The 72,089-nt window shown below is 37.1% G+C and overlaps 1 pseudogene; it reads right to left on the minus strand.

Annotated features, from left to right (window-relative positions):
* Positions 1-10,758: 10,758 nt before the first annotated feature.
* On the minus strand, positions 10,759-29,705 carry LOC118829905 (annotated as a pseudogene).
* Positions 29,706-72,089: the final 42,384 nt, after the last annotated feature.

The following is a 72,089-nucleotide window of genomic DNA, read 5'->3' on the forward strand; positions in this document are numbered from 1 at the left end:
TTAATAAGTATCTTTCAATTCTGGAAAAAGAAAAACCCCAAAACCTACTCACCCCCCCAACTAAATTGAAACTCACTGTTGTCCCCCTCCCAAATTGGAAAGCCTCTGATATTTCCTCCAATGAAAAATCAGATTATCTAATTTTTCATCCTAAATTAGTTGGTCTTATTTATTTAATTGTTTTCAGTACACAAAAATCTGACTCACTGTGTGTTCAGGGGCTTCAGATTAACTGGGGACTTCATTGACTATTATTTCTGGTTTTTTCTAATAAATAATATAGGTTGGATTGTTTCTTCAGTCATTAATAAATACCTGCCACACTACTTCTCAATATTAAGATTATCTGCAATCACACAGTACCACAATAATAAATAAACATGAAGAAATTTGATTTCATCAAATATTCTTTTCTTGATATTTCTACTTATTTTGCTTTTCTGTGTTTCTCTTATTTGGAAAGTCTGAAAATCTAATATATTGCAATATCTAATATTTTGCTTCTTTCATTGTTTTCCCCAAAGAAACCCCTTGAATGATTTATTTTTCTTTAAGGTTCATTTTTTTATTACTGTTATTAGACTTGAGCTCCTTACCTTCCCAGAATAGTTTATATTCCATTCTTTTTTGTGATCTTACATTGTTGTTAAAAAATTTTGATCTTTTTAATTGATATTTCTTCATTCTCCTGTAAATAAGTAAAGATGGAGACAATAAGCATTTACCAAGATTCTATCAATAAACTGCCAGGAACCCTGAGGGTCTTCCCCTCCCAGTTTGAGTTACTTTTTGGGGGGGGTGTTTTGATTAAAGGGGCCATCCCTTGATTAACTTCTTAAAGAGGCATATTCACTGAATGGGCATTATCTCACTCACAGTGAGAACCTGAAGAAACCTTAGCCTGAAAGGGCTAGGGTCTCCCAATGCATCCTGGGCCATCTCCAGTCATATTGGTAAATATCAGGCCACTGGACTCAGAAGGCTCTGGAGGAGAAAGTGAAGATGGTGACCTTGCACAGCCCTCCCTCACTCAAATCAAAGTCAACTGCAAGTCATATCATCATTTCCCTGATGTCGTGATCCTCTTTGAAAATGAAGGATAAACACAACAACACACAACAAAAATTATGTGCCAGGCAGTTGGCTAATCACTTTACAAATAATTCATTTGGTTCTCACAACAATCCTGTGAGCTAGGTGATATTTTTAATCCCATTTTACAGATGAGAGAAAGTCAGGCTGAAGTTAAAATTACTTGCCAAAGGTCACATAGTTACTAAGTGGTTGAGGCTGGGTATGAATTAGATTCTCCCTGATTCAGGACCAGATCTTTATATACTATGTTATTTAGCTGCCTCAGCTGGAAGTTTGTGGAATTTGTCATATGGTACTGAAATTATAAAATTTAATCATTACATGCCCTTGATTTCAGTAATAGAGGATGGTAACTAAAAAGTGAATGATAGGGAATACAAGGAGAAAAGATTATTATTTTAAAAAATTAAACTAAACTAAAATTATCCATGGGAAAAGATAAAAACAAATAAAAGAAACTATAGAAAGGACAAAAAATCCTGAAAAATTTGAAGATTTAAAAAGAAATTAAATTATCTGGAGAAATGAATGTGGGAGATTTGGTTAAGATCATGATTAAAAGGAGTCATCCAATCCTAACTCTCCTAATAAACCCCCATGTTAAAATGATAAGGGAATTAGATATTGAAACCAAAGAAAAGTAAAATAAGTTCTTTATTCCATTTCACAACCACACAAGAAGATGGTGAGAAGCCTGTAGGCTCTTTGGTTGGGAATATACAACAATGAGCTAAAGCCAGTAAGCAAACCCTGGTCTCTTTGAATTTCATCTGAGAACAAAGCCAGAAGTTCTAGGTCACAGGGTAAAGGGGCAACATGAAAGAATGCCCTTCAGGAGACCTCAAACCAGCAAGATCTTTGATATCCTGTCAGAGATGAGGCAAGCGATGGACAAAGCCAGGTATGAGCAGGTCACTGTCAACAGAAATAGAAATGGTGAAAAGCCTGGGGAACACAAAAAGCAGGTCTTCCAGGAAACCTTAATTAAACAAAGCTTTTAAATTCATTGGTTGTATCAGGAAGTCTAGGTGGAATTAATTGGGCAAAGGTGCTTGATGCCTTCCAGGAGGTCTGAAACCAAAACATTTTGGTTAGAACCTTTCAGGGCTATAACAGAGAGATAAAGTCAACTCCTCTTTGGGGATGGCATAACAAGTAGGACACAGAGACAGGAACAAGGCTATTGCCCATGTTAGGTCACCAGGAGAGCCAAGCAGAAGCTAGAAAGTGAGGCCTCAGAAAGGGAGATAAGCAACTAATTACTGCAATCTGAATTGTGGGAGGACAGCAGCAAGAATATCCAGATTGAAGAAAGGATAAGATTAGGGCCAAAAATGTGTGAAAGAGACGAACCTGGCACAAAGTTCCTATGGAAGAAATGAGGTTGAAGCCATGAATAAACAGAAGAAAAAATTCTGAATACTATGAAAAAAGCATAGTTTAGAAGAGGCCCAAAAGATGAAACTAGAAAAAACAACCTTATCAATGAATATGGTGAGCAGGCAAAATTCAGAAAAACCTGGAAAAACTTATGTGAACTGATTCTGACCGAAGTGAGCAGAACCAGGAGAACATTGCACACAGTAGCAGCCACATAGTGTGAAGCCTTTCATAAATTTGTCTCTTTTCAGGAATGCAGGGATCTAAGACAACTCCAAAAGCCTCATGATGGAAAATGTCCACATCCAGAGAAAGAACTATGAAGTCTGAATGCAGATGGAAGCAGACTATTTGGTTTTTTGCTCTTGTTGTCCTGTTTTTGTTTCTTCTTTCTCCTGGTTCCTCCCATTGTTTGTAATTCTTCTTTACAACATGACTAGTGTGAAAATATATTTAATAAGAATGTATACGTAGAACATATATCAAATTGCATGCCATCTGGGAGGGGAGGGAAGGGAGGAAAATTTAAAACTCAAAAGCTTACAGAAGTGCATGTTGAAAATTATATATGCATATATATATATATATATATATATATATATATATATATATATATACATATACATAGAAAGATTCAAAAGAAGTCAGGAGAAATGGTCAAGGGCAATCTTACTCCCTCAAACCAAGATGAAGCAAATAAAACAAAATAACGAATACCACATTTCAAGAAACCATAAAAGAAAATTATCTAGCTCTATTAGACCAACAGGCAAAAATGGAAATAGAATTAAAATTTGTTTCCTGAAAGAACTCCAACAATATCATAACCAAAATCTAGAGCTTCTTAGTAAATACGCACACACACACACACACACACACACACACACACACACACACACACACACACATATATATTTCTTCAAGAAGCCAAAAAGAGTTCACATGTGAAGGAAACACAGTCAGTATTGCACCAAAGTCTGATTAAAATAATACAAAGTACAGAAAGACTTGAAATATTATATATAATTGTTTTTGAGTTGTTTAATTGTGCCTGACTCTTTCAGACCCCATTTTTATGGGTTTTTTTGGCAAAGATACTGAAGCAGTTTGCCATTTTCTTCTCCATAGTCCTCATTATACAGTTGAGGAAACTGAGGCAAACAGAGCAAATTGCCTAGGGTCACACAGAACCTGAGACTAGATTTGAACTCAGGTCCTCCTGACTCCAGGTCTAGTACTCTATCCACTGTGCCACCTAGCCTCCCAATTATATATTATACCCTTAGCTAAATATTATATCTGTTTTATATGTCGTATGACATTACATGGTAATTATTATTGTAAGGTAAAATAATACCATTATAAGGTAAAATAAAATTTTAAATAAATAAACAGGGACAGCTAGATGGTGCAGTGGATAGAGGGCAGTGCCTAGTGTCAGGAGGACCTAAGCTCAAATCTGGTCTCAGATACTGTGTGACCTGGATCAAGTCACTTAACTTCTTTTAGTTTTAACCCACTGGAGAAGAAAATGGCAAAATACTCCAGTATCTTTGTCAAGGAAACCTCACAGACAGTATTGGCATGATATGGTGCATAGGGTCATAAAGAACTGGACACAACTGCAAGATTGAACAACAAAATAAAATTTACAAGCAAGGATAACTTACTCTGCAAAAATGAACATAATTCTATGAAAAAAAACCAGGCCTTTTGAGAATGTAGATAATATTAAAGGATTTCTGATTTAAAAAAAAGACCACAGATGGATAGAATTGATGAGATGAGAACAAAGGAGATGTGAGAAATTGAGAAAGAGAAATACATTTGAACAATTGGAAAGGACTAAATGTCAAATAAGTGATTATATTCAAAATGAGGTAAAAGAGAAAAATTTCTGTTTAGAATTCCATTGTCTTCAAGGGTCACATAAAGGCTGAAGATAAAAATAGAGCAGGTGTGTGGTTTTATTCTGTGTTGTTTAAGAACGTAAATTAAAGGGCATGAGTATGGGGGGATGGAGGGAGGAAGAAGAGAGAAGCAATGCACTAGTAAAGAAATGAAGAAGAAAGACAGTGAACTACTGAAAGGTACCATGATGCAATGGAAAGATCATTGCAGTTGCTCCTTAATCCCTGTGTGACTTTTAGCAAATTAATTAATCTTCCTTCTACTTTAATTCTTCATCTGTAAAATTAAGGGTTTCAATTGGCAGGTCTTGACTGTGCCTTCCAAGACTAAATCTATGACTTGATGACCTTGGCTACTCTTATACTAATAATGATAATAATTATAGTAATAAACATGGAGGCAAGAGGGGTGGGCATTCCTGAATCTCAGACTAGGTGAACAAAGCAAATGATTTTAGAGTTTTATACATACTCACACACATGTATAAGTACACACATCATATCACTCATAAAGATCAGTATATTAATATTTAATAGGGAAATAGTTACATAGAGGGATAATGGAGGGGAACATTTAATATTGACAGAGGAAACAGTCACAAGCAAAACACACATCTACCATGGAGAGTGAATAATACAAGTGTTAAAAGAAGAAAAATAATGCAAGAACTAGTGAATAGCAGCAGGGTTGGGTAGAGAAGCAGGTCAGAAGAGAAGGATCAGACTTTTGCAGTTATCAATTACTAGTGTCATCTATTCCATTTCTTTCTCTACTTTCTTTTTCAAATATTCTAAACATCAAACATGTCAGAAAGATAAGCAGAATCATCAAAGAAAGGTTGAATAATGATGTCAAGCATCTCTTATTTATAAGTGTTTTTCTCAGAAGATAAGAAAAAGAAAATGATTGATGTATGGGGTTGATAAAGGAGGATCATCAAAGCACCAAAAAAGACCTAAGGGGCCAAAGATTTAAAGGAAAATGAAGGAATTGGGATAAGTAAAGGTAAGAGCTGAATTTAGATCCAGGACCTCCTACAAGGGAATCAGTATGTAAAAGGTGAGAATGGTCTTTAAGCTTGCATAGAAGGTACAAGTGAGATACTGAAAGGGGTATGTGGTGGTGCATCTGTACCAAATTCATAAGTGAATGATGAAGGCGTTGTGATTCCTAGTCTCTAAACAATATGAAGATATCCAGGAGAATAGAAATGGAGATTGCAGACAGAAGCGATTGGGATCAAGGGACTGAAGAGGTTGGGTTCAGGTGGAGGACGTTGGAATCTAGGTCTATGATGAGAATACACATGAATAGCATTTGCATGGGTGAATAGGCAGCTATGTGACATAATAAAATACTGGACCTGGAGTGAAGAAAGCCTGAGTTCAAATCTGAAGTCAGACACTTATTAGCAGTGACCTTGGACAAGTCTGCTGACTTTTGTCTGCCTCAGCATAATTAAAAGCACTTACTGCCCAGGATTTGTTGTGAGGACAAAATGACTGTCACATGTAGTTAATCCCAAACAATAGCAGTTCCCTCCCTAACCCCTCCCAGAATGAAGGAAATTTCTTCTGTAGTGATAAAGAAAAAAGAAGCTAGAGTACTACATTATACTAATTCCCCTAACTAAAACCCTTGGAGAGCTGTGAAGAAGGTGGTTGACACCTCTCAACTTACAATCATCTACAGGGAGCTGAACAAAGCTCTCATGCCCACCACTACAACTTTTCCGCACCTGTTATGGGGTTGTTGACCTCACCAAGGCCTTTTCTTTATTCCTATGGATGAGACTACTTGGAAGCAATTTTGTTTCACCTGGGAAGGAATGAAATACACTTTTACCATCATCCCTTAGGGCTATCTGAACTCTCCTTCCTACTGCAACATTCTTGTGGATAGGGACCTAAAAGAAGCTTTCCTTCTTGAGAATGTTGATGTACAACCGTACACTCATGACGCTTTTTACCCTGCCAGATGAGACCACTGTGGCAGAAGCCCTACATCAAATGGTGCCTCATATGAGGGAAAATAGGTAAGAAACACTAAGAAAATCGATGGTCCAGTCCACTTATCCAAATTTGGGGAAATTTAGTTTTGGGAAGAGGCAAGAACATTCTCAGAATAATCAAGAATATGCTATGGACACTTGCTTCCCTGTGATTTTAGAAGTTATCCCAAAGACTTATTGGACTGTTCAGGTTTTAAAGGACCCTCATTCACTCCCTTGCGTAGGGTGTCTTGCCTCTAAGTTCTTGATACCTCAGAGTACTAGCTCAACTCCCCCTTTTGGCAGGCTTCTATTCCCTTGGGATGGTTTGGATAATTTCTTCCGAAAAAGGTCTTAGGCATCCAAGTAGTGGTATTACTGAGAAGTGCTCCTGGAACTTACTGAAAAGGGATGTGGGATTGTCAGTTTTATAGTTTTGAAAAGTCATCTCGTGTAGTTGTTAAGTAGTTCCATTGTGAAGTCCAAAGAAATAAGCAAAATAAAAGAGTGAGTAAATCATATAATGCCACCCCCCAACATTTACTTGTTCAAACAAGAAGAAATAGTCAAATTCCTCTGAATACTCTTCCCCATTCTATGTGACACAGCTTGATTATAAAGATTATAAGCTGCCTATAGACAGAGTTCTGGTCTGATAATATTTGTGTAATTTTCCATACATTCTATACATGATTTTCTAGGTTCCATTGAAGGGGTCTCAAGGCAGCTCCTTTATGGATATAAGACATATGGGAAGATTTATGATCTACGTGTTCTTCAATTATCTTCCACTAACTCCGATGTAACTAATACTTGTATTTGTGTGAAAAAGGTAAAGGCACTTAGGCTGGTAAATTCATTCATTGAGAAAAACTTCTATTATTATTTTTACTTCTTTTCTCTTTGATGTCTTTCTGTAAATGAAGTTTTTTAGACTAATGAGAGTTTGGAAGTAGTTCAAGTGACAATAAGAATACTTCAGATTTATGAAGCCGCTTAAGGGTTGCAATTGCTTTGCATATTTTATTCCAACAACAACCCCTCTGCTATTATTATCCCCATTTTACAGATGAAGAAACTGTGGTTTAGAGATGTTAAGAGACTTGCCCTGGATCACACAGATCTATTAATTACTCCAAGCAAGATCTGAAGCCTCTTCTTCACCATTTAAGTTGAACATCTTATCCACAATACTATAGTACGTCTCTAATTCAAACCAAGATTTTATACATTCTCTGATTTCACCCACCTTCCTTCTCTTCCTCCCCAAAATCCATTTTCAATGTCTGAAAAAAATCTCTTCTTGTCCTCCAGTTTGCGTACCTCTGAATAATTCTCCCTGTAGTTGGTATCCATATTCAAAATATGCCTAACTCCTTCAATGCAATGGAATGTTTATATTTTCTTTCATATCTAACACAAGCTGTACACAAATATCACATATATTCACATTGAGACAGACACATATGTAAAACACCCAGGATATTACGGATCATACATATTCCACTAATTTTTTTGTCATCTTGGATAGAGTGCTAATTCAAATTTAACAAAAGACCATTTCCCCCCTAGCACCTCAGTGACGAGCTAATCTGTGAGAAATGCAACATCTGCTAGAGCTATAAAACAAATGAAAAATTAATTAGGTATTTGAAGGTCTCCTTTTGAGACAGTGGAGTTTAGTCGTCTCTTAAATCCTCTTATGGCTTAAACTGTGTGTTCAGTCTGGAAAAAAGATCTTTGCTTGTTTCCTGATCATTGTGTTTTCAGATCATTTTCTCCTTGTTGGCCAGCTTCAGGTTTTGGTTGGAAGAACCGCAATGCCCTTCATTACATTTTGAATGCCTTCTCAGCATTTATGAGGCCATCCAAGAATATTTCCAAGTCTTTAAGAATTTCCTGACTCCAACTGCCTGTGGCTCAGAGATAACTTTCAAAACTATTCCTCCCACCCTGTTGCCACATAAACACATAGTATTTTTTTTTCTTTTTACTATGGTCACATTTTGAAGGCTATCCATGATTTAATATTGGATTGCCAATTTTTGAGATTGACTATCATCTGTGTTTAAATTCTCTAGTGTCTTTTTCACTTTGAAACAACTGTTATTCCATTGATTGGAGTATTTTTTTCCCTAACAAAGTAGTACTCCTTTTAGTGCTTTTGATTTGGTTTTACTCCTGTCTATGTCTTCCCATACCATAGACATTTCACCCACTATGTGGAAGGACTTCCTCTAGTTCTCATGCTATCATATGGATACCAATGGAACGTGTATCCATTGCTTATTTTTTATAGTTAATAAACTGACAGTCAATCTCTCTTTTACAGTCACAGTATTCTTTGATGACATCATTTGCCAGTTTTTTTTCCTACATAATTCTTTAGTGCAGGGGTGGGGAACCCACCACCTGGAGGCCACATGTGGCCCTCTAGGTCCTCAAGTGCAGTCACTTGATTGAATTCAAACTTCACAGAACAAATTCCCTTAATAAAAGTATTTGTTCTGTAAAACTTGAATTTTGTCAAAAGGCCATATCCAAGGACCCAGAAAGCCACATGTGGCCTCCAGGCCTCAGGTTTCCCTGCTTTATTGCATTACAGACTGACTTTCAACACTACAGTTTGGTTGATTCTTAACTTTGATTCTTTGGAGACTATATGGCATTCTATTATTTAAAGTGATAAAATATCACCATAATCATTCACAGAAAGAAATTCCCCCCAGGGTGAGCCTGTATGCCCAACAAATACAAAATAAATGTCTAGGAATATGTATGCCCCATATGACATACTGAGTGATATGAGATATGGGAGATAAATGAATGTTATGCTATGCTTTATTGAACAATGCTTCGGTTTATTGCTGAATAAATAGAAAATTCATTTTACTGTGCAATTGGACCCCCTGAAATTGATCACAGCAGCGGTCTTCAGATGTGCTGCTGGGATGTGCTGCTGTGATTGGCGTTACAGTGTCCAGTTAAACAAACCTCCAAATAATTAATATGTTCTGTAGTTATTTTAAATCACATTAAATAATCTCTTCTTATTGAACTTTACTAATAATATTCAGAGAATGTAGTATTTTTTCATCATCAATGACATTTTTTGAGAACTAAAATCTGCACTGCACAAAAACATCTGAACTCTTTAAAAAAAAGACCTACTCAATGTTTCATTGGTTTTATCTTAGCTATTAATATTCTATCATAAGGAAAGAGTTTTACAAATATGTGTGTGTGTGTGTGTGTGTGTGTGTGTGCAGTTAAGTCAGTTAAAATGTCCTTGTTATATTGAGGTATTAAACTTCAAACATTGGTACTGCCAGAAAAAACTGAAAATCCATTCACAAAACAAACACAAAAATTAAAACTTATCTTTCTTGATTTATATACAGTAACTGAAAAAAAATTCATTTGGAAAAGTGCTTCAAAAAAAAACTTTTTCACATATAATATTCCATTTCTAAATGGGAATGCATTTAAAATAACAAAATAAATTAATCTTACCAAAATGTACCCTAGCAAAGAAGAGTTTCAATGTTTGCCATGCCATGTTAATGATGTTTGGCTACAGTTTTCCGTTTTCAAAAGAGAAATATAATCTGGTTGGCAATTTCAACATTGCAATTCTAAAAAGAACGCAGTGTTTTAGAGGTGGACGAAAGTCAGTTAAGAATGGCTCTAGTATGTTTCACGATGGCATTCTGGATCAGAGATTGCATCTGGCTGAACAACTAGTTCCCTGGATAAAAGAAGTGTCCAACTGAGGCAGTGTTCTGTGCTGCCCCAAGCATTTAGCTAAATGCAGGCTGAGAGTTTTTTTATGCTTATTTTAAACATAAAAGTAAAATGGTAGAAAGTAGCCTTGAAAAAAAGCTTAACCCATTTTAAGGAAGATTTTCCCCTCTTTAAGCAACTTCTCAATAAACCATCTAAACAACAGGTCTGAAAACACTAGGAACCATATTAGAGAATTTGAACATCAAAAACAGCATCAAATATTTCCAAAGAGCTGGGCCTTCTTCCATCTTTGAGGCCAAATCTACAGACTTTACAAAGATTCTTCTAGCAACCAAGCCACATTCTACATGAGAGAGGGAAGTTTTGAGAACTCAGGGTCAGGGTCATTAGCAGCCTTTACCAAAGTGGGAAAATTTATGCTGCAGGTTTTAGAAGAAACTGAATGTAGCATCCAACCTTTTTTTAAAGACACAACACATGTAAAATAAATCCCTCAAAGTTTTTAGACATCTAAAAAAATGGTGAGGAAGACAAATATTTTCTGAGAAAATATGAAGCCATGTGTTTAAATAAAGTCTACTGTAAACCCGCTGCCAAGTTTTACCATCAAAGTAAGAAAAAAGTGCTTAATAGAATCACAGTCTGTTGCTGTAGCCCGGGAAGAGCTGACTGAAGACAGTTTGCAGTGGCTGATTCACTTGCATTGTGTAAGATTTAGCCACAAAATACTGATAGGCTGGGCAGTTGTACATCTCTGCTTGGAAGGATTTGTAGGAACAATCCATGCAAACATTATGATAACACAAACCTCTTGACAGCAAATACGCAGGGATGATTCCCATACTTTATTCAGGAATTTCTATCCATCCTTCAGTGCATGTAATACTTCCTTTCACTTTTTTCTTTGGATTCATCATTTTTGATGACAGTCTTCTGCTGAGAAGTGAGTTTGTACCATTCCACTTTAGTTTCTTTGACTGAGAGAGGACAAAAAGGCCTCCCTTCCCCCTGCTGTCTTCCTTTTCCTCTTCCCCTTTCCTTGTAGATGTCAATTCCTCATCATCACTCTTAGTATTTTCTTTTCCATTCTCTGTTAGCAACTGCTTCCAAATATCCTTCAGGACACTGCATCGTGAAGCCAAGTTTCTTCATCCTGTTTGTCCTTTGTTCATGTGTCAGGTTCATCAGCATCTCTCCTGAGGAGATAATGACTCCCAAGGAAACCAGATTTCCTTTTTCCAGGCCAATACTTCACTGCTTCATATATTCCATTATATCGATTCCCTTCAGCTGGGACCTATTTGCTCTGTTTCCCTCCCTTAACATTTCTCATCATCCTGACTGGCCTCCTAGCTCCCCAGTCCTTGGCTTCAGCTCCACCTTGGGTAATTGATAGAAGCGCTGCAGTTCAAAGCCAGAGCTCTGTTCATGTTGGTGAGTTTTTGACCACAGGACTGCTCTGCTCTCTGTTTTGTTGCCAGAAAAATCTCTGCCCCCCCGTCCACATAAGTAAAAGTGTTGTCATGGTCTACATCATCTTCATGGCCCCCTGCCAGAACCAGAGAGTAGATGCTAGTGTTGCTTCTGCTGTGTATATCTACCACATGGAGCCTATGGACACCAGACTCACTCACCTGCACTCTGAGCTTCCACATGGTACCAACAGGCATCTCAGGGATTGGTCCATAATGATTACAAGGCACAATAATGTACTCCCTTGTGTGACCCACAAATGCCATACTCTTGCCCCAGTCTCTTTGAAACAATGATGTAACAGATGCTATCTTTGCCTTCTTTTTGCTCTTTTTTGACTTCTCTTTTGGCAAGACCACTTCATTGGCATCATTCCAATATTCAGGGCAATACCAGTCCTCATCGTCTGGAACCCTGCTCAGAGGGGGCCTGCAACAGTAGATGTGGAAGGCCTTGTAGCACTCAACGCACGTCACCTGCTTGCTGGGGTCTAGCTTTCCTCCATTCATATGGGATGCACACATTCCACAGGTCTTCTTGAGGTTATCTTTCCAGTGTTTGAAAATGGGGCAGCTCTGCCTTTTCAAAGGGTTTTCAAAACTAACTGGGATCACAATGCCAGACTCCTCAGTTTTATAAATTTCATCCATGAAAGTTATTCTGCAGTCATTCAGAGATTCCCCAGTATCCCCAAGTGGTAAGTGTGCATAGATCTCCTTAACAACCCCAGTTTCCCACTTTCATTTTAAGATTAATTTATTTATTTTTAGTTTTCAACATTAATTTCCTGAAGATTTTCAGTTACAAATTTTTTTCCACATCTCTTCCCACCCCCACCCCAAGATGACATGTATTTTGATTGCCCTGTTCCCCAGTCTGCCCTCCCTTTTATCACCCTACTCCCTCTAACCCCTTAGCCCCTTCCCCCTAATTTTCTTGTGGGGCAAGATAGATTTCTATATCCCATTGCCTGTATACCTTATTTCCCAGCTGCACATAAAAACAATTTTTTTGAGAACTTTGAGTTCCAAATTCTCTCCCTTCTTCCCTCCCCACCCACCTTCCTTGAGAAGGCAAATAATTCAATATAGGTTATACATGTATCATTATGTGAAACGCTTAAACACTTCCATAATAGTCATGTTGTGAAAAACTAACTATATTTTCCTCCATCCTACCCCATCGCCCATTTATTCAATTTTCTCCTTTGACCCTGTCCCTTTTTAAAAGTGTTTGCTTCTGAAATCTCCTCCCCAAATCTATACTCCCTTCTATTATTCCCCATCCACCTTCCCCCCTACTTTCCTGTAGGGTAAGATACCCAATTGAGTGTGTATGTTATTCCCTCCTTAAACCAGGTCTGATGAGAATAAGGTTCACTCATTCCCTTTCACCTGTCTCCTCTTCCCTTCCATTATAACAGCTTTTTCTTGCCTGTTTTATGTGAGATAATTTACCACATTTTGTCTCTTGCTTTCTCCTTAATTTTATTTTTTAGATATCATCACTTCATATTCAACTCACCCTGTGCTCTCTGTCTATGTATATGTATATGCCCTTCAACTACTCTAATACTGAAAAAGGTCTCCTGAGTTACAAATATGTAGGAATGTAAGTTCAACTTTAATAAGTCCCTTATGATTTCTCTTTCTCATTTACCTTTTCATGCTTCCCTTTATTCTTGCATTTGGAAGTCAAATTTTCTATTCAATTCTGATCTTTTCATCAAGAATGCTTGAAAGTGCTTTATTTCATTGAAAATCCAATTTTTCTCCTGAAGTATTACACTCAGTTATTCTGGGGAGGTGATTCTTGGTTTTAATCCAAGCTCTTTTGACCTTTAGAATATCATATCCCAAGCCCTTCAATCCCTTAATGTAGAAGCTGCTAGATCTTGTATTATCCTGATTGTGTTTCTACAATATTGTTTCTTTCTAGCTGCTTGCAATATTTTCTCCTTGACCTGGGAATTCTGGAATTTAGCTACAATATTCCTAGGAGTTTTCCTTTTGTGATCTCTTTCAAGAGGCAATTGGTGAATTCTTTCAATTTCTATTTTGCCCTCTGGTTCTAGAATATCAGGGTAGTTTTTCTTGGTGATTTCTTGAAAAATGATGTCTAGGCTTTTTTTTTTTTAATCATGGCTTTCAGGTAGTCCAATAATTTAAAAATTATCTCTCTTGGATCTATTTTTCAGGTCAGTGTTTTTTTTTTCAATGAGATATGTCACATTGTCTCCTATTTTTTTTTTCATTCTTGTGGTTCTGTTTGATAATTCCTTAATTTCTTGTAAAATCATCAACTTCCATTAGCTCCATTCTAATTTCAGAGGAATTATTTTCTTCAGTGAGCTATTAGACCTCCTTTTCCATTTGGCCAATTCTGTTTTTTTAAAGGATTCTTCTCCTCATTCTCTTTTTGAACCTCCTTTGCCATTTGGGTTAGTCTATTTTTTAAGGTATTATTTTCTTCAGAAATTTTTTGGGTCTCCTTTATCAAGCCATTGAATCATTTTTTTCTTTTATTTTCTTACATTGCTCTCATTTCTTTTTCTTATTTTTCCTCTACTTCTCTTACTTGATTTTCCAAATCCTTTTTGAGCTCTTCCGTTGTCTGTGACCAATTCATATTTTTCTTGGAGGCCTTTGATATGGGAGCTTTTACTTGTCTTCTTCTGGCAGTATATTTTGATCTTCTTTGTCACCAAGGTAAAATTTTATAATCTGAGATTTTTTATGCTTTCTGCTTGTATTCCAAGCCAATTACTTGACTTTTGAGCTGTTTGTCAAGGTATGACTCTGCTTCCAGAGTGGAGAGTGCTCTGTCCCAAGCTTCAGGGGTTTTGCACAGCTGTTTTCTGAGCTAGTCATAGGCACCTATACATTTTCACTTCTTCTGCAGTGGCATGATCTAAGTAGAGGTGTTTACTCATCTACTGGCCTGTGGTCTGTTCCATGAGTGACCTCAAGCACTATTTTCTGCCTTGGAACTGTGAAGAGGTTTCCCTCTCCACAGCCACCACAAGTTCTGCCACACCAGCATTTCTCCTCACCCCAGGATAGCCACCCAGGACTTCAACCCAGATCCAAGCAGTCCAGCTGCTTGATTCACCTCACCATCTGTACGCCTGTAGCTCCAGAAGAAGCTGCTGCTGCTGCTACCTCTGCTGCAGCCACCTCTGCTGCCCTAGGGCTGGGACCAGACAGTGCCCTTCTCTCACTCAGGTTCAACAGAGTTTTCCCACTGACCTGCTTAGCTGTCTTTGGCATTTGTGGGTTGAAAAGTCTGGAAACTGCCACAGCTCAGTGATTCAGTGCCCTGAGGCCTGCCCCTCCTGGCCTGATCCTGCCTGGTCTGTGTAGGTGCAGTCCCACTGGGCTGCACTCCACTCTCAGCACAGTGCAATAGACCCTTCCCAGTGACCATCTGGGCTGTCTTGAGTGAGACACTTGTTTAAATCTTTCATTTTGTAGCTCTAGAATTTGTTTAGAGTCATTTTTACAGGTGTTTGGAGGGATTCGAGGGAAAGCTCAAGCAAGTCCCTGCCTTTACTCTACCATCTTGGCTCCCCCCACCATTTCCCATTTTCAAAGGATCTCAACATCATACCAGAAGCCCCTCTTCTTTGGCTCATCAGGATTAAAGTTCACCACCACCATAATTTGTCCAACTTCCAGAGGATGTCATTTGAGCTCTCACATCTTTCGAACTCAACATCACGACACCATTTTCTGGATAGTCTTCATATTTCACATGATAGATAACAACATTCTCTTCAGCCATTTGTCCATCTCACTGTCACTGGATTTACTGACTGCTGTTCTTTCTTTCCTTGTAACATTTATCAATATGGCTTCAAACCACGCTTTCGTATTCATATCCCAGGCATCTACATATTCATTCATCTTAGAGAAGCCAAATCCTGGATCAATCCATTCCTCTTGAGCAGCTGGGCCAGGTTGCCCATCAATTTCCAGGGCTTCTTCTCCATGGTTAGAACTCTTATCAGATTCACTCTGGCCTGAGCAACAGCCCAAATCTCTATCACATAGTTAAGAATCCTTTTCTTTACTAGGAACATAAAGTACTTGCACAATGTCATTCAGACCAATGATGTAGTCAGAAAGAGTGCCCATCTTCCATCTATTTGTTCTGATAAAAAATGCATATGTCTCCCTGCTTCCACCCTGAAGAATTCCTAGATCTTCAACCTCAGGGGTGAAATGTCATACCTTTAATTCTTACCTTATTTCAAAAGTGTGTCTTTCTCCACTACAGATAATGTCAGGTCCTGTTGTTAAATAGCTATAATTTACAAATTAAATAATAGTCAATTAATTCCTATGTATTGTAATATATTTAATATAAATGGCGGTTGTATTTTGACAAAAGCTTTAAAAGTCTATTGATAAAACTATGTGATTTTTATTGTTTGTGTCACTAATGTGCTCTATAAATTTATACTGTTCCTGATATCTAATTATCACTATTCTACATATAAATCCAACCTGGCTATAATTTGTACTCTCTTATTACTGTGCCATTTAATAGTATCTTTTCTAATATTTCATTCAATATTTTGACATTAATCTTTATTTGGTATGTAGGTCTAAGGCTTTCTCTGTCTTTTGATACTTTGGGCATCAAAATTATATTTGTTTCATGGAAGGAATTTGGTTGGATGTATTTGTCACCCATGTTTGTAAGCAATATGGGTAATACTTAATTTTAACTGTAATTTGAATATTTGATGAAATTCATTTGTAAATTCAGTCTTGGGTTTTTCCTCCCACTTTAGAAGTTTATACTTTGTTCAATTTAATATTTTCCAGATGTATAAAACTTTTCTATGCTTATTCTTTTTATCTTGACTTTCTAATTTTTGTAATTATCCTTCTATTTGGTTTAAATTATCAGATTTGCTGGCATGCAATTGAGCAACATAATTTTTCTTACTAAAAAATTCCCCTTGACCTGTTTTGAATTGTATTTTATTTTAAAATTTTGACTATTTGATTTTCTTCTACATTTAAAAAAAATCTTACTTTTTAAAAATCAAATTTCCAGTTCTCTTTACTAGAGTATTTATTTTCATTTTTGTTTTTATCCTTGGTTTTAGGGGAGTTCCATTTTTACTTCTGATTAGGTTTTTTTTTTACTGTGTCATTAATCTATTTTTTTAAGTCACAAGTCCCATTCATTCATCTGTTCTTTGTTTTTCTTTTGTTGATGAAATGAAACTTTTAGAGACACAATTCTCATCCAACAGTTTTTAGTGGTTGTCTCATCATCTTTTTTTTTTTAAATCCAATTTTCTATTTTCTCTGTTTTGTTCTCTTACTCACACATTTTATTTGGCTATATTATTTAGTTTGATTTTAAGTTTGAATGCTTATTTTGATTGCTTTAAAATGATTATGATTTTATTTTGTTGTTGTCAGCAAATGGCATATTTACCATTTCTGTTTTTCTTCATTTGCTTACAAAGTTTGTATGACCTAACATATGATGACTGTTTGTAAAAAAACACATTGTTTAGTGGAGAAATATATATATGTATATATATATATATATATATATATATATATATATATATATATATATATTAATTCTATTTGCATTAATTGTTGGAGAAATATCATATAAATGTTTTAAAAATCAATTTACTTCTCTAACTTCTTTTACAAAAAATATCTCTTTGTTAACTTTGTCTCAATAAGGAGAAGATGACTAAAGATCAGGGAGTAGTTCAGCATGGCTAGGGTTTGAATGCCATAATGATAAAGTAAGACAACTGATACCTATAAAATCTTTGCTTCTAGGGGAGATGATTATTTCATTTCCTCCTCACTAAAAATACTCTAAATATAAGCTATTAGTGTGATTACATCACTAAGTAAATACCTCCTATGTTCCTCTTGGTAACTATGTACTTTTTTAATTTAGTAAAAGCTCTCAGGAATCAAGTCTTCTTGAAAGCCTTATCTGGAGATTTTACCAAAAGTCTATACTTATTTTTTTTCCATTTTGTATGTGACTTGGTGAAGCACCTACCTAAACATTTAAAAATGAAGGAAAAAGAGCAGAAAACACACATTAAGGATTTCTTCTCCTGTATTCTTCACACCCACATTTCTTCTCTAGGATACTTCACTTTTCTAGAATATTTTTTATTTTCTGAGGATTGCATTTTTATAATAATGTTCTTCTTTGGGCTTGGTATTAGTATATTAGAATACTATTTATGACAACTGCAAGAAATAAATGTCTTTCTGTGTTGTTCATTTTTCAGTTGTTTCCAACTCTCCATGACCAGAGTTGGGATTTTCTTGGCAAAGATGATGGAGTGGTTTGCCCTTTTCTGCTACAGATCATTTTACAGAGGAGAAAACTGAAGCAACCAGGGTTAAGTGACTTATCCAGAATCACACAGCTAGTAAGTATATGAAGCTGTATTTGAATTTATGAAGGTGAAGGTTTCTGACTCCAAGCTGCACTCTATCCACTGCACCACATAGCTGCCACAACGTTTTTCAACAGATTCATATATGTATGCTTTAGCTCATTATTTAAATCTACTAAATCACAGGGGATAAGAAAGATGGGATAAGTGTTTATTAAGCACCTACCATATGCCAGTCTCTGTGCTAAGCCCTTTACAACATTATCTCATTTGATCTTCAGGACAAACTTGGGAGGTAAGTGTTGTCATTATCCTTTTTTTATAGTTGAGAAAACTCAGGTGGACAAAGGTTAAGTAATTAGTCCAGAGGTGTCATAACCAGTAAGTATCTGAGGTTGATTTTAACCTCAGGTCTTCCTAACTGCTGGCCAAGCATTATGTATGAACCACTAGATTCTTCAGGTGTTTTAGTAAAAGTAAAATCCAATAAAGAAATTCATTGTTATGAAATTAGGACTGCTTGAAGTTTCAGAAAAAATATACAATATTTGTTTGCTATTGTTCTCATGCTAGCAAGTGACTAGTTTTAGAATACAGATTTGTTTCTGCCATTAACATTTCAACAGAGATTTTATTAATTACATACTTTCAATAAACAAGCAGATAAACAAGAATATTTCTTGGTTAAAGTAGCATAACTTTTCAGCCTCCTGACTCTCTCTAAACTACATTTCTGCCTCTTCTTTACTGGCCTTCTCATACTGAGGATGCTTCTATTCCTATGGCCACTTCCTCCAATTGGTGAATTCTTCTTCCGAACCTCCATCTCAAGAAGTACCCACAGTACTTCTACTACAATTCTGCTCCTGACTTTCAGAACTTTTTAATCTTGCCCCCAGGCGCATCTCCAATATCCAGCTCCTTTGATTACTTCCACCACTAGAATGCAAGCTTCTTAAGGGCATGTAATATCTTTCTTTTTGCTTGTGTTTGTATTCCCAGAGTTTAGGAAAGTGCCTGACACATAAACACTTCATAAATTCATTTTCTAATTTAACACAATCTATTCTGAAAGGAATATGGTGAGATAATCAATTGTTAGGGTTTTGTTATTTATATATCCCTATACTTCAATAAACTTCTTTCCTATTAGTAGTTAGACATTGTAATTTGATTAATATATAAGCGTTTTTACTATATCATTTTCTTTTCTTTCAATTACCCTGTATTTTCTCAGTTTATCTTTTAATTATATCTTTTTTGTGTTTTTTTTCACTCTTGCCTTTTCTGAAAGCATAATTGCCACCCCTGCTTTTTGAGTTTCCCCAAGATATCTGAGGTTCTACTGCTGTCAACAGTTTAAAGTCTTCATCTTGATGTTTCAAGTCTTATTTTTTTTAAACGACATAGTGTTACATATCATCTTACAGATGATAAAATGGGGATGTGTAGATATTAAGTCATATATCCAAAATCACCCAGTTAATAAAAACAAAAGCTCAGAATGGAACATAGGTCTTCTGATTCCATACTCCTATAACCCACCACCTCATTCAGTCAGGATTACTTGCAGAAATCGATTAGTCATTGCATGAGTTGAAAATAGTGTTTCCTCCCTTCCCCACTCCATACCAGCTAAAAGTTTTTTAACAACAGCAATGCAAACAGTAACAGTAACATAAGAAGTAAACCCTTCTTAAGTAATGAGACAAAATGAGAGTTAATATTTAAAGGTTGCTTTGCATCAGTCTGAGACATTACACTGTTGATCTTCCAGCCCTGAGTAAGGAACAAGGATAGGACAAGAAATATCGAGTAAAGAAAGTGTATGACTTTGCAGTTCTTTATGAATTTGATCTTTAACTTGTGTTTATATTATCTGAGTAAAAAAATACTGAGAATACCAAGAGTAATATATATTCTCATTAAAGTATTTTAAACTGGTTTTGGTTGTTCTTGTTGTCCCTGTTATTATTGTTGAACTTAAGGCTTTAATGGGGTTAGGAAAATTCCTGGTATGGACATTCCAGACATTGATGAGTATTGGTGTTGTAACGAAGTCTCAGAAATATGCCCTGGACAATGAAAGACTAAGCAACTTGTCAATGGTCAGATAGCCAGCACTTAGCTGACCTTGGATTTAAACCCCCAAAATCCTGATTCTAAATCAAGTCTCCTATTCACTATATCATGTTGCCTTTCAAATATAGAAAACTAAAAAGTTTTAGACCAGAAAAAAGTGTTTGTGTGCTATTATATAGGTGCTCTTATCTTTTGAGAAGTTTGAGAAAAGCCTTTGAGTGTAGGCAAAAAATTATCAGTGTTAGTCTAGGTTGGAGCATCAGTAAACACTGGCATATTACAATCTCGTCATTTTTATGAGTTTCAAGTACTGGTTATATTGGATTACTGTTATTATATACAATTCAGAATGATGAATAACCCTTAAACAATACTTTTCTTTGTAAATTCTTTAAGTTTTTATTATTTGAGATGCAACATTACATAATAAGATATTAATAATTATATTAATTATGTTTAATAATAACAATAACATATATAAACCCTACTATACCCAGGCACTCTGCTAATAACTGTAATTAATTCATTTTATCCTCACAAGAATTCTTGGAGTTAGGTTATATATTATTATCCTCCTTTCCATTTAGGGAAACTGAGGTAAACCAAGGTTAAATGACTTGCCTAAAGTCACACAGATAGTAACTGTCAGAGGCTGGAGTTGAACATGGGTCTTTTGACTCTAGACCCAGTGTTCTATTAATTATACCACCAAGCTGCTTCATAGATTCTGATTTCTGCTTTCTGAGATAATGTACACAAAATTCAATATAACTATGTTTATTTTATAATGTGTATATGTGTATGTATATGCATGTATTTTATATGTGTATATGTGTGTGTATCAGTCCTCTTTATTAGTAAAGCTCCAAGAAATTCTTAATACTTTCTCCTCTGACCCAATTTCCTTGGATATTGAAGATAAAATTGAATGGTTGTTTCTGTATCTTAAAAATCTCTCCCTGGCACTCAATTTTCTTTCATTGTTTTAACAAACTTTGAGTGAGAAAGGTAGCGAGGTCAATGTGGGGATAAAGATAAAAAACCAAAATACAAAAAAAAACTCCACAAAACTATAGATTCCTTAAAAGACTTTGTACCAGGAATATGAGACAGATGTGACTTACTGTCTGCTAGGTGAGAGCCACAGAGATTGCTGGTCAGAAATCATCAGCTAGGAAATTAGGGTCAGAAAGAGAGAAACACAGGAGAAACTTTGAGCCACTTGCAGTATGCTGAACTCCCCCAAATGGGGAATTGGTGTCACTCACTTATTAAAGGCTTTGTGTTGAGAATGAAAACAAATGGCCCTTACCCCCTGAGAGCCTTCTCTCTTGAGCTTGATATTCCCAGATCATATTTCTAACCTTATATTAGAATTACTTTTTATCCCTGCTTGATGAACCCATACCCTTTCATCAATGTCCAGCTCACATGCCACTAACTTTGGAAACTTTCTCTGATTCTTCTAAATGGAAGTGTTCTTTCTCTTTCCACATTTTCCTAGATGACTTCATTTGGTCTTCTCTTTTGTAGTATTCTTGGTGTTTACTAATACTGGCCTAAAGATACACACACACACACACACACACGTGTGTATATGAATGTGTGTATATATGTGTATGTGTATGTGTATATACACACACATATACCTGTATATATATATACATTTACACAAGTATATGTATACATGTATGAATGTATATATGTGTGTGTATATACAAGCATGTGTGTATATGTATGTGTATACATGCACACACACATATATACACATTTATACATATATATATATACATACCTCCATGTGCATGTGTGTGTGTATATATACACATATATATAAAACCCTGTTTGCCTCAGTTTCCTCATTTGTAAAATAAGCTGAAGAAGGAAATGGCAAACCACTCCAGTTTCTTTCTCAAGAAAACCCAAAATGGGGTCATGAAGAGTTGGACTTAACTGAGATGACTGAATAATAACAAAATATTTGAATTTAATGTTTGCTCTAAGATGGTATTTAAAGAGACAACAAGGCATAATGGAAAGACACACTGATTGTCAAGAAACCTTGGTTTAATTCTGCTATCTGCCAACTCCCAGTGGGGTCAGAAAGGGTTGGACATGATTAAAAGTGACTGAACAGTAACCATAACAACAACAAAGAAGCAGCTAAGTGGTTGAGGGGATAGAGTGCTGGCCTGGAGTCAGGAAAACCCAAGTTCAAATCCAGCCTCAGATACTAGCTGTGTGACCTTGGGCAAGTCACATAATCTGTTTGGCTTAATCCGCTGGAGAAAGAAGTGACAAACCAGTTCAGTATCTTTGCCAGGGAAAGCCCATGGACATGGTATGAATGGAGTCAGACAGGACCAAACAACTGAACAACAAGCAGTCATTATGTGCCAGGCATTGGTCTAAGTTCCAGCAATATAAAAGTGACTTATTCACTACCCTAGAGTCTCTTACATGCCGCTGGGAGAAGGGGGATGGGGATGGGGCACACCCTATGCGTAATGCTAAGTAAAAACAGGAACCTCACAAAATAATTTAAAAATGAGAGAGACTACTTCTATAGTTTCAGATACATAAAAGATGTTTAACAAGGGCAAAAATCTGTCTGCTCCCTCCCCCGCCCCAGCATCTGTGGACACTGGTATTTCTTTTTTTTACAATGTATTATTTTTCATTATGTTATTCTGACCACGTGATATTTTGATCACATGATATTTGTGATCTTGTAATATTTAATCACTAAGAATGAGGAGGGGTGGCAGGGGAAGAGGAGAAGGGATCAGAAAAAGCCTAGAGCATAACAAGTGAAACTTGAACTGTGCCCTAAGGAAAGCTAATGGTTTTTTGTCCTTGTTTGTTTTTTAATGAAAGAAAGGTGGAGTTGGAGTGCATTCCCCACATTGGTGGTAGAGAAAGTGAACAAACTGATGTGCCTGGAGTCAGGAAGACCTGAGTTCAGGTTTGGCCTCAGATACTTAGGAACTGTGTGACCCTGGACAAGTCACTTAACCGCTGATTGCTCGACTGTAAAATAGGGATAACAATGGCACCTACCTCCTAGGTTTGCTGTGAGGGTAAAGCGAGATAATAATTGTAAACAGTTTAGCATGGTCTCTGGCACATAGCAAGTACTACATGAATGTCAGCCATCATCATCGTCATCGTCAATATTAATGGAAAACAGTGAGCTGCGTATTTTGATTTAAATAGAGAGTTAATGGAAGGGAGTTAAATGAAATAAGATTGAAAATGGTGGAGGGCTTTAAATGTCCAACTGAGGATCTTGTATTTCATCCTAGAAAAAAGAGGAAGTCTGAAAATCTCTGTATGAGGAAGGAACAGAGTCTCAACTGTATTTTAGGGACGTCACTTCGGCAATTGAGTAGATGATGGATTCAGGGGATGAGAGAATGGGAGGAGGGAATCAATTACAAGACAGTTACTATATGTGAGACAAGAGGTGATGAGTGCCTACAAAAGTGTGGAAATTCTGAGTGTAGAGAAGGAGATAAAGTCAAGAAATGCTGTGGTTAATACAGAATTCCAGAAAGGCATTCTGAGAGAAGCAGAGATGATTACAGTCTGCGGGACTTACATTCTTCAAATCTGCCAATCAACTCCAGTTTATCAGCACTAAGATGCATTCATAATATCTATATCTTAGTTGAAATAAATATGGTAAGAGACCAGGCTGTAAACTAATATGTATTGTTACTGATACATACTGAGTGCATCTATTCCTTCCACGAACATTTTGTCAGCACCCTATTACGAACAACGTGCTGCATTAATAATTTCTGCAGCGAATACAGAGATAAATAAGGCCTGTTCTCTCTTTTCACAGAGCTCAGATTTGCATTTGGGTGACAAGGTATGTACACAGATAAGTATAATGTAAATGAGGTTGGGAAAAGTACGTATGAAGAGTACACGGTGCTGTGTGGTCAAATGAGGTAGCAAGTCCTTAGAGCCCGTAGGAGAGTGATCAGAGATGGTTACATCAAAGAGATGACATTCCAGCTAAGCCTTGTGGAGGATATGTGGGTGGAGGGCTGTTAAGGCAATCAGACTTTTCCCTGATCTTCCCTTTTGGGATACTAAGACTATCAGGTCTCCCCTTTGTTTGAATTGGTGGGAAACCTTTTGCTGTCTTTGTTTTGGAATATCTCTCAGCTATTTCTCAGCACTGAGGCAATCAGCAGTCATCCACTTATATATGATGTGATACTGGTGATGGGGAACTGTTACACACCCAGCCTAGGTGAGGTCAGAGCCCTCAGGGTTCTGAACAGAATACAATTGAGGGGAGCTTGGTGTTTGGCTTTTGGGGCTCACTCAGGGAAGGATTGTTGAGACTCTGGGCAAGCCATTTGGAAAACTGTCCCCCAGCTTTGCTAACCCAGGCAGATAAAATGTTGGTGCTTCTCTGGTAACTGAATTGTAATTTTGATGAGCTTAAAGAAAATGATAGGGCAGGGAACCATAGGTTTCTAGGGGTGCTTGAGACCCCAAAATACAGACGTGGCAGGTCCTGCTGAATGAATTCGACTCAAGGCTTCTCAGCCAAGGAAAAACAAAGTTTATTAAAGATTCACCATATTGGGTTGTCTTAAGAAATCTCACCCTTTGTGACACTTGTTTTCACAAGTGGGACAGATTCAATCATCTGAGCTAGATTGAATATGAGCACCTTCATGGAGGCAAGATGGAGATCATATATAGAAAGATTTTGGGAGGGACTGAGGGGTGGTCAAGTAGTCAGGGGTGACTAAAGGAGGGGTTTAGGGAGGGTTTTGAGGAGCAGTCTAAAGAGGATTTTGATGGGACTGGGGTGACTAGAGGTCTAGACTCCAGGAAACAAGAGAATGGGATTTTGATAGGATCAAGGGTGGGAAGCAGCTGGACAATAGAAGGCTAGGCTAGGTAGAGATTTGGGCCTAGATAATGAAAGGCTTATAGCCTCAGGGGAAGGCCAGATCTAGTAGGAAGATTCAAGGAGAGTTCAAGGGGGTTCCCAGAGACTATACCCCCATCAATTTGAATCAGACAAGGTCTGTCTGTTGATGTTTGTAATTTCTGTTCGTATTTGTCTTAAAGTTCAGGGGGCTGATCTTTTCCCCCAGAACTATGTGAATGATATATGTATGTTTGATTAAAGCGAGCTTGTTTCACCCCTTAAAGTTGCTTTTCTTAGAAAAGCAGATCAAAATGAAGAGGTTTGGGGTTGAGGGGTGCTTGACACCCCAAAGTACCGACACACCAGATCCTGCCTAAAGAATTCTACTCAAGTCTTCTCAGTCAAGGGAAAAGACAAAATTTATTAGGGATTCACCGCAAAAGGGTTGCCTTAAGAAATCCCACCCTTTGTGAGGCCTGTTTCCACAAGCAGGCCAGATTCAATCTACTGAGCCAGATTAAATCTGAGTGCCTTCATGGAGGCAAGATGGAGATTATATGCACAAAGATAGTGGGAGGGATTGAGGGGTGGCCTGGGGTGACTAGAGGAGGGGTTTAGGGAGGGACTTGAGGAGGAGTCTGAGAAGGAGCTTGATGGTACTGAGATGAGGTCAGACTCCATGATGGGAAATAGCTGAAGGCTACATGGAGACATACAAATAATAGAGGGCTGGGGTAACAGAGCTAGGGTATAGATATTTTGATCAGGATTAAGTATGGGAAACAGCTGGACAATTGATGGCTAGGCTAGGCAGAGACTTGGGCCCAATGATAATTCAAGGCCCATGGCCTTAGGGGAAGGCCAGATCCAGTCGGAAGACTCAAGGAGAGTTCAAGGGAGCTCCCAGAGACTGTATTCCAGGTTTAAGGGGATTCCCACAGTCTAAACCCCATCATTCCCCTCTCAAACAAAGGGGACCCAAATTCTTTTGGAGTCAGGGATGAAGGTCTCAGCTTCTGAAATTGCTTCCTGCTGACAAGGGGTGTAAAGCTGTCCCTGCCTCGATGGGTCCAGTTCAAGGGGTATGTAGTCTGAGCAGTCATCTGACAGTTGATGGCTTGGAGCCTGGAGGAGATAAACCTGGCAAGGAGGTTAAGCAAGCAACCAAACAGACACTATAGGAGTATAGATAAAGGACAATTTCCCTGAAAGTTATTAAAGATGACTCTTTTGTACCTAGCTCCCCAATCACTTGCTCTGTGTAGCACACTACTTCAGGGTTCAGGAGTGTGTAGCACATCCAAATTAGGTTGGGGGTATCTAAGAGTAAAGTTTTGTGTTTGGTGAGCCTGTGGTTAGATAGCCACTGGTGACCATCTGCTTCTAGGATGCTCTGGGGAGTCAGAGCTTCTAGGGGCTGGTCTGCTAGAGGTTTAGAAGCTTCCTCAATTGGAATGGCTGTAGCAGCTGGAGAATCTAATTGTTTTGGAAAACAGGCAAGTGGCTTGGGGTCAGGTCCTAAGGACTGGATTAGGATTCCCAAAGGCTGTCCTCTCCTTTCATCAACTTACTGAGTGAAAGGTTTTTTTTTCTAAATTAGGTAAAGTTAATGCTGGAGTGGTGGTCACTTTAGTTTTCAAAATCTCAAAAGCTTTAGCCTGGTCCAGGCCCCACTCTAGAGGGAGCGAGTCAGGGCCTTGAGTGGAGTCATAAAGAGGTTTAGCAATGGGACCAAAATTAGGGATCCAGAGTCTACAAAATCTAGCCATGCCTAGAAAAGTTTGGAGTTGTTTCTTAGCAGCTGGAATAGGAATGGGCAGTACTGTCTTCTTCTTCTCTGAGGTTAAGGATTGAGAGGTAGGCATTAGTTCATGGCCCAGATACTTTACAGATTGGCGTGCTATCTGGACTTTGTTCAAGGAGGCCCTATAGCCTTGAGTACCCAAGAAATTCAGGGTTTCTGGGGCCACAGCCAAAGAAGCATTCCAGGTGGGGCTACAAATAAGAATATCATCCACATACTGAATGTCAGCTAATTTCAGGTCCCTTAAATCTTTTCCCAAAGCCTGGCTAAATAAATGAGGGCTATCTTGAAACTCTTGGGGCAAAACTGTACATATTAGCTGACATGAACTTGATTCCCCTAAAAGTATCCATTCAAAGACAAAAATAAAGTCTGTGTGCAGAGGTATATGGAAAAATGCATCTTTGAGGTCCAGGGTGGAAAACCATTGGGTACCCCAATATGGGTTGTGGCAATGCATAGGAATAATAGCTTCATTAACAGCCCTGAAATCTACAACCATTTGGTACTCGCCTTTAGGTTTCCTTATGGGAAGGATTGGGATGTTGCAAGGAGATTGACAAGGGACAAGGATTTTATGCTTAAGGAATCTTTCAATTAATGGTTGCAGTCCTTCCCAAGCATGAGGCTTAATTGGATATTGACAGGGTTTGGGGAGCACATTAAACTCTCTGAGGCGACTGAGGGCTGGGGTGGCATGAGTAGTTTTCCCAGGAATTCCCTGATCCCAAACAATTGGCTTGACTGGCCCCACACTTCTGGGGGAACGTGGGGAGGTCTGATGAGCAGAGGGAAAAGGGAGCTGGGAGGTTTACCTAGAGAAACTTGGCTCCCCAATTTTGCCATCAGGTCCCTTCCCAACAAGGGGGGAGGGCCAGAGGAGAATTTAAGGAAGGACTGTTCAAACAACAGATCCTTAATGCCCATGACCCGATGGGTTGAGGGTCACACAGGGCCAGAGCAATTAGTTAAAACAAGAGAACATAGCCATGATAAAGTGGGTAACCTTACCTTCAGCCTCGATTTCGTCCAGGGGTCCGAGAGAGAGGTGGAGGAAGTGGGAGCACTGCCAAACCCCAGGTTTTCCCTTCCTTCCAAGTCTTGAGAAGACTGGAGGGCAGGGTACTGGGAAGAGGCTCTACCACTTTCCAACCTCGGGGATAATCCTTCCTCCAACATCCCTCCTGGTTACATGCTGGCCATGGTCCTGGAGGAGTAGATCCTGGAGGCTTCCTCCAGGGGGCCGCCCTAGAGGGGCACTCCTTGGACCAGTGGCCCTCCTTGTGGCATCGAAAGAAGGTTTCCCCACATCCCACAATGCCAGGCTTCCTCCAAGGAGACCCCCTGGAAGGGCACTCCTTAGGTCTTTTCCTGGCATGGCAACAGCCAAGAATAGAGCATGCTCTCTGTCTCTAGCCCTTTCCCTGCATTTTCTTTCCTCTCCTGCAACCAGGTCTCTATTGTTGAAAACTCCAAAGGCCGTCTCCAGCAATTGGATCTGAGGTGTTTGGGGTCCCATGGCCAATTTCTGCAGTTCCCTCCTAATATCTGGGGCAGACTGATTAATGAAATACATGCTGAAGATTGCTGCCCCTTCAACAGAATCAGGATCCAAATTTGTATACTTCTTAATAGCTTCTACTAGGTGGTTTTGGAAAAGGGCAGGGTTTTCCTTTTCTCCCTGAGTAATTTCCCCAATATTTTGAAAATTTATCTGCTTTTGAAATGCTGTTCTTAGGCCTTCTAACAGGCAAATTACCATATGGTCTCTCTTTTATCTATCCTCACTTTTCTGATAATTCCATCCTGGGTCACTAGTGGGAACAGCAGCTGTTCCTGGGGGGTATTTTATTGGGTTATTGCTAGCCAAATGATCCCCAAATTTCTGGGCTTGTTGCCAGATCTTCCTCTTCTCCTCAGTGGTACAACAGATAGAGAAGAGGATGTTCAATTCACCCCAAGAAAGCTCAAATTGTAGAGACAGATCCCTAAAACCCTCAGTAAACTTAGTGGGGTCTTCTGAGTATCTCCCCAGTTTCTCTTTAACCTGAATGAGATCTGAAATGGAGAATGGAACATGCACTCTGATTGTCCCTGTAGAGGAGGCAGGCATTTGCCTTAGGGGAAAAAGCCTTGAAGGAGCTGTGAAGACCGAGGCTTGGGGAGGGATATAGGGAGTCCCACTTCTTGTGAGGGAGAGGCTGGGCAGTGCTAGCTGAACTCGATTAGACTGCAAGGCCAGGGGATCAGGCTGACAAGGGAGAAAATCAGGTGATACCTGAGGAGGGGTAGAGGTCAGAAGGGAAGATACCCCAGAGACCCAAGTGGGTGCCACCTCAAAGAGAGGAGCTAGGGGAGGAGATATTGCCGGGGGGCAGGGCCTGAGGCTGGAACCTGAGTAGGGATTGCCTTGGGGGTAGGGCCCATGGTGATAGATATTGCAGGGCCTGCAGTAGAGGCAGGCCATGAGGCCAGAACCTGAGTAGGGGTCCCTTCGGGGAAAGGGGCCACAGAGGGAGGCATCTCAACAAGACCCTTGGCTGGGACCTGAGCAGGGGTCGCCAAGGCTGGAGGGGCCGAAGCCCTGGGGGCCATAAGAAGGGGGTCATCCAAAATGTCCTGTTCACCTGCATTGCCCCTTTGTGGGGCAGCTCTAGCTACAAACATCTTACAAGCTTTTAAAGGCAAACTTTCGGGAATTAAAAAGGATTGAGCCATTTCAGGCGTTTGGACTGGAAGTCTCTTCCTCCATAGTAAAGGAGAAGTTAGGAGTAAGTGTAGAGAGACAAACAAAATAAAACAAGACAAAAAACCCCGCAAGAACATACCTGCTGGAGTTTCCCAATTCCCTAATGCAAAGAGAATTGACATAATCTGGCATATGCTTCTGGATGGGCCATCTGTCCATGTCTTCCATGCTTCAGAAACCGTGCCTTAGGTCCATGGCCTCCAATGTAGCCACTGGACCAAGAACCACCGGAGAGCGTCAGGCTGAGTACAGCAAGACAGCCTCCTAGCTGTCTGACCTACTGGGACCTGCTGAGGTCAGGCCCGCAAAGCACCTCCAAAATGCTTGGAGAGTGAGAAGGGGATGGGGAGAGGGGGAGGCCCACATACCTTCAGTCAAGGCTAGAGAAGAACTTGAGATTAGCTGTATTCCTGGTCTCAGGGAACCAAAAATGAAGAGGTTTGGAGTTGAGGGGTGCTCGACACCCCATGGTACAGACACACCAAATCCTTCCAAAAGAATTCAAATCAAGCCTTCTCAGCCAAGGGAAAAGACAAAGTTTATTTGTGATTCACCATAATGGGTTGCCTTAAGAAATCCCACCCTTTGTGATGCCTGTTTACACAAGCCGGCCAGATTCAATCTACTGAGCCAGATTGAATCTGAGCGCCTTCATGGAGGCAAGGTGGAGATTATATGCACAAAGATAGTGGGAGGGATTGAGGGGTGGCCTGGGGTGACTAGAGGAGGGGTTTAGGGAGGGACTTGAGGAGGAGTCTGAGGAGGAGCTTGATAGGACTGAGATGAGGTCAGACTTTATGGTGGGAAATAGCTGAAGGCTACATGGAGACATACAGACAGTAGAGGGCTGGGGTAACAGAACTAGGGTATAGATATTTTGATCAGGATTAAGTATAGGAAACAGCTGGACAATAGAGGGCTAGGCTAGGCAGAGACTTGGGCCCAATGATAATGCAAGGCCCATGGCCTTAGGGGAAGGCCAGATCCAGTTGGAAGACTCAAGGAGAGTTCAAGGGGGCTCCCAGAGATTGTGCCCTCATCAAAAGAACCTGTCTTGGCAGCCCTCTGTGTGCTGGTTGTTGTTGGTTTTACACAGCCATAGTAGCTGCTAGCCACATTGTTGCTACAAGGGGAAGGAGTCAAAATTCCTTGAATAAAATTTTACATTTTTTTATTTGATTACATAAACTCAAGTTTATAAACCCCAATTTGAGGAGCAATATAGAAATACTAATGAATCTCTTACAACTACAGTGAGGAAAAGTTTTTGATAGTGTTAAAAGGGAGAGAAGGTCATACTGGCTGGCCTGGATTTCCCTTCAGGATATTTGGAAGGTGCTTGGAAACAATTTTCATTCACATCTTCTGTGGTAGCAATGACACGTTTTGTAATTTCACAGAGAATGTTCAAGGCAACCCTGATGCTCACTAATGCACACAAACACCATGGGAAGCAGGGAAGGGAGGAATCAAAGATTTAATTACAAGTGGGAGAAAATAACACATTTAGAAATCATATCTTTGTCAAAGATAAGCATTGGTTTTGAATTAGACTTAACCAAGGCTTTTCACTCCAGGTTCGAGGGTGAGAGGGACTTGTGTTTCTACTTTTAAAGAAGAAAACCCCTCTCTTGTGCATATTAGATCCTTAAAGAGGATTTTTTAACTTGATCTTCTGAGCGCTCATCTAACAGTGGTTTCCAGCAATGTGTCCTTCCATGATGTGATGAAGAGTATACTTGTGTTTTCAATGGTTTAAAAAAAAATATGGGATGAAGAATTTTATTCTACCAATGCAGCTAGATATCATCTCTGATAATTGTGATCTTTGAGAGTTATATAGAATATTGAGAGGTTAAATGACTTTCCTACAATCACGTATCTGGTGTGTATGTCAAAGATGGAACTAGAACTCTAGTCTCCATTGCTCTCTATCCACTAGGCAATCCTGTCTTGCCATATATCAATTAAAAAAATACTTCTCATTGACTACAGAGGTGTATTTTCAGTTCAGAAACATTATTTTATCCAGCTGGGCATTTAAAAAAAATACAACACAAAAGGAAATTAACTGATATTATACTAATAAAACAAGTAATAGAAAGACAAGCCTTTAAAAGACCACAATTGTCTAAAAACCATGATCATTAAAACAGATCCCATTAAGTATTATAGAAAATTACATGTAATTAGCCTAGAATTTTCAGTCAGCAGGTGAAAGGGTTGAAGGAGTTTTTAAGTGAAATTAACAATACCTTCTATGATTTCATTATTATATGATAAAAATAATGCAAATTTCATGCTCATTTATAATGCTATGTTTCAATAAAGGATCCTCCATGAGTCACGTGGCAGGAAGTAAGAAAGCTAATTTATTTGCTTCTTTATGTCTCTGTATCATTTGTATGCTAGAATCTAGTCTAAACTTTTCCTTTGCTATATGGGATAAGATTAGATTTATAATTCCTTTGGTATATAGAAATCCTAGATGAGGAAACTCTATCAATACAGATTGACACCTTCCTTGCTTTGCAACTTACAGTCTTAATTAACTCCCTGAGTATTAAAGTGATTTACCTAAGATCAACGATTGGGTCGTGTCCGTAGCTGATTTGAACCTAGGTCCTACAGAACAGAAAAAAAGAAACAAAATTTATCATAAACTTAAATAGAAAAAAGAGACAAAACATTATAAACTTAAATACAAGGTAAGAAAGAAAAAAAAAGCTTGTTATATGCATAGCAGAACATAGAGAGGATTCAAAATTTGTAACAATAAATTTTCATTTCACAAAAGCCTATATGATAAATAATACATATTGTATTGAGAACTGTCCATCTTTTCTTTGCTTCCTTGTAAGTTTTCTTTTGTTCTCTGCAGTGAAGTTTTTTACTTTGTTCCTTTTCCCCCTCCCCCACCCCCCCAGAAGTCTACAATTAAGTTTGGATATATTTCTTTATAGATAATGATATGTAAGTATATATGTATATAGATATGTGTATATATTTATGTGTATATATATATGTATATACATATGCATACACATATACATATATAGACATATACTTTCCCAAATTCTACTCTTCTTCTTTGTTTTTGTTTGTGTATATCTCGTTTCCTATCCCTTCTGCCTCCTCTACTTTACTTCTACCTGCTACCTTGCCATCTATTACTTGCCTACCCTCCTCCAAGGATGCCTCCCCTATCCTCCCATTCTCATAAATCTATAATCATTATTATTAACAATTCATATTTACATCACACTTTTAGATTTATTTTTTTTCCTTAAAACAACCTTGTAAGGTAGGTGAAGCTGATATTTTCACCCTCATTTTAGAGATGAAGAATATCTTTCAGAGATGGTTCAAGTGACTTCTCTGAGGTCACATAATTAGCAAGTGTTTGAGTTGAGATGCAAGTCTTTTAGGTCTTTTGACCCTAATATTAGTGAACTTTCCACTTCAAGGCACTTCCAGATCACTTCCTTACCATGTCATATAAACTATGGCCGTCATCATTTCCCCTCAATTTATAGCTTAGAGTCCACCTTAAATCATCATCTATTAGGTGAGCTTTTGGCTTATCTTTCTCCAAACCAGTCCTCCACAACACTTTCCAGTAACATCATCACTCTTCCTCTTGTACTCCAACTGCCAGTCTCATCTCCTAGAAAATATTTGCATTCTGCCCATGGGACAACACAAAACGCAAACAACAAACTTCAATAATTGATATAGATGGAAATATAGGAGCAATTAAAGGTTTGTCCATTTTATTTCTCTTACTCAAGGAACCTCAGTAGAAAATATGTACTGTCGTTGCCAACTATAAAAACATGGCTGCATGTATGGTTTAAGGTACAAGCCCAATCGCAATTCATTATTTTTTAAAAGCATAAACTTATCCACAATTCACAAACCTACAATTCTAGGTTGTTCAGCATTGCCCAGCTTGTATATCTTCAGGTTTATGTTTTCCCTTGGAGCATCTCTTGTCTGTAGCCCTACAGTCTAGATCCTAGAACCATTCTAAAGTTCCTTAAGTTCTGAAATTGTTTCTATAGTTACGGATCTAGTTATACATATGGAACATTGATCAGGAAAGACATTGAAGGGTCAAGGCTTTTCCAATAAAGTGTTCATACAGAAGGTCCTCAGAATAACTTCTTGATTCTGAATTGCCCGCAAGTCTTCATATCTATTGGTTGGGGTGAAGTATACCAAATCCGTACTTGTTAAATAAATTTAGTTTAGTAAACATATATTAGGTACATACAGTGGGTAAGTTACTGGAATAGTTCTGTGTATAATGCAAATGAGAAAACAAAATAAAGCCAAAGAAAACACTGACCCAGGCCACCCTCTCCCACTAATGGGCCCAAGATTAAGGCTCAAGTGGACCACATTTAGTCCCAGAGGATCCTGCCCTCTAAAAAGAGAGGTCATGATGTCTCTCACTCATTATGTTCCCACCCCAAAACAGAACTCTGAGGAAATGAGGAAACAAACAAGCAAACAAATGCCACAGGGCTTAGGTTTGGCTCATACTTAGGATTTTCTAAAATGGATTAATAAGAGCCCTTCTAGAGATCATTTCACACCTACATTATTGCAATAGCCAAGTGGTAGGATTCAAATGAATTAACAACCAGTTCTCCACTGAACCAAGGCGAGACACTGCCCCTGCTGCTGAAGTGGTGGGCACAGGCCCCGACCCTACTAACAAAGGGTTTGAAGAACTCAACCTAACATTAGGTACTGGTTCTACAAGGCTGCAAACTGGCTGAATCCCATCACTGCAATTGCCTACTGGTTGTTTTCCCAACAAGTCTTTCCCTATCCCAATCCATCTTCTACCTGGCTGCCAAACTAATCATATTCGTTAATGCCAACTTTCTACTTTTTAAACTCCAGCAGCTCCCTATTACCTGCCAAATTAAATAAAACATCTTTTATTTGACTTCAAACCTGAAATATTCACTCATTTCAATCATGTCCAACTCTTTGTGACCCCATTTGGGGTTTTCTTGGCAAAGATGCTGGAGTAATTTGTCATTTCCTTCTGTTGTTGATTTTATAGATGAGGAAACTGAGGCATTTAGAGTTAAGTGACTTGCTCAAAATCACACAACTAATAAGTGTCTGAGGCCAGTTTTGACCTCATGTCTTTCTGACTCCAGGCCTGGAACTCTATCCACTACATGATCTAGATGCCCCTTCAAAACCTGTACCCCTCCAGTATTCTTTAGTCTTATTTTACCTTCTACCCAACCACAAGCAATTATTCCTTCCTCATCACTTTTTCTTGGCTTCCCTGCATTCATTTAAGTCTATAGTAGCAGGCAAGATTCATGACCTCGAAGATGACCATGGACATGCCTGAGTGGTTTGGAATGACCAAGTATAAGAAATTCTCTAGATAGATATCAGAGGAAGTAAAACATTTATTTAGACATGAGACAGGACCAGTAGTTCCAATTCCATATAATAGCAATAATATTCCAAAACCAGTAAGCCCACCTCAATGGAGCAAAAAGGAAATTATAATAAAATATTATAGCAAGTAGACAAGCCATACTGTAATCTTCCCCCACCCTGCTAGGGACTTCCTGTAAACAAATCACTCAGTAGTCCTAACTCTCTGCTCAGCGCTCCCTCCTGCAGCTCTGCCGACTCTGAGTTCCTTGATCTCTTCAACTTTCTCTTGTTCTGCACTCTCCACTCTGCAATCTCTCTCTTGATTCTGGCTCTTTCCCAATGTCTTCTTGATGTCTGCTTCTGAATCCTGCTGCTCTCTGTTCCGCTGCCCCAAATTCTCTTGCTCTCAGTTCTGGGCTCTCTTTATATACAGTCCTAGCCAGCATCTGATTGGATAGAACTCAGGTCTCTGATTGGCTGAATTCGTGATTGACTAGAACTCAGTGCACACACAATTGGCTCTGGTCTTGGCAGCTCTCCTTAGGACCCTGAGGACTTCATGCCTCTTATGGCCTAACTAGCAAAAGGGTGTGAGCCTGGGGCCTCACACCTAATTAGTGAAAGGGTGTGGGCCTGCCTCTAATCAGGCCTCCCTTTTTTGGCCCCACCTAAGGCCTATTAAATGGGTGGAGAAGATCTTTGATCACATTAATATTACAAAGTTCCAACTAAAATTCTACCTTTTACAGAAGTCTTTTATGAAGTCCCATAATTGTAGTTTCTTCTGTCCATTATACGCAATTTATCCTGTAATAGCTTGTTCGTACATAATTTGTATATTGTCTCCCTCATCAGGCTACGAGATCCTTGAGAATAGCAACTGTCTTTTTGCCTTTTTGTCTTCTTTATCTTCAGCAATTGGCACAGTATCTGGCACATAGTAAGAGCTTAGAAATGTTTATTGATGAATTGATTGAAAACCATTTAAGGTATAAGGTAGATGAGGTATAGGGCAGCTTTTTTTCCCCCTGTAAATAATCATTGAAAAAATGTTGATGAAAATTTAAATATGAGAAAATCATTCATAAGTTCTATTTTAATCTTGAAAGAGGTTGATATTAAAAACATTAAAACTTGAAACATATTGTAGGGCTGCTGAACAGTCTTTTCATATTTGTTTTTTGTTTCTGTTTTTGTTTTTTTGGCAGGGCAATTGGGGTTAAGTGACTTGCCCAAGGTCACACAGATAGTACCTGTGTAAAGTGTCTGAGGCCAGATTTGAACTCACATCCTCCTGACTCCAGGGCCAGTGCTCGACTGACTGCACCATCTAGCTTCCCCTAGTCATATTTGTCTCCAATCTGGAATATCTGAGCACCTCTGTCAGTATTTGTATTTTCTGACAAGTCTTATCACGGCTTATCCTTGGATTAGTAATCATTTATTCCAAGAAGCATTATAGTAATTACAGAAAATGTCTCTTGCTGGCAGTCATCCAGACCTTTCAATAACTCTAGATGGACTTATCCAGGCTATAAGATAATGGCCAACATTGGTAATGTCCATCTAAGGATCACTATTTACTTACCCATGGTCAGGGAAAGAAACATCAAAGACAGTAAACATCCAAGGCCTTGAGATCTATTTTCATTCTCACCTTACATGCTCTCACTACCATGTATGGTTAGCCACTGTAGGTACCAGGGGGAGAGGAACTCCTCTTTTCCCCATGGGAAGCCCTATAGAGAAGATTATAGGGTCCTTCAAGGTTAAAGATGTGAAGAAGGTACCAAGCATTGCAATGATTTTTTTTTTTATGTTTACTAGGCAGGCTATAGTTTCCAGCCCATTGTCCAGGTATTTTGAATTTTTTTATTAGCTTTATTCATTCATTCATTCACTTATCCTATCTATCTATTCATTTATTTATTTATTTATTATTTATAGTTATCAACATTCACTTCCACAAGATTTTGAGTTCCAAATTTTCTCCCCTTTTATCCCCTCACCTCACACCAAGACAGTGTGCAATTTGATACAGGCTTTACATGTACACTTGTATTAAACCTTTTTTCACATTAATCATGTGAAGAAGAGTTAGAATCAATGGGAGAAACCATGAGAAAGAAGCAACAAACAAAAGAAAAAAAATGGGGAGAGAGAGCATACGATATGCTTTGATCTGCAGTCAGACTACATAGTTCTTTTTTTTTTCTGGATGTGGACAGCATTTTCCATCATGAGTTTTTTGGAATTGTCTTAAATTGGAATTGCTGAAAAGAGATAATTCTATCAAAGTTAGTCATCACACAATGTGGCAATTACTGTGTACAATATTTTCCTGGTTCTGCTCCCTTCACTCAGCATCAGCTCTTGTAAGTCTTTCCAGGTTTTTCTGAAGTCCACCTGCTCATCACTTCTCATAGCACAGTAGTTTTCCAGTATGTTTATATACCACAAGTTGTTCAGCTGTTCCCCAACTGATGGGCATCACCTCAATTTCCAATTCTTTGCCACCACAAAAAGAACCACTATAAATATTTTTGTACATGTGTGGCATTTTCCCATTTCTATGGTCTCTTTGGGATACAGATCTAGAAGTGGTATTGGTGGGTCAAAGGGTATGCAAATTTTTATAGCTATTTGATCATACTTCCAAATTGCTGTACAGAATGGTTGGATCAGTTCTCAACTCCACCAAAAATGCATTAGTGTTTCAATTTTCCCATATCTCCAATATTTATCATTTTCATATTCTGTCATGTAAGCCAACCTAATAGTTGTGAAGTGGTACCTCAGGGTTGTTTTGATTTGTATTTCCTAATCAATAGTGGTTTAGAGCATTTTTATATGACTATAGATAGCTTTAATTTCTTCACCTGAAAACTGCCTGTTCATATCTTTTGACCATTTATCAATTGGGGAATGGCTTGTATTCTTATACATTCAACTCAATTCTCTCTATATTTTAGAAATGAAGCATTTAACAGAGACACTGGTTGTAAAAAAAAATAAATAAATAAATAAAAAAAAAAAACCTTTCCCAGTTTTTTGCTTCCCTCCTAATTTTGGTTGCATTGGCTTTATTTGTACAAAAAACTTTTCAATTTAATGTAATCAAAATTATCCCTTCTGCATTTCATAATGTTCTCCATCTCTTGTGTGGCCACAAATTCTTCCATTCTCCATAAACCTGACAGGTAAACTATTCCTTGTTCTCCAATCTTGCTGATAGTATCAGGCTTTATATCTAAATTGTGTACCCATTTGGTCCTTATTTTGGCATGTGGTATAAGATATTGGTCTATGCCTAGTTTCTGTCTTACAATTTTCCAGCTTCCCCAGCAGTTTTTATGGTGGGAGCCTGGCTTTGGAGTATGCACAGAGTTTCAAAAGAAAAAATGGTGGAGGGTACCTTCTGGATGTCAAAATCACTGTAGTTTTGGTGTGTGGAAGAAGGAATGAGTTGATATTGGGGACCATTTATAAGCCGATTGTGGTTAAATGGCGTAGTCCTGTTGGAAGCTCATCAACAGATATCTATATCAATACAGAAATAGATAAATAAATACATAAATAGATATGTACGTACATGTATGTACAGATGTGTATAGACACACATGTATGTATATATATATGTGCATATATATGTGTGTGTATTTATATTGTGTTTCTCTTGAAGACCTCTGTCTTTAATCACTTCATATGACTTTAATTACTCATAATGCTTCTCTCTTGTATGGTTCCTGAGAAGTTTGAGATTTTCACAGGTCATAACTCAAATGTCAGAAAAAAAATCTTTTTTTCTTTTTTTCTGATTAATCCCTTCCCCACCTTCTTCATTTTCTGTTTTATTGCCAGTGCTTTTTCTTTGAGTGCATCTGCAGAGACATTTCTGAGGATTTTGGACCTAGGGATTGATGGGACTTAAGAGGTCATCTTGGTTAATTCCTTCCACCTGGTTTTATAGATTAGGACACAGAGACCAAGGGAGACTAAGTGACTTGACCAGGATCATTCAGGTAATAAAGAAGAGAGGTAATGTCTGAATCCAGCTCCTCTGATTTCAGGACTGACATTATTTCCACCAAGTTATGATTTCTTACCAATAAATTTTTTGTTATCCTAAAAAAGTAGAAAGCTTCATAGAAAATGCAGAGTTTTTCCTAAACCATAGCTCATCTTGAGCTCAAACTTGAACATAAAAGCCAACTTAAAAGAGGTATATGTGTGATGACAGGAGACAAGCACTATGTTCATCCATCCTGGTTTTTTTTTTTGTCCCCTCCCCTCACCTCTCCACCCACCCAGTAGCTATTTCTTTCATATGAGAAATGACAAAATGAAAACGAAGGGAGAATTGAAAGTTGTCTATTTCCATGGGGAAAGGAGAGACCAGCTTAAAAAAAGGAGTTGCTTAGACTGCGACTCGGTATAAGAGAACAAAAGAAGGCACATAAGTTAATGATGAGAAAGGTAAGACCAGGGAACAGAAAGGTCCTAATGGGAGGAAGTCGAAATTAATGGCTGTTATAACTTAAAAGAAGAATCAAAAGACATTGGATACCATTTTTAGATGCATTTATCTTATAGGAATTTAACAAAGAAGGATTTTTTTCCTTAAAAACTACCCATAGACATGAGCACAGACTTCTACATTTTCTTTTTCTTCCTTTTTTTATTTTTCTTCCTTTTTTCTTTTTGTAATCTCAGAATCCATGCTGTGCCATTATTTTAGTCTATATTCTCTGGTGAATTTATGATGGGATAGTCAACATGTCCTCAGGCTGCAGGTAGGGAAAATACAATAAAACTTTGTTAAGGTGCTCGCCCTCTGGACCTTGTTCTTTGATACATTTATATCTCTAGGCCCCATCTATATCACTACGTCCCTTCTAAGGAATTTTCTTGGTTAACCTTTGAGTAATGGGTCCCTAGAAAAATGACTTATAAAGGTTTCACTACCACATTTTATATATCCAACAAGTGTTAATAGATCATTAGTCACAAAGTGAGCACATTATGCTGTCAAATTTCATCCAGTCAAAGAAAAGGAAAGGAAATACTGAGAGACAGGGAATGAGCAGCATACAGTAGAAATTCCCTTGGTTTTAGACAACAAATAAATCACTGGAAATCCTGGGGAAAGGAGCTTATTTCTCTTTTCCCAACATATATGAGTTAGTATCTGCCAACTAATTTTTCCATAGCCTACCTCTTCCCATTCCTGAATCTTCCATTCTGCTTACCGGGTCTTTTCTCTGCCCCCCAAAATGAAGCTATAAGACAATAATAGCAAACGATTATATATTACTTTAAGGTTTGCAAACGGCTTGACAGGTATCATCTTATTTGAGTCTTATAATAATTGTGTGGGATAGGGGTTATTTTATACAATTTGCAGATAAGGAAGCAGGAAGTAGATAGAGTCTAACTTGCGTGTCTAGGGTCATACATTTTAAAATCATTTAAGGCAGGATTTGAACTTAGTTCTTCTAAACTTCAAGGCCAGTCCTCTTTCCACTATGCCACCTAGAAACCTCCAAATATCTTTCCATATCAAGACTATTCTGTGATGAAGTCTCTGTTTTATAAGCCCAACGCAAAGGGTTGGTTCTGACTGAAAGGCCAAGCCGAGAATTTTTTCCTGTATTTCTGAGACTAAGGTGGTGTCCTCATGCTCTAGGTGACTTGTCCCATAAATTTCTCAAAGACTAACAAGTTCATGAATAAATCCTTCATATGAAGAAACAAATCAAAGTATCAGGAAAGGTTTGTCATCATGAAAACTGAAGTTAGGCAAGAAACACCCTTGATCAATCTCTTACATTGTTACCTACCTAATTTGAAGCTTTGTGGATAAATGACTGTACAAATTAGTTTGTAAAATACATTTCTGGCTATTGCCAAATGCCAAAGATTTTATTGTAAAGCATTTGTCAATTTTGTGGTAAAAATTCTTTCTAATTTATTGAAAATAATTTGTCTAATATGATGTGATGATTTTTTTTTCAAGAAAATGTCTAAACATCAAAAGAGCAAAGGAAACTGGTGAATTTAGTTTCAACAGAGTAGGTGGAGGAAAGATTTGAATTTGAAAGGTTTCAAAATCAGCATGGAAATGTCACCCAAATCAAGATACCAGTGAAACTATGCCAGCAGAACAGCTTTTCTCCTTGGCATTTTCATTTCTGCTCTTAATCCAGTCTACTTTGTGCATACCAAAATGGAAATAAGTATTTCCCCTTTGTCATTCTAATATGTGATCATTCCCATTGCAGTAATATTGACCTCTTTCCATTACTGCCTACAACATTGTCAGAGTTTAATTTCACCCCTGTTGTTTCATAATGTTTCTCTAACAAGAAGTTTTCATTGAAAATCTATAATTTCTACGGCGGTGACATCCTCTATTCTTGTCTCCTTTGTCCCTGTCTTCATAATAAGTTGGAAAATAGTCAATGGGCCCCAATATGATTTGTCTTTCGCTCAGCCCAACTACCAGTGTGCATAACTCAGACTTGACAAGCATTTGCCTTTCCAGGGACCTCCTTGCATTAGCTACTATTTGAAAATGAAGGTTATCAAACTCCCATGGGTTTCTTTTAGAGTGTCATCCTTCTATTGGAATGTGATCTGTATGACAGTATGTTTCAGACAGTACCCCATAAAGCTCCTCAAAGGGTAAGGCATGGGATAAGCAAGAACAAGAAAGGATTAGAGTTTGGGAAACACAAAAGCATCATTTCATCTAGCCCTAATTCCTTCAGATGTGATTTGGAAAATTAACAAATCTTCACCCCCAACTGACATAGTTTCCCCTTCCCTTTTCTTCCTCTAACCATTCTCTCCTCACCCCCAGCATTTGCCAATAATTAAACTTCTGTTTCTGATTTTTAGTCACAAAGGACATTTTCAGATCTTTGTTGTTGTTGTTGTTTTAAGGAGTCATTTTAATATTGGAACAGAGCAAAAAAAAAGCCCAAAACAAGGCACATACATCACTGCTGACTCCTAGTTATGGACCCCACATGCAGTACCCAAAGAATCCTCCAGATAGCACAACCTGCTAAACAGAAGAGAAATAAACTCAGCTGTTTAGTACAAATAAGCTTGAAATCCCTTTGACAGTCAGGGCTGTGTGCAAGGGGATCTGAGCTGCATCTGAATCACCCAGATTAATAGGACAGAAGACATTGGTAAATAATTGTATTAGGGATAAACAGTTTCAGAGCCTTTCAGCTGACAAAGCCTGCTATTGGTGACAAGGCATGCATAATGCAGGCTGGATAAGTGGTAGGAAGATCACTGCTATTATAGGTATAAAACATTTCAAAAAATAAATTCTTCTTTACACAGAGTAGTGCATACTCATTCTCCTGTGGTAGATAAGCAGTCATAATAGACTACCATTTAAATCGACCTATAGTGCTTATATGTTTAATTCAGTTTGGGGGAGGAGGCACTTTCATGAAAGTGCTATGTAATGCTATAGGTTCTATTGAATCTGACTGATTTGAGCCAATGTAGAGTCATGGTCACCCTGGTTATTGCTAGGATTAAATAGTGGGGAGAAAGAGGAAGAAATTCAATATATATATATATATATATATATATATATATCAATAATGAAACCTCTATTTCTGATTTTCTATCAGAATTGATATTTTAACATCTTTGATTATTTTTAAGGAGTTGTTTTGATGTTGGAACAGAGGGGAAAAACAGTGATTTCATGTGGGTAGATTAGATGTTTTATACCCAGTCCCCTGCACTCCTATGACTTGTCCTAAGTTAGACGGGGACATCACTGGAAAACAAATGGTGGTACAACTAGGGAATATTATTCACAACATGAACCCAGGTGAGTAATAACTGGACTTGTCAAACAGCTTTGAAGATACATTTTGTTGACAGAATTCTAACACAGACTCCCTAGATCCAGGGGAAAACAAAGGCTTTTCATCATTTCTGGTTAATGTCGTTCTTCAAGGTCCTCCATGCAATCCAAACTGGAATGCTAAACACTTCATAGCCCTCAGAAAGGGAATGGCAAGCTACTGAGAAACCATCTCCTGGGAGGGAATTTTGTGAAATGAAAACAACATGGTTGGTGGGGAGGTGGGGAAAGATTCAAGAAACCTGGATTCTAATTGCGGTCCTGTCAATAATAAATTGTGTGGCCTTAGGCAAAGCACGGCACTGGAAATGTTTTCGCAAAACCTTTCTGGGTCACTGTCTTCTCAACTGTAAATTGAAAAGATTGAAGTACCTAGCATCCAAGGTCCCTTCTAGCTCTCAATTTATGATCCTGTGATCTTTAAAACAAGGAGGCTGGACTAGCTGATGAGTTATATTGGGGGAGAGACAGAAGCTCTGACTCTAGAATCAGTCTGGATTCTGATTACTGGATTTTCCTCTTACTAGATGTATGACCTTGGGCAAGTCATTATCCTTTTCAGTTTGTACTTGTGAAAAAAATGGAGTGGGGTATAGGGTGAGGCAGAGTCTAGAGTAGATGATCTTTATAATCTCTTCTAGCTCAAAATCTGCAATCCTCTCCTTAGATGAACTTTAACTTCCCTTCCAGCACTGAAATTCTCACTTGCTGTCAACCACTATAACTTTACTAAAGCAAAACATTTATGTGCAGCACAAAAGGACATTATTTACAGTTTGTTTACTTATCTATTCATCTATTTACTTATTCATTCATTTCTATGTGTCTATTCATTTAATCACTCATTCATTTGTTTGCTTTTTCACTTATTTATTTAGCAGTGACTGTGATGAAAAGGTTTTAGATGCAGATACTAAAATGATACAAGAAACATAAAAGTTCTACACTGATGTTAAAAATAATTGTGACAGACTATCCTTAGTGATCTATGTTTTCTATCTTGAGCATGGTCTTAGTTTAATTATACATTTATTTCTACTTAATGAGCATCTAATTAAGACAGTAAACTTTTAAAAAATTAGTATAGGTTGTAGCTTTGCACAAAGAAAACATATTCATAGGCAAGGCAGTGCAAGTTCATCTAGAGGAAGTACAAAATTGCATATAAATAATGTTACATTTAGTGCCATAAAGGCACAGCTTTTCTTCCAAAAATTTTTGTCAATTCATTGTAATTTAGCAATCATACCATATTTTCCTTATCAGCTTGCTCTCCCACTCTACACAGCATCTCTTCCAAACATTTTCATCCCTTTTCAAACCTCCCATTGCTCTCTGTCCTCCAATCTCTCAACTGAGAACTTTGCCTTGAATTTAAAAGAAAAAATTGAGACCATTTCACTGTGAACTCTCTTTTCTCTGCTCTCCTTGATCTCCTATCATTTGGATGCCTTCTGCCACTCTTTCCTCCTTCACCCCTATCAAAAACGAAGTGGCCTTACTCCTTACCAAGGTTAACCCCACGATCCCATTCCATCTCATCTCCTCCAAATGATTGCTTCCTATAACATCCCCATTGTTTCACATATTTTCTCTCTCTTTGTTCTTTATCTCAGCTAGCTGATATCCTATTACCTGCAAACGTGCCCATGTCTCTCCTATCTCCCCAAAATCCTCACTCGATCCTTCCAGTCTTGCTAACTAACCCTATATTTCCTTTGAACTTTGTAGCTGCATTCCTTTAAAAGATTGTCTAGAATAGGTGCCTCTACTTTCTTTCCCCTTGCTCTCTTCTAAACCCCTTACATTTGAGCTTCAGGCCTTATTCCTCCAAAACCTGTCTCTTGAAAGTTACTAAAGCTACCAAAGTTACCACTCTCTTAGAGATGAAAAAAAAAGAAAAGGACTTATGTGGAAAAACCATTATAGCAGCTCTTTTTGTGACGGCAAAGAATTGGAAATCAAGGGGATATCAATTAATTGGGGAATGGCGGAAGAGATTGTGGCATATGATTGTGATGGAATACTACTGTGCTATAAGAAATGACAAACAAGATACTTTCAGAATAAAAAAAAACTAGAAAGACATATAAACAGATGCAAAGTGAAGTGAGCAGAACCAGTAGAACAGTGTACCCAGGAATAGCATATGTTATATGATGATCACTGTGAATGACAGATATTCTTAGCAATATAATTATCCAAGACATTTATGAGAGACTTGTGATGAAAAATGTTATCTCTCTCCAGTGAAGGAATTGTTAATGTATGAGGGCAGATAAAAAAAAAAAAAAACACTTCATTTTTGTGGAGTCTATTGGTCTTTTTTTCACAACATGACTAATATAGAAATATGTATTATATGACTACATATGTATAACCTTTATCAAATTGTTTGCCTTTTCAAGGGGAGGGGGAGGGGACAGGGAGAGAATTTGAAACTCAATTTGTTTTTTTTTTAAAGTTAAAATTGTTTTATATATAATGGGAAGAAATAAAATATTTTTTAAAAAGAAAAATCAAAGTGTCTTTTTCAACTTACTAAGAGAAGGTTACACACCAATTTATTTACAAAATATCAATGGGTGTCACACATGAAAGAAATGTAATATTCTGCATCTAAATATAAAGGAAGAGAATGAAGAATTCAGGGAAGCATAGAAGCTGTGAACTAATGAGGTTGGAATAAGGAAAATATATTACCACAACAATTTAAATTGAAAAGCACATTAGAAGAACCTGAATAAGAGGCGATAAAATCAATTGGTTGTTGTCCTTCATTCTCAAAGACGACCAAAATAACATCACTGTGCTAGAGACAAGTTATGGTGTGTTCACCTGTGGCTGATCAGACCAATACTAGTTTGGAATATTATATCACAGGTGAGGCACAAATAGCCCATGCGTCTGAACATTTGGGGTGGATTCTGCTTAAATATAGCTCCAAAGAAGACGGGGCTCATTTCTAAAATATGTAGAGAACTGAATCAAATTTATAAAAAACGTAAAATCATTCCCCAACTGATAGGTGGTCAAAGGATATGAACAGGCAGTTTTCAGATGAAGAAATCAAAGCTATCTATAGCCATATGAAAAAATGTTCCAAATCACTAGTGATTAGAGAAATGCAAATGAAAACAAGTCTGAGATACTACAACATACCTATCACATTGGCTAACATGACAAAACAGGAAAATGATAAATGTTGGAGAAGATGTGGGAAAATTGGAACCCTTATGTATTGTTGGTAGAGTTGTAAACTGATCCAACTATTCTGAAGAGCAATTTGGAACTATGCCCAAAGGGACATCCAAACTGTGCATACCCTTTGACCCAGCATTACTACTTCTAGGTCTGTATCCCAAAAGGATTGTACAAAGGTGGAAATGACCCCCATACATAAACATATTTATAACAGCTCTTTTTGTAGTGGCCAAGAATTGGAAATTGAGGGGATGCCCATCAATTGGGGAATGGCTGAACAAGCTGCGGTATATGTGATGGGATACTATTGTGCTATAAGAAATGATGAGCAGGATGACTTCAGAAAAACCTGGAAAGACTTACACGCACAGATGGTGAATGAAGTGAGCAGAACCAGGAGAACATTGTACACAGTAACAGCCACATTGTATGATGATTAATTTTGATAGGTTTAGCTCTTCTCAATAATGTGAGAATCTAAGACAAGTCCAAAAGACACATGATGGGAAATGTTATCCGCACCCAGAAAAAGAATTATGGAGTCTGAACGCAGATGGAAGCATACTATTTGCTCTCCTTTTTGTTGTTGTTGTTGTTTCTTCATTCTCATGGTTTCTCCCATTGGTTCTAATTCTTCATTACAACATGTCTAATAAAGATGTTTAATATGAATGTATATGTGTAGCCTATATCAGACTGCATGCCTCCTTGGCATGGGTGGAGTGGAGAGAGGGGGAGAAAATTTAGAACTCAAACTCTTATAGAAGTGAATGTTGAAAACCAAAAATAAATAAATATTTTTTAAAAGAAGTTAAAGTCATGTAAAAAACAAGAGATAACTTTTTTTTAGCCAAACCTGTTCATATCCTTTAACCACTTAACTTTTGGAAATGGCTTTTGTCAAATATTTTTTCAATTCTCTATAGTGTTAAATAACATTTTGTAAGTGTCTTTAAATTAAAATATTTTTCTGTTTCTCTTTTAATTTTCTTTACTTTTTTTCCCCCTTAGGGCAAAAACGTTTTCTACTTTGATCTATTGAAGAACCATAGAAATGGTGAATAGAAAAGATTCAGAGAAGTATGGAAAGACAAATCTGAACTGACACAAAATGAGATAAGCAGAAGGAAAATGATATGGATGTTGATTACAGTAATTTAAATTTCTAATAATAATGAACAAGCTTGGCTTCAAAGATGAGTTAAAAAATTGAACTTCCTTATAGAGGCCTGGAACCATTACTATGGAATATATTTTATGTGTTGGTTGAGTTTTTTTTTTTTATTTGCTCTTGTTGTATTCCTTTTTTATTTAAATTCTTGGTTATAAGGGCTTGCTCATATGGAATGGGGGAAAGGTGAGGTGCATATATTGAAAAGAAATGTCATGGAAAAAAGTGATACAAATAATTTTAAAATATACAGACAAATAGAGATATAGAAATAGGTAATAGATAGATAGATAGATAGATATAACCAAATTTTCTGTTTCATCTTTTATAAACTCCTCTCTCTCTGATTTGGTTAACAATTCAGCTCTAAGCCATAGTTGTGAAAGGTACCTGATCGTTTTCTCTTCTATTTTGTTTTATATGTCCATTTCATTCATATCATATATACATTTTGTCCTAATTGTGGCCCATGTTAAAAGCTGTTAGTCTACACCTAATTTCTGTCAGTGTCCTTTCTAGTTATCCCAGTAGTTCTGATAAAAAAGCTTCTTTCCCTGTAATTAATATTATTGGTTTTTATCAAATATGAATATCGTAAAACAATTATGATTAGTCTTTTTTATTTCAGGACATAAAATATAACTGCCATGTTAAACACATGATTAACATATATCTGCTAATAATGATTTCCATTTCACAAAGCTATTGGGCTTATAGTCAGAGGTGATAGTTTGCATTCTTAATCAGCTAAAAGGTCTTAATAAAGCATCTTTTAAGACCTACATATAACCCAAGAACTAGCAAAAAGGCCATTATTATATTCAGCAATCCCTCAACATAAAATCCCATATTTAAACTTTATCTCTTTCTCTACTCAAAGTTTCTATCCCAGCTACTGAATTAAATATATTTGCATAATAGGATGCCTCTCTTTGGGATAATAAAATCTTATATTTTATGTATTAAAACTTTTAAGGAGTCATTCTTTTTTTGGAACATAAAATAAAACTCCTTTTAAAATAAAAGCATACTTTTTTGGTACAATATTTAAACCAATGCCCTTCTTACCTATAGTCAGGGGATTTTATAAGAGCCATTTCACTAGATTTCTTTGGAGCAGATGTGTCAATTCAGGGTTAGGAGCTGATTTCTAACTTATAATACTAATGACTACTGATATTCATTCCTTAGTTTGGTAAAGGCGCACTCTTAAATGAATTTAGGGCACAATGTAAGATGATGCAATTGACTTGTACAAAGTAAGGCTCTATGTCCCAAATTCTTTCCAGATCTCAAGGCACATAGAAGGGTCAAAAGATGATCTGAAGACTGTCAGAGGACTTTCCAGATTTCTGAAACACAGGCCTATCCAAAAATTCATAACATGCTTCTCTCTAGCAGGATGTCAAATAGATTGCCCATCTCCCTTACCCACAAGTACCCCCCACACCAAAAAGAGTCTGAAACTTCTCACTTTGTCATGCTGTCTGAAAATGAAGAGATTAGACTTTCATTTGGGTTAATAGCTGGTCTTTTTAAAAATGCAAATTATATAATGAAAGGTAGAAGCAGGCTAGAAGTTACAGGCCTAGGGATTTCAAATGGGTGGCTTTGTATGCTCTCTATCTCATTTTATTATCACTATAGAGCAAGCTCTTGAGGGCAGGGAGTGCTTTTCCTATTCTTTTTTATTCTCTGCTCCTAACACAATCATTTATATTGTCTTCCTTTAAAAAATGCTAATGGAAGTGGAATAGATTGGATGAGATCATGACATTTTGGACCCGAAACAATGCATCAAAATTCAATAACCAATAATAATACATTCATAAGATGCCTATTTATTGTAGGTCTGAGTGCCAGGGGAAATGTGAGGTACAGATTAATCCTTGTACTAATTCCCAAACATTAGAAGGCTTTTGTTGTTGTTTGATTGTTTTTCAGCTGTTTCTGACCCTATTTAGGGTCTTCTTGGCAAAGATACTGGAGTGGCTTGCCATTTCCTTCTACAATTCATTTTATAGATGAGGAAACTGAGGTAAACATGGTTAAGTGACTTGCCCAGGGTCTGTCTGAAGCCAAACTTGAACTCATGACGAACAGTCTTTCTGACTCTAGGTCTGGCCTTCTATCCACTGTGCCACCTAGCTGCGATTTGAAGTCTAGTAAGAAAATAAGACACTAGCGTTGACAACTACAGCAGTTATTAAACAGTAGTGAGGAAGGATGGTTTAGTTGATACTTAAGATCAAAGTCAGGAATATTGGGCTCAGGTTCTGCCTCTGACATACTGGCTTGTTTGACTCAGGGCGGGATTCCTCAATACCCCAGCAGCTCTCTAAGACTATAAGTCTCATTAGAGATACCACTCTGTCTTGAAAGGGAGAGTTTCTTGACCAGGGCTTCCTGTCATTCGTGAAATCATTGATCATAATTAAAAGTGATAGAGAAGGGGTTGATGAAAGACAGATAGACAAGAAGACAGAATAAGAATTTATTTTTAACAGAAATTGTGCTAACTGCTAGGGATAGAAATACAAACAAGCAAAATAGTCTCTGCCCTCAGAAATTTTAAATTCTAATTTGGAAGACAACAAATAAAAGGATGATGGAAATGGCGGTAGGAGGGGAGGATGATTACAGAAAGGTATTCAGGGAGAACACTAGAGGAAGTATAATGGAGGATTGGTTCTATCTCAGTCAGTCAACTGCTCTTTATTAAGTAGCTCATATTTCTGAGACACTATGCTAAGGGCTAAGGGTACAAATAAAGACAAAACATAGTCCCTGCTTTCAAGAGTCTCACAGCCTAACATGAAAGACAACAACTACCAATAAACAAATAGGTAACTATATACAAACAAGATATTTACAGGATATGTTTTTGTGGGGAGGAATATCTCAAAAGAAAAAAAAAACTAAGTTTAAGGAGAAAAGACTTCTTATGGAAGATGGGAAGTATACTGACAAATTATAGCACGCCCTGAGGAAAGAGGTCAGGATAGTGATGTACATCAAGATAGAGCCATGTAAAGACAGAATGAAGGAACCAATGGTGTTGAGAGGCATGTAAGTATCTCCTTGTATACAGCACTGGGATAAAAATCAGAAAGACTTGAGTTCAAATCCTGTCTCAGTCATTAACTAGCTGTATGACCCTGGGTAAGTCACTTAGCAATGTTTGCCTCAGTTTCCTCATCTGTAAAATGAGCTGGAGAAGGAAATGGCAAACCACTACAGTATCTTTGCCAAGAAAAACCCAAATGGAGTCACAAAGGGTTTGATGTGACTGAAATGACTAAACAACTACCACAACAACTGAATTCTTGGCCAAGGCATTTTAACTTTACAAAAGGGCAATAGAAAGCCAACTATGAATCTTGAACTAAATGATGTGATCAGATATGTTCTTAAGAAAAATTATTCTGGAAGTGGTATAAAGGTTTAGAGTCATCAGGAGTGCTCTTACTCCCTTGCTTCTCCACCACTAAAAATGTTCTCAGGATTCTCAGACAGCATAAAGGCCCACCCTCCCTAGGCACACCCTTCCTTCTTCCCTCCCTTGGATCCAGCCACCCATAACATATCCAGGCCCCTTCACCATTCACTTCACTTGGATGTGATGGAAATCACTCATTTTACTCCTTCTAGGGAAATGAAGGAAGACTAGAACTTCTTTACCATTTGCCATGCCCAGGTCATCCAGTTCTTAGCATCTTTTTTGGTTCTATAGCCACCAGACCCCCACCATGGTCATTTGACCTTGTGATGCAACCTCAGAACCAGTGCCAGCTACACTGCTACACTGTCTTTGTATCCCTCAGATACCTATGTCTGAGCTTCCCTTTATGTGCTGACTTTTGCAATTATAGTGTGAGTGCCTTGAGAGCAGGGACTATCTTGTTTTATTTTTTCTCTTTGTATGGTCAGTATTTAATAAATAAATTTTATTCATATATTCATTTATTTGGGAAAGAATACAAATGGGAAGATCTATAAGGATATTGCAATAGCCCAGGACAGTAGTAAAAAAGACCTTTACTATAGTTTATGTGTCAGTGGGAATTAAGAGGAAAGAAGGGATGAGCATAATAGATTTTGCTGAGATGGATTCATGAGGATCTACTAACTTCTACAATGTTATTTACTCTGCCTATAGAAGAGAAAATGAAATATATCAAGTGTATTTTCCAATATTTTCTCTCAAAAACAAAACCTGGTGCATGGATTAATGTATCAGGTTAAAAAGTGAGTTATTACATTGCTGTGCACTGCCCACTACAACCACAGTTTGGCTTTATAAAGCTGGTGGCTTATAATGCATTTACAGCCAGAAGAATTGATTTAATTAATTAATGATTTAATTATGACTTAAAGAATGACTTTGGGTAAACTGAATAAAAAAAACTCCTATCTCTACTATGCAGAGTTACCTGTCCATTCCTACCATATTCTCTATAGTACTGGAGTAATGAGAGATTCTTCTGATCAAGGGGAGTGGAGAAGTCTTCATGCAGGAGATGGTTCATGAAAATGCATTTGAAAGATGACAGATTAATTTCCAACTATCGACGATCAGACTTGCTCCACCACTAAAGAAATATAACTTTAAAGTTGTTACATCTGCCTTAACCTGAGTTTCTTCATTCCTAAAATGAAAGGATGGGAGCCCATGACCTCTGTGGTCTCTTAAAATTCTATACTCATATGAATTTTAAGAAATCACTAATATTATATATCATTTTAATGAGCACCTTTGACTTTAGGAATATCTGGCCTCAGACACTGTGTGACCCTGCATATGTCACTTATTCTGTGAGGGATACAGTTTCCTAAATTATAAAATGAGAATTTGAACTCCATGACATTTAAGATCACTTCTAGCTCTAAACTAATAATCCTATGATACTAGGTTGTTATGTTTTCTTTTTCTTAATTTTCAATTTTATTTTATTATCAGTTCCAAATTCCTTCCCTGCCACCTCCTCTCTATCCCTCTCTTGCCTTGAGAAGGCAAGAAAAGCAACACACACACACACACACACACACACACACACACACACACACACACGTCTGGGTATGTGTAGTCAAACAAAACAAATTCCCATGCTATGTATCTATATTTTCTCAATATGTTAGATTCTTCTAAATTCAATGTGCCTCGTATGGACAGGTTACTGTATATTCTGGCTGGATAATGTGCTTTATTCAGTCTATTCTGTTCTCCTTACTTTTCCAGCCTTCTCCCTTATGAGACCCTTCCACGTTCACATAGGTAGCAAAAGTTTGAAAGTAAAAATTCAAATGTGGCCATGACTCCAAATTCATGGTTCAAGTTTCAGTGTTCTTCCCATGATACCTCCCTTAGCTGAAACCTCAAATTCTCTGTGAAGTGTCCCAAACAAATTCACTTACCTAAGTAAAAGGGGAAGTATGGAAGGGAATAAACATTTATATTGTGCTTACTGTGTTCCCAGCTCTGAGCTTTTTACAAATATTAGTACTATGATTCCTTTAACTATGGGTACTCTCTTTATCCATGTAGATTAGAATAGTCCTATATCTTAGTAGGAAATTTTTATGGGTTGTATTGAACAAAATATTCATTATCAGGGGTTCAAACTTGTGTTGATGATAAATGAGTTCCTTTGGGAAATTTCATGATTACTTAATCTCATCATAAAATAATCCTTTATCCTAAGCAGAGATTATATATAGTCCATAAATTTAATTTGAAGGAAAACTCTCCAGTGACATTGTGCTTTTCTAAGTCTTCATCATATTTTTGCTCTTTAATAAGATTTTAGATTAATAGCTGAGACTACTTTAGAGTATGACTAGTCCAAGAACCTCATTTTTCCCAAATGAAGAAAATGAGGTCCAGTAAAGTTACATGCCTCACCAACGGGTCACACAGATAGTTAGCATCAGAGGTAGTACTGATTCCATGCCTACTACTCTGCTTCTTTCCAAATATGATCAATATGAATTTGGGTCAATAGCAGAGAAGATACCAAATGATTGTAGTTGGGATATGTGGAAATCTTAATGAAAAATACTTATAGCAGCTCTTTTAGTGGTGGAAAAGAATTAGAAATCAAGGGGATACCCATCAATTGGGGAATGGCTAAACAAGTTGTGGTATACGAATGTAATGGAATACTATTTGCTATAAGAAATGGAGAAGATACAGACTTCATAATAACCTGAAAAGACCTACATGATCTGATGTCGAGTGAGGGAATCAGAACTAGGAGAACATTCTGCATGATTGCAGACACATGGCATCTCTGATGACTAACTTTGATAGATATAGCTCTTCTTAGCAATACAAGGTTCAAAGACAGCTCCAAAAGACTCATGACGGAAAAAGCTATCCACATCCAGAAAAAGAATTGTGGAGTCTGAATGCAGATCGAGGCAAACCATTGGCTCTCTTTTTTTCCTTCTTTTTTGGTTTTGTTTCTTCTTTCTCATGATTCATTCCATGGGTTATAAATCTTCTTTACAACTTGACTATAGTGTCAATAAGTTTAATATGAAGATATATGTAGAATCCATATTGTATTACATGTTGTCTTGGACTCTAGTCATCTTTCTGATGCATACCTACTATATGACTATGAGAAAATAATCAAAATTACGTAACTTAAATCCATAAGCACCTAGTACGGGAGTGGGGAACCTGTGACCTTCAGGTCACATGTGGCCTTCTAGGTCCTTGAGTGCAGCCTTTTGACTGAGTCCAAGTTTTATGAACAAAGGCTTTTATTAAGGGGATTTGTTCTATGAAGTTTTGATTCAGTCAAAGGGCCTTATTTAAGGACTTAGAAGGCTGCATGTGGCCTTGAGGCTGCATGTTCCCCACCCTTGAGTCCTAGTAGCTACTAAGCATTGAGTATACAATAAGCAAAATCAGTCAGCCTCTGGCCTCACAGAGCTTATGGTCAAAGACTATACATTGTAGAGGACTCACCCAGCCGCACTGAGGGAAATCACTCCCAAGCTGAGACTTCCTTATGTTGATCAAATCACGTTTTGATTAATAATAATAATAATAATAATGATAAAACAAAGTTTTTATTTGTCTTGTATTTATTTGGATACATGTCTTATGTGTTCTATTTAATTATAAAGTCCTTGAAAGTAAAAACTAGAAGGGATATTATATCTGTCATTATGTCTATTGTCTGATTATCAATAAACTACATACACTCTTGTCCTAATTTGTTTTTAGGATATATACTTACAACAGTGTTTTTCTTCTTTATTATTTTTAATCTTAGAATCAAGGCCCATAATATGGCCTTTTGGCCCACAATACACATAATACCTCCTCCCCACTCCTTTGGACCCCAGCTAACCTGTTCTCATCATGCTGTATATTTAAACTAGGCATATCAAAGACTATGCCAGTTGAGTGTAAATGCTGGCTGATGCTACAGATCTGGGAGACATTTTGAATCCATTTATGATACTGTCTGTTGATCAGGGAATACTCTTACTAAATTTAGAGAGGTTTATCTACGTAAAACTGATCACTTGAATAATGAATATACTTTGTCCCAGCAATCCATGGATATGTTATACTAAAGCAAGGAAATGTTGTAATCAGTGGCAACACCATGACAATAGTATTAACAATAACTGAGATGTCTATGGAGTTTTAAAGTTTGGAAAAGATGCTACATATAATTTGAGTCTCACAGAAACCTTCTAAGGGAAGTTTGCCAGTCATGAGACTGAGAAACAGAGAGACTACATGAATTGGACACAGAGATGGTAAGTGTCATAGGCTAGAACTTGAATCCGAGTCTTCCTAATTTGAAGCTCAGCCCTGAAAAGAGCACAACTATTTATCAACTCTCTAATCACTGAAATAACAAATGATCCTATCCTCTTAGATTTATTACACAAAACAATAACAAAAACATAGACAGTTTGGCTTTTAAGAAATAAAGGAAATTTAAGATGTTTTTATGGCTACATTTCATGGACTTTTTTGGTAACTTCATAAATAGCATTTCAAGGTGCATCAAATTATTTGAGGAAAATGCAAATTTATCTGAAACTTGTACACTCAAACCAAAATCCAGTGAGAGAACATATAAAGTTTAGAAGTTTCAAAAAATAGATGCCTTTTTCCCATTTAAAAAATGTGTTTTAAAAAAAGACATTTTTTGATATAGTTCTTGAATGTGAGATTAGAGACAGAAGTTCTGAAATGTCAGGAGAAAAGCTGTCTTTATGGCATTTATGGTCTGACAGGTATATCACAAAAATAATACAACACAGCTTTTATTTTGTATCGCTTATAAAATCATGACCCTAAAATGATTTATGGAGTTAAACTACAAATAACAGGAGAGTAAGTGAGGAACTGAAGTGTAGTCAGTAGTTAGAAAAGCTATGCATTCATAGGAGATTTGAAAATAGAAAGGCACATGACTAATATTTTGAGCATCTGAAATCCACATTATCCTGGGATTTCTTGGTGGATAATAGCATTGCCCTTGGAAAGAAAGAGGAAAATAGGGAATACAGAGGAAACTTCAGTAAATTACCCATTTGACCATTACATTAGAGCAGCTGATGTGAAACAGAACTTAGTCTTTATTATAGGTTTTAAATGAATGACAAATGAAACAAAATGTGGCATATGAGTGTGCTGGAATGCTATTCTGTAAGAAATGAGGAATATGAGGAGTTCAGAGAAACCTGGGAGCACATCCATGAATTGATATAAATTACGCCAAATGTAATTTTACGAATAATATTTATAAGAGCACAAGAGTGTAAATATAAATAATAAAATGAAGCTGATAAATTAGAATGATCATCCTTTTCCTGGAGAAAACTTGAATAATCATCTCTCTCCTTTTTGTAGAGATATGGGATTATAGTTGCTAAATGTTATGCACATTGTCAGACAGGTTCACCGTGTTAGTTGATTTCAGCTATTTTTCTTTGGCACAATGGAGGATACTTATTTTGAGGGGTGTTACTGGATTATCCAGAAACACACACACACACACACACACACACACAAATTATTACCATTATATGAAGAAAAATAGAATTAATAAAAACATTTAAATAAATGGAGATAATGTAGTTTTTCATTTAACTTGAGTTATCATAACTTGATTAACTGTTCATTAATGAACAGGTACCAATTTTGTTTCCAGATTTCTTTTACCACAAAATATACTGCTACAAATATGTTGGTCTATATTTGTTGGGACTTCCTTTTTATCACTGAATGTCCTTTGTGCATATAACTAGCATTAGAAGCCCTTGGTCAAGGAATATGCACAATTTGTTTACTTTCTTCAAATAATTCCAAATTGTTTTCTAGAATGGTTCCACTATTTCATGGTTTCAATAGCAATACCTTAGTGTACCTCTATCTCTATGACCTCTCCAACACTGATAATTTCCGGTCAGTAGTCAATAAACATGTATTGCCTAATGTGAGCTAGGTACTGTCCTAAGTGCTAGGGATATAAAGAAAGGTTGAAAAAAAAGCCCTTTTGCTCTCTGATGAAAAAACTGATGGGATGGATAACATAAAAATAACTAGGTACATAAAAGCTATTTTCAAGATAAATTGGTAATTTTCACCATTTGTCATCTTTGCCAATTTGTTGGCTGTGCGGTACAGCATCAGCCTTCCTTTGATTTACATTACTCTTATTACTAAAGATCTGGATCATTCTTTCATGTGATGGTTAAGAGTTTGCAATTCTCATTTTGAAAAATGTTTGTTAATATCCTTTGACTACTTATCCATTGGGGAATAGCTTTTGGTCATTTATTTCTCTAAATCTCTTGAATGCGTCTAATTGATGAATATAATAAAGAAAAAATATTACCAGACTTTATGGAAGATATATGATCCTGGAAGATTTATATGACTGGAAGACTTCAAGAACCAGAATCAGGTAAACAATACACATAATGACTGTGGTGATAAAAGTGGAAATAAGAAGAAAACTATCCAAACTAAATGATCCAACTTGGGTCCAAAGATAGCACTTCCTCCCCACCTTCTCTACAGAGATGGGGGTTTATGGTTGTGAAAATAAATAAAATGTTAGATATTTTTAATGAATTGGTTAATTTTGCTTCATATTTTTCCATCTTCTAAAAATTATTTTTTATAATGGATGGCTTTCCTGGATGAGAAGGAGTGAAGAATGCATTGAGAAATATGCCATATAAAAACAAATGAATAAATATTATTTTAAAAATGAAAGCCAAATGGTCAGAAAAATAACCCTTGAGTAACGAGGTTTTGAAACACCTAAAGTGCCTATGGTGAGGTGAAATAAAGGCCCGTGCTCGGAATTTTATGACAGTGAGAATTGTATCAAATTGGGGTATTTTGTAAATTTTTTGGGAGACCAAGAGGGATCAGAATTATGATTTAGTTGGCATAGGAAATTGCTGATGAGACTATTCCTCTATGATATAGAACAATGTCTACTCTGCAATTTCTATTCAAAGAGATTTGTTTGAGTGCAAAGAGAGGTTAAGTAACTGATTCAGGTTTCACATAGCCAATATGTGTCACAAAGGTAAGACTTGAACCCAAATCATCTTGATGCTAAGGCTAGTTGCCATATACTACATCAGGATTCCTTTCATTCACTAGTAGCATTAGCTGATATTCCTATCACACTTTAACATATTTAAAATCATTTTCTTTAAATATTCTCCTGTGAATGCTTAGTTTTTGCTAATCACTAAAACTTCACTTTAAAGCAAATACAAAATTAGAGATCTTCTGGCTTAAGGATGAATGACAGGAACAAATAGGAAATATTTGTGGCAAAGAAGTAAATATGAATGTGTTTTTAAAAGGATTCACCTTTACTGAGAGAATGCCTCTCATTTTTGAAATACTTAGAATAAAGGAAAGAGGTCAGTCAGTGAATAGGCTTTTATTAAGAGCATCTTCTGTGTACAGAACAGTGTTCAATGTGACTGAGAATTACAACAAAGATTATCAGACTTCTCAGGCTACTCCAAAGAGACTCATGAGCCATTGGGCAAACCCCCTGAAGTAAGAATCTGGAAAGGATATTGAATTTGATGTCACATGAACTGAGTTCTAGTATTTTAATTTTCTATTCATATCTTGCCAAATCACTTAATCTCTGGACCTCAGCTTATTCATTCATAGAATAAGGAAGTGATGGTTTAGGAGAGTTTTAAAATATCTTTTAGGTCAAAATCAATGATCCTATGATTCACAGAACAAGCATTTATATGTACACATATGTATATGTATGTATGTATGTAAAACCAAATTTTCTGCAGGCCCTCCCCAACCCACTGGGAAAGTAAACAATATGATACTCACTATACATGTGGAGTCATTCCAAACATATTTTCATATTAGTCATGTTGCAGAAAAAAATACCAGAAAAATAAAATGAAAAAAATATGCTACAATCTGTACCATGAGCTTGTCAGTTTTCTCTCTGGAGACAGACAGCATTTTTTTTCATCATAAATCCTTTGGAGTTGTTGTGGATCATTGAATTTATCAGAGTGCCTAAGGCTTTCACAGTTGATCATCAATATAACATTGGTGTTACTTTGTACAATGTTCTCCTGCTTACTTTGGAATAAGTATTTTTACATGGAATCAAAAATACTATTTTGAATGTCTACTGTGTACTGAGCTCTTTGCTAGGCAATGTAAGGTATCGCAGGGCAAATCACGGCCTCTAACCTTGAAATATTTTCAATCTGTGAGAATACATGACTTGAATGAAACAAAACTTTTCCAGCATACAACGTAGTCTATCCTGATTATCTATCAGAAAACCAGTGAAGAAAATTAAGAAAAAAATGTAAGTTATGAGCTCATGATATTTCTGTATGATTCACATTCAGAATTGTATAAATTTAGATATGAAAGTGACAGTTAAGTCATGAAGGCTTTGTGAGGAAATTGGGCATTTAGCTGAACCTTGAACAGTTGTAAAAGCTATATTTGAGCATTAAAATTTTTCATTATGCATCATAAGTTGCAGCTAGCAGCACAGTAGGTAGAGTGCATGGCCTGAAGTCAGGCAAACCCGTCGTCCTGAGTTCCAATCTGGCTTCAGACAATTACTAGCTTGTGTGACAAAAGGCAAGTTGATTAATCTTGTTTTCCTCAGTTTCCTCATCTGTTAAATGAGCTGGGGAAGGAAATGGAAAAGCACTCCAATATCTTTGCAAGAAAACCACAAATGGGGTAATGAAGAGTCATACATGAATGAGACAAGTAAAGAATAAACAACAAAAATTGTAAGGAATTAGAAAATGTTGTATGAGTAAGGCAGGTAGAGTGTGTAACAAAGATTCCAGGTATATTCCAGCCATATATGCTCACAGAGCCTGTAAGATCAGAAATCTAGAGCAGGATGGTATCTGTAAGCTCATTTAGACCAAATGCCCCATTCTACATGTGTAGAAACTACGGTTCACTGAAAATTAAGTCACTTGCTTAAAATCATACTTGTAAGTAAGCATCAGAGATGAGATATGAAATCAGATCCTCTGACCCCTGAGACTGGATTCTTTCACTGAGTTGTAGATATTTTTAGGATTAAATACAGTAACATCTGCTTAGTCATTTGTACATCACAGAGCACTAAATAAATATCAGATATATTATTAATGCTATTATAATAGTTCTGTCTCTGCCTTAACTATCTGTGTGACCTTGTTTAAGTTACTTCAGCTCTTTTTTCAGTTTTCAGTTGCTTGGGCTGTTAACCTCAGCAGAAGCAGTTGCCAGACTGCTACTTCCCAATCTATTGGCTACAGGAATTGTGCAGGAAACATTGCTATTTCCAAAGCTCTTGGGTTTAGGCTCTGGCCTGTCTCCATCTGTATACGAGAGGAGCTGCTGGTCAAAGTGATGTTGATTGTTTGACTTATCTAACATATGCTACTTCCTTTCTCTTCCTCAGGGTGCTTTGATGCTTCAGCTCAGCTGGCTTGCCTGACCTGTGAGTGGCAGTTAGTTGTCAGTTGGAGGAGATGATGGGTCCCTTCTTCATAGAAATTTCTTACCTTGATGATTACTATGAGGTCTGAACTGGAAGCAGGACTACGGGTCTGAGGAGAGAAAGGGTGCTTATCTTAAGATGATGAGTTCCATGTCAAAATGCTACCTCTGAGACACGTATAAGGACATCCAATGATACTGGCCATTAGGTAGCAATTGATGAAGGACTCTAGTTTGGGGGTTAGATGTAATGGCATTTGAAGTGGGACTTTTTGTTGTCTTTTGTTTTGGAGTGCTTCTCAGCACTAAAGAAATCAAATGCCTTTGATTGAGTCTTCCCTTTGTTTGCAGGAAGGCCCACATCCTTTTGCTAGTTAGGTCATGAGAGGTGTGAAAACCTCGAGATATGTGAAACCCTTGAGAGGTGTGAAGTGCTCTGACCCTGAAAAAAGTGCATATATAGGTTAGCATTTTGTTTGGGGCTCACTCATTGGAAGACTGTTAGTGTGGAGACTCTGGGTAGCCATTAAGTAGTGCCCCTCCCCTTTGAAAACCCAGATGTTGTTGCTTCTCTCTTTGGTAACTACATACATATAGCTTTGGTCCTTCCATCAAGAATCATTGAATTATTAAACAGTACTGTAACAAGTCCTAGGGTTACAAAGACAAAAATAAAATATTTCTAGCTCTGAAGGGGCTTACACAATATCTGGTGAAATAACATGTAAGCATAGTATATATTCAAAGTACATACATATGTATTTTGTGGTATATGTGGAATAACTACAAAATAAATCTAAACTCTTTTTTAGAGATTAAAGGAACTAGCAGATTAAGAGGTTAGAACCATCAAAGGTTTCATGTAGAAGATAGTTCTTGAACAGAGTTATGAAGGAACTGAGATATGTTGCAAGGCAGAGGTTAGGGGAATTCTCCCTACAGATGTGGGAGGTGGCTATACAATGCCTGAGAATAGGTGGTTGAATAGTATGTGAAAAAAGCAAGTAGGTTAGTGTGGTTACTGGAACAATGAGAAGGGAATAATAAATCATGAACCTAGAAAAATAAGTGGGTTGTGCAGAGCTTTATAAGATGAACAGAAGTTACATTTGCCCTAAAGGTGATGGGGAACCACTGCAGTAGGTGATGCCATCGTTGGATCTAGGTTTAAAGAAAATCACCTTGGTAATTGTGTGGAGGTTTAATTGTAGTGGAGGGAGACTTGAGGCAGGGAGTGAAATAGGAGGCCATTACAATAGTATAGGCCAGAGGTTGCAAGGGTCTGAACTAAGGGAGGGACTGTGCAAGTAGAGAAAAGGCAGGGAGGGGAATACAGAAAATGTTATAGATGTAGAAATCACAAAATTTGGCAAATGTTTGGATGTGTGAGGTAAGGTGAAGTGAAGAATCAAAGAAAATGTTGAGATTATGAATGTGGGGGCTTGGAAGGATAGTGGTCTAGTCTATAGAAATAAGGAAGTTCAAGATTTGGGGAAAATATTACCAATTCTGTTTTAGATATATTGATTTTGAGGATGTTTTCTTTGGGATTCACAGTTTGAAATATCCAACCAATAGGATTTTGGTAATTCAGAACTGGAACTTAAGAGATATTAGGGGCTTGGTAGATACATCTGGGAGTTAGACTCCAATATGAGAAAGTATAGAAAGAGAAGAGGTTCTTGCAGTATACCTACACTTTAGGGTTCCTGAACACAGGGAGAACCAGGAGAAAGTAGTGTCCAAAAGACCCAGAGAAGGCAGTATATCCACAGTTATGGACAACAAATCATAAATGCTTAAGAAATTAACATTTACTTTATAATTAATAACAAATCAATAATAAATATGTAATAAAACTGCTGAGTAAAAACTTGTTGAATTAAATTGAAATGCTTCTTACCAACTCAACTCTGTTAGTTTCTACCAAAGGGACAAAAATGTATTCTCTGTAACTAGAGGAAAAAATATCCTTGTTTGGTTCTACATTCCCACCTCTTCTTTTCTTTCTTTCTGAAAATGGGTGGGATTCTGAGAAATCTGAACTGGAATTAAATGAAGGTTCCTTACCATCTGGCTGGACAGATTTTTTTAAGCATCACACAATAAGCCATCTTTATTTTCTAAACTATTTATTGTGGTCATTAGATATCCTGCTATTGCTGGGGCTAATATTAGCCACATGAAACCTAATATTTCCTAGCACAATATAAAAGGAAAAAAAGAAGGGGGAATGACTTTAGCTCAGGGCATCAAGGGTTTCCTATATTTTTCTACAGCCCAGGAGAATGTACCCTGGACCTTGTTTCAGGCTGACCCTTAGGTCTCTGTGTATTCTGATGTAGATCTCCAGGGGTTTGGCTCCTCTTTTCATTATTTTTGAATTATTTCAGCATACCATCAACTATTATCATAAGTACTATTTGGATCTCATGGAGAGAAAGTTTGACCTTCACCCTGCATTTTAGCGATGTTAATATACACAAGCATACACATAACAGCCTGTATTTTCCTCCTAGGAAAAGAATCACAGTATGTGGAAAAGGTATAGGACAAGTAAAGAACACTGAGTTAAAAGTTAGGAGATTTTAGTTCCAACCTTAACTTTGTCCATAATTAACTATATGACCTTGGGTAAGTCATTGAATAAACAAACATATGTGTGTCTACATATACATACATACATACAAACACATACAAACACCCATATATTTATTTATTTATTTGTTTGTTTATAACCTGATGGTGGTAGAATAAATCAATGATGTCAAATTCAAATAGAAATGAGATCCACTAAATCATACAGAAGTTTAAAAGTGCAATGTTATTTCTCTTTTACAATACTTTTTATTTATTTTGTTAAAAACATTTCCCAATTACATTTTCATCTTCTTCAGGCAGCATTTGCAAGTGTTGTGGGCTGGGTTCTTGAAACCTATGAACTCAATGATCTCCCAAGGTCACTTCCAAACTACAAATTTCCATGAGTTCAGGAATGCTCATCAGAATAAGAGAAGAAAACAATGCTATTAATTACAGACAATTACTTTGAATTTATTATGCTAATATATTGAACTCAGCATCTCTAGGACACCCTGATAAAACTATTCAGTTACACATACACACACATACACACACACACACACACACACAAACACAATCAGTTCCTGTGATTCACAGAATAAATTTTAAATATGAGATTAGTGAAGGGGTTAGAATTTGGAGAGCTTATTCTTAATCTGGCTTTCTACAAAAATCTTAAGGATTCAAATGGAAACATTCATGTGGATGGATTTGAGATGGATTGATTAATAGAGAGATTTCAAAACTGAGACCGAGTTCTGCTATTTCTATATCAATCATTCAATAATTGACAAGCATCTATTAATCTCCTCCTATGTGCCAGGCACTGTGGTAGAGTTCTGGGGATACAAAAAAGAAAAGGAGAGAAAATCCATAACCTAAAATAACTCAAATTCTTTTTGGGGAGGCTACTTACATATGTATTACATGCAGAATTAATTCAAAATAAAAATCAAGAAATGTGGAAGGTGGGACTCGATTGAGTCTTGACCAAAATGATGTGTTTTAAAAGTCAGAGATGAGGAATAAATGAATTCCATGTATGTGCAACAACTAGTGGAAAGTCACTGACATAGAGAGAGTGTTCTCTATGAGAAATAGTTAGGAAGCCAGTTTATTTGGACAGAGAAACATGGACAGAGATAATGGGAGAAATATTAATGAGGCTAGATTATGAAATTGGGGCTAAGTTTTGAAGAACTTAAAAAACCAAGCAGAGGAGTTTATATATTATCTTATAGTCAATAGGGAACTACCGGAGTTTATTAAATAGGAGAAAAACATGATCAGATGTTTGATTAGGTAATATTACTTTAGCAGATTTGTGGAGGATGGACCGGATTGGAATGGAGAAAGATTTGAGGCAAAGTGGTGGTATAGAATTGGACCTCGAGTTAGCAAAACCTGAATTCAAATCTGGCTTCAGGCACTTAGCTCTGTGACTCTCAGCAAGTCACATAACCACTAATTCAGTTCCTTCACCTGAAAAAAATGAGAATTACAATACCGCTTATCTCACGGGGTTGTTCTGAGGATCAAATCAGTTAATATTTGTAAAAGTGTTTTGCAAACCATAAAGCACTCTATAAAGATTAACAATGTTATTATTAAGGTTGGGAGATATATTAGGACACCACCGCAATAGTCCTGGTTAGGGGTAGAATGAGAGTCTGTACTAAAGTGGTAGCTGAATGACTAGAAAGTCAGAGTCAGAATGCAAGAAATATTGTGGAGGTAGAAATAGCAACATTTGTCAAATGGTTGAATATTTGGACAAAGTGAGGAGCTGAGGGAAATGGTGAGATTATAAACCTGAGGGACTGAGAAGAATCTTACTGCCTTTCTAAAAAATAGGGAAATTTCATAGAGGAGAAGGCTACTGAGGAAAGATAATGAATTCTGTGGGAGGCATAACTGAATTTTAGCTGCCTCCAGGACATCTTATTTGAAATGTTTAATCCATAGAATCAATAGCTGTTGGTGCTCAGATTCATTCACATAGATGTGGTCACCCCACAGTGTTTATAAGTATGTGATTTGTGTGTATGCGTGTATTTTTTTGCGTGTGTTTTTCCTTTTAAGTGACCCCATTTAGAATTAGTTTTGTTTCCTACCTCATGATTATTTTCCTTTCATTAGAACAATTCTCCCATGAAGTAAACCCCCAATTATATAATTTGTTGTAGTGCAATGTATTCAATAAATATCACAATAGGAAAGAGATATCATTAAGGGGAAAGACCAGAAATCATTGTCTTTGGTAGCTCACTTTTCTCTTTTCTATCTGTTCCCAGCTGGCTTTTATCTGTCATCCATTTCTGATTCTCTTCTGGCTCATGGTGAAGTTCAACAAACTGAGGGCAGACAAGGCCAAAGCCTAGTGGGGATCAGGAAGGATCTTTTATAAGTTAAAGATAAATGGTCCCAAGTGAAGGCCAAGAGAAGAAAAAATGAGAGGAGATAAGATCACAGGGAAAATAAGGTTTATAAGCTTCAGAGCAAGGCAGAATAAAATCTGCCATCTTTCAATCAATCGTTTATTACATGCCAACTATGTGTTCTATAATTTGCTAGGTGCTGAAAATACAAAGAAATAACAAGACAAATTATTTTTAAAGAATTTTGTATGGTATGCTGGCACTTGCTTTGTTTTATTAATAACAAGGTCTTCAAAACAGGGCATTCTGTGCACTATTTTAAAGCTTTTTCCTTCATTCCTCTGAATTCACATTTCCTAAGGAGTGACCCTGTGATTACATCCCATCTATCAAGTTTGGGGGGCATTTATCTCTTGTAGCATCTGCTTTTTACAATTCATATCCTGCTTATTTTGAAGAGATTCTGGCATATTTTATAATTTCATTATTTCAACAAATACTTAATGAGGATCACCCACATGTATATCACACTCTAGGTGTGGCATAGAACACTGATTTCATCTGGTAAAATACCACACCATAAGGAACTTACTCTTATGCACGGGCAATAAGACAGAGTAGTATCTTATGTGGCAGGTCATATAATGGTACTGACTGCTAAAAGAATTTGAAATTAGGAGAAATGACTTACACCTAGAGTGATTAACAATAATTTTGTGAAGAAGGAAACATTTTGATGTGTAGGATTTCTGAAAGGCAGAGATAGGATGGAGGTGGAAAAGGATGAGTGAATTCTATGTGTGAGAAATGTCATTGGACAATCCTGGAGGGCAGCAAAGCCATCCTGTGTAATAAAGAAAAAAGATCAGCAAAATGAATTGACAGAGCAACCTAGCTTGATAGCATATATAATTATCTATCATCTTGGTGCATTACCTCTGTCAAGAGGAAAGAGGAAGGAGCATTAGAAGTTAGCTGTGAAGGCAGGATGAGTATATGAGATATGTTCAGAGAAATGAAAGTAAAACATTTGACTATTGTATAGAGTTTGGTTAGTATGGGTTGGATAGGTAGGTGAAGGTCAGATCTTGAAGTCACTAAATTAGCATTTATTAAACACCTACCATATGTCAGGCATGGTGCTAAGCACCAGTAAAGGCCATGGAATGCCGGAGCATGACGTTCGATCTTTACTTTTTTAGGCATCATAGAGACACAGTATGTTGTTGAACGCTGGGATGAACTGTCCCAAGTTATCCCGCACTTAAAAGATAGACTATCATTGTGTCATCCCATCAAAATAATTATTCAGTGTATTCAAGCAACTTGTTATGTCAGTTACAGAGCGCGCACACACACACACACACACACATACACACATACACACCAACTGTCTGACTAAATTTGTAATTTAGTGATGCCAAATGAACCTCATGTAGCTCTAGTCTGAATTTGTCTGTGGGTATCACGACATGATTTTGAAGCTACGTTTTATTGTCTCCAATTTCAGATTATTATTTCCAACTGTTTTGTTTTTGGTTTAGTTTTTCAAAAGTAGGTTAACATTTTTATTATATTTAATTGAAGTATGAGTGTCACAGCATTTTTACAAGTATGGATGCCAATTAAAACAGAGACCCAGAGAAATGGTACAAATTGATTTAGGTTTTACTTCATTTATTATAACATGTTCTGACCTTTTCGCTATTTTGGTAGTAATTATAGCATGTTTTCCAAAGCCAACAAAGGCCTACATACATTGTTTGATCAAGTGATCTCATCTGACTCAAAGTTCAAACTTTCTGTAGTTTTTTTTTTTCTTATGGTGACACCTGGTGGTTTTTCTATTGCATCCCTCTACTCTTTTTAGTAAAAGCCAACTTTTTTTGTCCATACATTTTCATTTTTTTCCCCAGAATTGCAGCACAAATAAGCTTAACTTGAAGACATGGGACCTGAGTACAAATCTTTTCTCCTTCACTTGCTGCCTGTGTGACCTCAGCTAAGTTACCTGTATTTTCTGGGCCTATTTCTTCATATTTATAAAATGTAGACAATGGGCTAGATTACCTGTGATGCATATTGTGTTGTGAAAGGCAATGAATGCCAACTAGAGAGTCTATTGAAGGACCACGTGGAAGGATCCAAGTGACATAGTAGTAGGAGAAACAGAAAATGTATTGATACACCATTAAAATAATTACTGTTCTCAATTATTCAGGAATTTCACAATCAGATTCCCAACTTTAGCTGTATGATTATATGATCTATGCTCAAGATATTACACATGGTTATTAATCTTTAAAAAAGAAAGAAAATAATATTTCCGTTGTTTCACCAGAGTTATTTTCTTGTATAGGGTTTTATACAGAAGAACAGACTTTAGAATGGAGGGTGACACAAGTAAGGGCCTGAAGAAAGGAGAGAACAGAGTATGCCTGGGGAGCAGTGAGAAGTTAAATTTCTCCAGAACGAAAAATGAAAGAAGGAAAGTTAGTAGAAAGGAAGCTTGTCACTACTTTTTCTTCTTTTTATTAATTAATTTATTTTTAATTTTCAACATTCACTTTCATAAGATTTTAAGTTCTAAACTTTCTCCCTCTCCCGCACTCCATAGATGGCATGCAATCTGATATAGGCTCTACATATAAATTCATATTAAACATGTTTTCATATTAGTTGTGTCATAAAGAAGAATTAGAAAAAATGGAAGAAACCATGAGAAAGAATACACAAAACACAGAGAGAGGGAGAGAGAAAGAGACAGAGAGAGAGAGAGAGAGAGAGAGAGAGAGAGAGAGAGAGAGAGAGAGAGCAAGCACAAACAGTATGCTTCAATCTGCATTCTGACTCCATCATGGGTCTTTTGGAGTTGTCTTAGATGCTTGCATTGCTAAGAGTTACCTCACTACTTTTTAACTTGAAAACTTAGCTTCCAAAAATTTACTTGTAAAACAGGTATTTAATTGCTTTTATTAATCCATTAAATCCATTTACAATTGCATTTCACTTTCATTTCCACATTACCATAGATACTTAGTATGGTACAGTGAAAACAGCACTGAATATAGAATCCGAGAATCTTATTTTGAATCCTGCATCCAAGACTGCCTAGCTGTGTGACCATATGAAAATCACCATATTTTGTGAGTGTCCCATTTCCTCGTATATCAAGTAACAGGGCTGGACTAACTCTAAGGCCTCTTCTGCTTCTGTATCTATAATACCAAACTAGAGCAATCTGCCATCAATTTAGGTACCAGATCTATCTTTTCATAAATTTAAAAAGAAAAAAATTTCTAAAAAATATAGATAATAAAGCTCCATCTGCTTGTTTTTAATGTAATAAATAAATAGTCATAATTCTGCTCATTAATTTTCCAGTGGCTTCTCTCTACAGGTGCTTATCAAAATGGGATCAAAGGGATTTGGATAACTGGGGAGTAGAACTAGCAGATAATTCTGAAAAGGCTTCAAATAATAGCCTCATGATAATGAATGTTGGCCTTGTGATGACTATCCTAGTTAGGTTCTGAAAAGTTAGTCACTAACTACACTTGTACTTACTATATTAAATAAGGGTTGGAATCTGAATGCGTGTACGGAGTATCCACATCAATGAAATTAGAGATCCTTGAAATTTACACCTCAAGGAATGAATGTATACACACCCTATGTTACAGGGACACACACTTGTGTATATACATATGTATGTATATTGTATACATATATACACATGTGTATATATATATATATATATATATATATATATATATATATATATATATGTATTTTGTGTATGTGTGTATAAACATTATTTTGCATGGGGGAGGGCAGGCAGTCTATATCCATGTATTCATTTGTATAGAAAATACCCAATAAGAAAACTAGAAATGCACTTCATTGATTATTTTGCAAAGTAGTCTTAAGGAGTGATCTTGGATTCTGAGAGATTGTGACTCAGCGACTTGCCTACGGACACACAGCCTACATGAAGGAGAAGCAAGACCTGAACCCAGGTTTTCCTGAATCCAAGGTCAGTTTTTTGTCCATTGTCAATTGCCTATTATAGACAGATAGATAGATAGATAGATAAAGTAGATAGTTGTACTTATACATATATGTATATATGCAAACACACATAAATACATATATATATACATGCATGAATATGTCAAAGATCCTTTCCATCTCTAAATCTATGATCCTATGACATTAACATTTTTGCCAACAAATACGTACAACATATACATTTTTAGCTACACAAATGTATCCAAAAGCATTTACTAAATTGTAAAGAAATCATGATCTCTGTTGGTAAATGGAAAAGTCACAGCAGTGAAACCACAGATCACTGAAGAGAAGATTCAGACTGCACAATACTGTCCTGCCACCATCCTGCAAATAATAAAACATTTTTATTGATTTCTGCTGAGTGACAAAATTTAGTCTTGAGTCCTCTTGAGGCCCTCCATGATTTTCCACTCAAGTCCTCCCTCTGAAGTGGCAGCAACTTGGAGAAGCTTGCATAAGATTTTTTTTTTTCATTTTCAGACACCAGGGGCCCAGTCCACTCTATGTTTACAAAAAAAAAAATACCTTCTTTGCTTTGAGAGATAGGACTCAGGAAGGATCCCCTCAGGGTGCCAAGACTAAAGCCATAAACCCTTTCAGGGATAATCATGGATCAACCAATCAAATTAAAGTGTGAACTGGGGGAGGGGATATATTTGCAGATGTTGGCAAGACTGGCTTTTAAGCTGGTGATGAGTGCCCTTCATTCATTGCTTCCTGTAATTGAAATGTATTGCATGATGAAATAAGGCTTGTTAATGAATTACTGAATTAATTAGAAATGAAGTAATCAGTAAACCATGCTAGTCAGCAAACTGCTATTCTACTAATTTCTCTTTCCTGTTCTTTTCAGCAAGACTAAATGTAATTGCGATTTAATACAAGTACCAGTACCACGGGGTAACATCATCATTGAATACTTGACTGTACACTTTTTGCATTGACCTTGCCTTGTCCCCAAATTCCTCATTGTCTATAGATTCAAGTAATGTCCCAATCTACCAGTGTAATCAAAATACCCCCATTGTACATGATCATAGGGTAGGAAGAACATTCGCAAAAAGGCATGGCCTTCCTCTGACTCCTTCTTTTCTGTCTTCATTCTTCCCTAAGTGCCCAGAGGGCCTATCCAGGAAAGATGGTAATAAAGAATCCTAAAGACTTCTAGACCTTGCCATCTGCTTGTATGTTATGTACCTCAGAACCCTGAGCTATGCCATGTAACTTGTTAATGTACCCTAAGAACCTCTAGATTTTTCTCTATTACATCCTTGGAAATCTAGGCCTTTTACTGATGCAACAGATGAAACCTCTTATATGTATTTTCTCCTCAATTTAAACTGTGAAGTCCTTAAAAATAGAGATTGTCTTTTTTTTTCTATTTTCCCCAGTGCTTAGCAGAATATTTGACCAAGAGCAAAAGCTTAATAAATAATTTTCATTCCTTTTCATTTCACTCTCTCCACTTTCCAATATTTATTCAGTCATATTCTCTAAGTTTCCCCTAGGCATAAACCTTATAAGGGTTATATACATGTAGGAACATCTAAAAGGAAATTAACCAACACTGAGCATTGCCAGCTCTGAAATTCTCTCCATTCAGTTTGTACCCTTTTGGATTGATTAATTGATCAGACTTTCAATATTTCAGGATGCAGCAATAGGCATCTCAGAGGATAGAGTGCAAGAGCAGAAGTAAAAAAGACCTGAGTTCAAATCCAGACTCAAATACTTCTTAACTGGGCAGAACCAGGCAAGTCACTTACCTTCTGTCTGCCCCATTTTTTTTCATCTGTAAAATGTCCCTCGGACAGCGAGGAGATCAAATCAGTCAATATCTAAAGAAATTGATTCAGAATATTCACTGGGAGGTTAAATACTGAAGCTGAAGCTTAAATACTTTGATTGCATAATGGGAGGACAGGACCCTTTGGAAAAGACCCTGATGTTGGGAAAGATTGAAGGCAAAATAAAAAAGCATAGCAGGGTATGAGATGGGTAGATAGTGTCATGGAAACAATGACAATGAACTTGGACAGACGGACAGAAGGCCTGGCATGATATGGTCCACGTGGCCAGGAAGAGTCAGACACGACTGAAGACCGGAACAACAATAACAGTAACAGAAATCTGTCACTAACTATATGTATACCTTCCAAGAAGGTACATCAGTGCTCTGAGCCTGAGTTTCCTGATCCTTTGCAAAATGAGGGGATTGAATTAGATCTCACATAGATCCTTTTAAGCTGTTATTTAGGCTTTCCATATTGTTTTCATCTAAGAAAGAATCATTTGAAAGGTTTGTTTTTCCTCTCCGTTTATTTCATTACAGGTATCTTCATAGGGTAGAAGGGATAGCTAAATTCCTAATTTGCACCTGATATTAAGTTTCAGGAACCATCTCACCTTCTCCTCCCACTCCTGAAGCAATAGTAGTTAGGCAAAATGTAGAAAGAGTTACATTGCTTATGGTTGTAGGTTAATAGATGTCAAATGCGGTTGACCAAAAAGAATAATAGGATGATAATGATCCTGAAAACAAAGAGGAAAATTATAGCTACTAAGTGGAAAAGGAATTTTAACATATCCAGAAAATAGATTTAAAGAATATTGGTTGAAATTTCCTGAAACACTATTAAATGATTTTTTTCCCAAAAAGATACATGGTTATATATTTACACAGTGCTTGGAAAATGAGAGGCAAGTCATAAAGGCTACAGGACTGCTCTTAGAGCCAGGAAGACTTTGGTACAAGTCTTGCCTCTGAGAGGTTCTGACTATATGACTCTGGGCAGGTCATTTAAGAGATTAT

The sequence above is a fragment of the Trichosurus vulpecula genome, chromosome 8 (genome assembly GCF_011100635.1).
Source record: "Trichosurus vulpecula isolate mTriVul1 chromosome 8, mTriVul1.pri, whole genome shotgun sequence".
Classification (NCBI taxonomy): Eukaryota; Metazoa; Chordata; class Mammalia; order Diprotodontia; family Phalangeridae; genus Trichosurus; species Trichosurus vulpecula.